At 43.6% G+C, this 71,677-nt stretch overlaps 1 protein-coding gene across 1 annotated transcript; it reads left to right on the top strand.

The window, feature by feature from the left end:
• Positions 1–19,249: 19,249 nt before the first annotated feature.
• GHRHR (growth hormone releasing hormone receptor) lies at positions 19,250–57,166 on the top strand. The gene is made up of 13 exons (XM_087948175.1): positions 19,250–19,309; positions 22,718–22,820; positions 23,419–23,526; positions 27,193–27,290; positions 33,652–33,749; positions 35,874–36,006; positions 39,663–39,816; positions 44,141–44,201; positions 48,951–49,020; positions 51,173–51,264; positions 52,515–52,644; positions 53,850–53,891; positions 55,670–57,166. Exons 1-13 carry the CDS (start codon positions 19,250–19,252, stop codon positions 55,802–55,804), a joined length of 1,284 nt encoding a protein of 427 aa, XP_087804301.1. The 3' UTR covers positions 55,805–57,166.
• Positions 57,167–71,677: the final 14,511 nt, after the last annotated feature.

The following is a 71,677-nucleotide window of genomic DNA, read 5'->3' as shown; positions in this document are numbered from 1 at the left end:
AGGAACTTCACGAAGACAGTAGTGTCACAAAAAAAAAAAAAAACAGGAAAAGCCCAAGGGGAACATCAGGTCAGCCATAAAACAAACTTACATAGGAAAAGGAATCAAATAAAAAAGGTATTAAAGAATCCCTATAGACAAAAGCCTAAGTAATTAAGAAAACTAGACAAATAAGAAAAGGAAACAAAAAGATAATTTAGAAAACCCTTACAAACACAGGACATACCAAATAAGCAAAACAAAGAGACAAAAGACACAAAATACAAATTACAAAAGGGACAGACAGGAGATTGCCACAGAACAAATATGAAAAAGTATCTTAAAGCTAAAAGAGATTAGAGAAAACCTATAATACAATCTGGCCACCCCACGGAGTTTGCCCTCCGGCGGGAATAAAGACAAACTCAAACAGGATTTGAAACATTAAGCACAAATACAAACATTCACACAAAATCAACTTACAAAGGGAGAAAAGCGTATAAAAAACCAGGGACTTACCATAAGAAGCTAGCTAGCCCAGGAATGCAGACTTCTCGCTGTCCCCCGCCTTCCTGAAAAATAAAAAGATCCAGCTTTCAAGCAGTTGTCCGTATCCTTGCGCCGGAGCTCTCCCAGTGGGAAAATCGAATCCTCGAAAGAAAGGCATTTTGACACCTTTCAACAGCCTCTTGAAAAAAGTACTTTAGCACCTTTGGGATTACTTTTTAAAGCTTTACATTTCCCAGGAGCTCCTCAAATAATAAGGGATTTAAAGGCTAAAGATATGTTTGCTCTCTCATAAATCTCTCCTGTTGGCAGAAAATTGTGCATAAATGCCTGCCTTACAGGTAATCCTCGACTTATGACCAGTGGAGGGCTGCAAATATTTTAACAACTGGTTCTCTGGCTGGATAGGCATGTCACTCATCACACTCAGCCCACCTCCTGGCCATCCACCTCAAAGGCAGAGGTAGAATTCAGCCAATTAGGGCTAATCCCACCACTGGCTGGCCCCGCCCTCTGCTATTTTTTGGCCTGTTTTTCAGTTGTTTTCAAGCTGTTTTGGGGGCCATTTTCAGGCCATTTTTGGCCCCAAAATGGCCTGAAAATGGCCCCAAAATAGTCTGAAAACAGGCTGAAAATCAGGCTGAAAAACAAGTGGGGTCAGGGTCAACCAGTGGTGGGATTTGCCGATTCACTGAATTGCACAGAATTGTAATTACCGGATCTCCCAAACCGGTGCAAATCACCAGCAGCCCACCTCTGCTTACAATCACAATTGAGCCCAACACTTCTGTTGCTAAGCGAGACAGTGAGTTTTGCACCATTTTATGCCCTTACTTGCCACAGTCATTAAGCAAATTCTTGCAGTTAACTAGTGCAATTCTAACTTAACTAGTGACACTGTTAATCCGGTTTCCTCCAGTGACTTGCTTGTCAAAGGGTCACAAAAGGGGATCACTCGATCCCGGGACACCGCAATCGTCATAAATATGAACCAGTTGTCCAGCATCCGAATTTTGACCACATGACCATGGGGATGTTGCAATCATTGTAAGTGTGAAAAACAGTCCTAAGTCACTTTTTTCAATGACGTCGTTACTTTGAACGGTCACTAATGAATGGTTGCAAGTTGAGAACTACCGGTATTTTAGCTCTCCTACCAGAAATTGTTTATCGACCATTAAAATCAGGATAAAATGTTAATCCTTCAATTCACTTTTTGCTAATTGATTTGCAAAAACAGTAGTGAGGTGGGTATTTTTTTAAAAAAAGAACAGGACTTTGATTGTGGGTGCCATCTTGACTTTTTTGCCCACCCTGGAAACCTCCTGGTGGCCATGTTGAATGAAACTGATCTCTCCTTTATAACCAAGTGTTCATTTGCTTTCTGGGCACAAATTTTATATTGAAAATCAAAGTCAGTTTTAATTCATCCATGCTGATTTTTGGATCTAAAGATAGCTGATGCAAATTGGGATGTCTTTCCCCCCTGATAATTCCACACGAACAGCATGAATGAAATTTCATTATTATTGCTTGAACATATTTGAAATAGGGACTCATGCCACATTCAAGGCATGAGAGAACTTGCAAATGATATAAGAATTTTTAGGGGGAAAAATTGATTTACAGATTGGTGAGTTTTCAAATTATCTTACCTTCCTAGTTGGACTCAATTACTCACTTAGTAACTCACCATTTGCTGGTTTCTATTGCCAATAAAATGTTAACATCCTAACAGCTAGAATGCCCCAATGTCTTCCCTAACCATGGAGATTTTAGGGTGAGGAGGATTTGAACCCCAATCTGGAGGAATAAACGAATAAACGAAGAGGGTGGGAAATGATCCTAAATATATTTAGCAGACAGCGTTGAATCACAATGGGAACTTTTGTAAAATACTCAATGCTTCCCAACTCCCCGAAGATTCTCTTGTTGGTATAAACTGCCTATCAATGTTTTAAGAAGGCAAATGTTCCTTTCATGGTGGATTTCACAAAACATTCTCTAATTGAGGTTGTTCTTCAAAATATTAACGATTACTTCTTCTGCCATCTTTTTGGACTGGAGTGAAATTTGTCCAAAGGTATAAGGGGAGAGGGGGGAGGAAGAGAGGGAGAAAGCAGTGAGGAAGGAAGGAAGGAAGGAGGGAGGGAGGGAGGGAGGAAGGAAGGAAGAAGGATAGAGAAGGGATGGGCAAATGGAAGGAAGGAAAGAAAGAAAAAGGAGAGAGGGGAGGGAGGGAGGGAGGAAGGAAGAGAGAAGGACAATGAAGAGGTGGTGGGAAATGGAAGGAAAGAAGGAAGGAAAGGAGAAGGATAGTGAAGAGATGGTGGGAGATGGAAGGAAGGAGGGGGGAGGGAGGAAGGAAAGAAGGAGGGAAGGAAAGAAAGAAAGAAAAAGGAGGAGGGAAGGAGATGGAAGGGAAGGAACAAAGGAAGGGAGGGAGAAGGATAGGAAAGGGATGGGGGAAGTTGAAGGAAGGAAAGAAAGAAAAAGGAGGGAGGAGGGAAGGAGGGAGAGAGGGAGGGACAAAGGAAAGAAGGAAGGAAAAGAAAGTTCTTGATTTGTTCTGAGCTGGGTTCCAATGAAGATCAAGTTGCTTGAAATGGAAGAGGGTTTATTGGACAATGTTACAGGCAGTACAGCTATACATACATACATATACACATACACACACACATACACACACACATACACACACACACACACACACACATATATATATGGATCTTTGGTTATTCGGGTTTTCTCCCACGTAAAAAAATATTTGGGTTTTCTCCCACATCCAATTTTACGTGGGAGAAAACCCGAATAACCAAAGATCCACATACAAATACCCATATAACATATATATAGGGGGCGTGCATAAGTGCACCAACGTGCCTACCGTCCCTGTCCTATTGTTTCTCTTATTCTTCTTTTATTTTTCTTATATATACCCATTTCATGTATTCACAACTATGTATACACTTATACTTATTATCTTGTAAACAATTGGCAAATCAAATATATATATATATATATATATATATATATATATATATATATATATATATATATATATATATATATATATAACACACACACACACACACACGTATATATAGTTTGTTGTTTGTTTCTGAGGTGTGTGGACGTGTCTGCTGGTGTGTCTGCCTCAGGAAATGTACAGGTTCCAGTGTCTGTATGTATGTGTGAAATGCAGTTTTCTCACCCTGCAGGTTATGGAATCTCATATGTCCAGGTGTTGAATTTTGGGTGTTGAGAGCTTCCCTTGGTGAGTAAAGGATTTTCATATTTTGAGCAGATTTTCTCTAGGTAGGATTAAATTTCCAGGCTTTGTCAACTGCCTAAAGGAAGACGTGCTTACGTGGTTTCAGCCCAGGTGTCAATATAGGTATAAAGACTTAGTGTATCTTGGGTTATTGGTTGTGGATTCAGTGACACTCAAGAGGGAGTCCATATTTGTGAATGGAGTAGACAGCACGGGTGGGCATTTTCATCAACGAAGGGAGGGAGGGAGGGAGGTGAGACAAGGTAAAAGAAGGAAAGAAGGAAAGAAAGAAGAAAAAAAGGAGGAAATATGTAGAAGGGAAGTAGAGAGAGAAGGAAGAGAGGGAGGCAGGGAGGGAGGAAAGACAAGGGGAAGAAAAAGAGAGATGGTAGAAGAGAATGATGGGACGGTGATAAAAGAGAAGGCAAGAGAGAGGAGGGAAAGAGAGAAGGAAGGAAGAAGGGGAAAGAGAAAGAAAAAAGGAGAGAGAAGGAGGAAGGAGGAAGAAGAAAAATGAGAGAGAGTGAAGAAAGGGAAGACTGAAGAAACAAAAAGATGGAAGAGAAGAAGAGTGGGAGAGAGGGAGAGAAGAAAAAGGAAAGAGAGGGAGGAAAGATGGAAGGAAGGAAAGAAGGGGAGGAAAAGTGGGAGGAAAATGAAGGGAGGGACAATTTAGTCTATTCTTCCTTGGGTATAAACTGAAATTCAGAAATCTGCTCCAATTCTAGAAATCATCCATATCTATTTCCACAAAAGAGATACACCTTAATTGATCCTTCAGAATTACCATTTGTTCGTTACCTGGAGGAAAAATATTTTTCCTCCTGGTAATGAACAAGTGGCAATTGATAATCCTGCCTTTAAGCAGCCCACTAAAGCATTGCCTTATACAGGTAGTCCTTGATTTATGACCACACTTGAGCCCAAAATTTATGTTGTTAAGCAAGGCATTTGTTAAGCGTGCTTTGCCCCATTTTACAACCACAGTTGTTAAGTGAATCACTGCAGCTGTTGAGTAACAGTTGCTAAGTGAATCTGTCTTCCCCATTGACTTTGCTTGTCAGAAGGTCACAAAAGGGGATCACGTGACCCCAGGAACACTGCGACCGTTGTAAATATGAATCAAAACATGAATTGTGATCATGTGACCATGGGAATGCTGCAACGGTCATAAATCTGAAAACTGGTCGTGTCCCTTTTTTTTCAGTGATGTAATTTTGAACGGTCACTAAATGAATTGTCGAGGACTACCTGTACTTAAATGTGAAACCTGTTGGGCATTTTTGGGGATCCCATGCCTATTTTCTTCTGCCCATCAGAGTCTGTCAACCTTTCCTCTATCCGTGGCTTCCCTCCTGTGACAAGGCCACTCTCCGTGACTCTCTCAGAAGCTAGCACTTCTCTCACACAAAAAAAAAGGAAATCAAAGCCACTAAATATTGGCTTTTTCTTCCTGAATCTCAGGGAAAATAGTGAGTCATGCCAAGCCATCGGTAGCTTCCCATTTTTAGTTTAATTTCAAGGTCATCTCATTGAGTCAATGTGGTTACTTGGAAGAGGATAAAATCTCTGTAGAGAGGCTGAAAACAAAACGTCCGTGGAAACAGATAAGCAAAATAAGACCTTGAGTAAGAGTAGAGTAATAGAGGAATAACTTTTACTGTTGCTTTTCTGGTTATACAATGACACACGTTAAAATGAAAATCAGATGCCTGAAGTGATAATAAATGCTTGAGGAACTGAGGTTCTTTGTCTCCTTTGGAGGCAAAAGTGCTCAAGATTTCCTAGGGAAGTAAAGGATTCCTTTGGATCACTCAGAAAAGTATTGTTGCCTCCAGTTTTGGTCACCACAATATAAAAAAGATATTGAGACTCTGGAAAGAGTGCAGAGAAGAGCAAAAAATAGGTTTATTTGGAGGCTAAAATATATGAAGAACGGTTGCAGGAATTGGGTATGTCTAGTCTAGTAAAAAGAAGGTGACATGATAACAGTATTTGAGGGGCTGCCACAGAGAGCAGGCGGTCAAGTTATTTTCCAAAGCACCTGAAGGCAGGACAAGAAGCAATGGATGGAAACTAATCACAGAGAGATCCAAGCTGGAACTAAGGAGAAACTTCCTGACAGTGAGAAGAATTAATCAGTGGAACAGCTTCCTTCCAGAAGTTTATTTATTTTAATTTATTTTGATTTGTCAAGCGATTATAAAATAACAGGTATAAGTATATACATAGTTATGAATACATGAAATGAATACATATAAGAAAAATAAAAGAAACAATAGTACAGGGTAGGCACGTTGGTGCTCTTATGCACACCCCCTACAGACCTCTTAGAAAAGGGTTCAGGTCAATAGTAGACAGTCTAAGGTTAAAGTTTTTGGGGTTTGGGGAAGAAACCACAGAGTCAGGTAGAGTATTCCAGACATTGACCACTCTGTTGCTGAAGTCATATTTCCTGCAATCAAGTTTGGTGCGGTTAACCTTGAGTTTGTATCTATTGTTTGCTCTTGTATTGTTATGGTTGAAGCTGAAGTATTCATTGACAGGTAAGTCATTGCAATGTATGATTTTATATACCATACTTAGATCAGATCAAAGATGGCGTAATTCAAAGTTTTCTAGGTCTAGAATTTCAAGTCTGGTGGCATAAGGTATTCTGCAACGAGTAGAGGAGTGGAGAACTCTTCTTGTGAAATATTTCTGGACTTTCTCAACTGTGCTAATATCAGATACGTAATGTGGGTTCCAGACTGATGAGCTACATTCAAGTATTGGTTGAGCAAAAGTTTTGTATGCTCTAGTTAGTAGTGTGATATTACCAGAGAAAAAGCTACGTAGGATTAGGTTAACAACTCTTAACGCCTTTTTGGCTATGTGGGCTCTAGCACTTAGATCATTAGAGATGAGTCCTTTACAGAGCTTGGATCATCAACAAGGTCTTGACTATTCAGCTTGCATTTTATTTTCGGATTTTTTTGCCAATATGTAAGACATAGCATTTATTTGTTGAGATTTGAAGTTGCCATTTGTTTGACCATTCTGATACATAGTCAAGGTCTTTTTGAAGGGTAGCAGTATTGTCTGTGGTGTTGAATAGCTTTACATCATCAACGAAGAGAACGCAGTTGCTCTTGATATGATCACAGAGGTCATTTATGTACAGTATGAAAAGAGTTGGTCCTAGAACACTGCCTTGGGGGACACCACTATTGACAGGTACAGAATTTGATAGGACGCTCCCAATTTTGACCATTTGTTGTCTGTTTGCCAGGAATGCTTCTATCCGGTTATGCAGTTGTCCAGAGATACCATAAGATTTTAGTTTTAGGAGTAGTTTGTCGTGTACCACTGAATCAAAGGCTTTACAGAAGTCTATGTAGATTGCGTCTATTGCTTTGCCCTGCTTAAGTTGTGTAGTCCATATGTTTTTGCAGTGTAAGAGTTGCAGATTACAGGATAGTTTTTTCCTGAAACCAAATTGTTTATTAGAGAATAGGTTGTTTGTCTCTAAGTGGAGGATGATGGATTGGTTAATAATTGATTCCATGACTTTACAGGTGACGCAGCATAAAGAGATTGGTCTGTAATTTTCAACTAGGCTGGGGTCTCCCTTTTTGAAGATGGGGATAACTGTGGCTTGTGACCATAGGTTAGGCAAGGAGCTGGTCCTGAAAGATTTTTCAAAGATTATGCTTAGAGGTTCGGCTATGGCAATGGATAGCTTTTTAAAGAAGTAGGCTCAAACTCCATCCGGTCCAATAGATAGAGATGGTTTTAGATTGCGTAGTGCTTTCTCAACGTTGTCTTCTGTAAAATCGGTATGTATTAGATCATTGTAGTTGTCTGTGGTTCAGCTAGGAAATACTGGACATGATCCATTGCTGTTTACAAATACTGAGCCAAAGAATGTGTTAAAGAGGTTGGCTTTAATGGTGTCATCGTTGCAGTCTTTACCATTAGGTCCTTTCAGGGGTGAGAAGTGAGCTTGGGTGGGTGGGAATGGGTAGGATGTTGTATCTTTTTTTATTGTTGGTCTAATGTTAATCTTACTATTAATCTCTGTTTATATGCAAATGATACCCCATTCAAGGAAATGACAAACAAGCTAACAGTAAACAGCAGCCTAACTATCAAGGACACTGTCACCAAGACTGATAGGGCAAGCCACTTGTATATAAATAAAGAGCGAACCCCATTCACTTCTGGCACTGATGTTGTTACCTAATTGGGTCATGAAATGTCTGCAACCAATCTCAATGAGCATCGAGGATTGCACAATTCCCCTCCTCTCCCTCCTCCTCCTCCTCCTCCTCTGTTCTCTAAACCCCACTCCTCCTGGCACTAATTATGTTACCTAGCTGGGTCATGAAATGTCTTCAAGAAAACAACCGAGCTGAGGGAGCAACAAGGACACCCAAAAAGGAAAAACCAAACTATATGAGCCAGCTCCAAAACAGTTACTGTGAGAGGGACCTTGGAGTCCCAGTGAACGATCCCTTAAACATGAGCCAGCAGTGTGCAGCGGCAGCCAAAAAAGCTAATACAGTCCTGGATTGTATAAACAGAGGCAGAGAAGCAAAATTACGTTAAGTATTACTGCCACTTTACAAAACCCTAGTAAAACCAGGGGTGGGATTCTACCGGTTCAGACTGGTTCGGACTGGTTGCAGATGTTATGTTTTCATTCTGTTTTGCCAAATTGGTGTTTCAATCAACAGGCTGGCCCCTCCCACCCCTCCCAGGAGTCTCCAGGTGGCCCATTCTTGATACAGGTAAGTGAAGGGTCTGTGCGGAGGCTCTGGGAGGGGGAAAAACGGACCTTCCGGAAGTCTGGAAACCGGCCTGTTTCCAGCTTCCGGTGGGCCTCCAGAGCCCGGAGGAGGCCATATTCTCCCTCCCAGAGGCCCGGGAAGCCTCCGGACCCTTGGGAAGGTGAAAACGGCTCTCTGGAACGGCTCTCCAGTAGGCCACGCCCACCCACGCCCACCGGGTAGAGAACCGATTGCTGGGATTTTTGAATCCCACCCTGAGTAAAACCACCCCTGGAATACTGCAATCAATTTTGGTCACCATACTACAAAAGAGACGCTGAGACTTTGGAATAAGGGTCAACTTATTCTCCAAAGCCCCTGAAGGCAGGACAAGAAGCAACAGATGGAAACTAATCAAGGAGAAAAAGCAACCTGGAATTTAAGGAGAAACTTCCTAACAGTGAAGACAATTAACCAGCTTGCCTTCAGACATTGTGAGTGATTCATTACTGGAGGTTTTTAAGAAGAGACTGGACAGCCACCACTTGAGCAGGGGTTCGACTAGATGACCTCCAAGGTTCCTTCCAGATTCTACTCTATTCTATTGACTAAAAAACTGGGCAAACATATCCTCAAATCCACCTTGACTTGAAGACTTTATTCATTCAAGCCCCAAGCCCCACATCTTGCTTTAAAATGAAATACATTAACAGTTATCTTCCCATAAATAGCAATTAGCCTCAGAAATATTTTGGATCAGTTAATAGAAATAAAGATGTAGGAAAATCAAGATGCACCTCTCAACAGCTCAAGAGTAGTCCATCTATTCTGTGTCCGGCAACATTTAATTTGTAAGTGGCTTTTTCCTGCAAAAACTAAAAAGGCAGCTGATGGAGATTGTTAAAAAACTCTTAATCCTCTTATGCGTTTTGCCTTTCAAAATGCAGTGAGATCATTTCATCTCTCTTTTTCTTTATATAATATTTAGATAAGATAAATTTATTGTCATTGTACTCAGAACCTGAGAACAACGAAATAAGGTGCTCTTTCACAACATTCAACTGAACAACACCAAAAGACATATACAAATAACAATGTAAAACAAATTAAAACAATTAACAGTTAAAAACTATACAACCAGGATATATATATATGTTAAGACCACCAGATTCATAACTCTGCATTTAACCTGATCACAGCACTTGGGTAAAAGCTATGTTTAAATCTACTTGTCCTGGCTTTCAGCACTCTATATCGTCTTCCTGATGGTAGGATCTCAAACAGCGAGTGGCCTGGATGCGAAGGGTCTCTCAAGATCTTTTGTATCTTCCTTCTACATCCCATGTTATACAAATCCTCCAATGAGGGAAGAGAACATCCGCTGATCTTTTGTGTCCTTTTTATCACTCTTTGGAGTGCCCTTTTCTCCGCCTCTGTACAACTCCTGAACCACACACAGAGGCAATAGGATAAAATGCTCTCTATAGAGCTTCGATAAAAGGCAACCAACAGACTCTCTGGCAGTTGTTGTGATCTTAAAAGTCTTAAAAAATACAGTCGTTGATGAGCCTTTTTTTCTAGGGCTAAAGTATTTGCCCCCCATGTTAGATCCTGTTTCAGGGTGATACCTAAAAACTTACATTCTGCCACCTGTTCTACCAAAACACCATCGATGTACAACAGCTGGATATCCGAACTGCTCTTCCTGTAATCCACTATGAATTCCATTATTTCCATTAACTGTGAAGAGGCATTAATAAAAGAAAGAAAGAAGGCTGATTTTTGTGTGTGTAAATTTTATTTGAGTTTTCACATAAAGAAAAGAAATACAAATAAAACATCTTTTTTGAAAGCAGCATAATCCCAGGTTACATTTCTTCGTACAGACACAAATTCAGGTTCATGCTCATTTTTATATTCTATTCCATATCTTATTACAATTTTACATTTTCTACATGGCTTCTCCCCTCTTTTAATTTCCTCAATTTTATTGTATTTATTTCATCTCAATTCAAATCATTATATTTACATTTTTTGTCTGTCCTATTTCAATTGTCTATTATCTTTTCTCATTAAACAAAATTTCTCCTGTAGTTACTGATTGGAGTATGACGCCTTTATATATTTCCCCTAAAGTTATAACACTCAATATAATACATAACTTCCATTCGGATTCTGCTTGGTACATTCTTAAACTACACACAGTATTCTTAAAAAAAAAAAAGAAGAAGAGAAAAAGTTATAAATGTATATAATTAAAACAACATTCCATTCCAATTCAATTCTATCATTGATATTAATATTCATTACAGTCTTAACATTTTTCACTTTACTTTTCAATTAAATATCATACTTCTATGGGAACAATTATAAACTTTCCATAATCAATTCCCCCCCCTCTTCACTTATATTTTATAAAACATTGACTAAATTTAAAGTGTTCCCATTCCTAAGAAAGAAGGCTGCATTGTGCCTTCATCGAAAATCTGTTTAACCTCTGATGGCCCACGGATTCCAAAATCTACATCTTTGATCACCGGCCTTGGCCATCATCTTCTCTATGTTGATGTTCAAATAACCAGTCTGACAGCAGAGAATTTGTTCTTCACCCGCAATTGACTATAGACAGACTTGAACACAGGGCCCTATCTAACAAAATGAAATTCAGTGGTGAGAAAAGTGGCCAGCCATGTGTTGCAGCGGCCAAAAAAAAAAAAAAAAGCCAATGCAATCCTAGGTGCATGAACAGAGGAATAGAATCCAGATCACATGAAGTGTTAATGCCACTTTAAAAAGTCTTGGTAAAACCATACTTGGAATACCGCATCCAGTTTTGGTGATCACGATATAAAAAAGACTCTGGAAAGAGTGCAGAGAGGAGCAGCAAAGATGTTGAGGCATAAAATTTAATAGCTGCCAGCCGCTGTAAGTCTGGTGCAATGTTAGGCTGATGCAATTGAGGGTGAATCAGCATAGCATGGGTATTGCTCTTTTAAGACAAAGAATGACAATCAGTACCATAAGAGCACAGATTAATACTACGCTGATGATCAAAAAAATAAACAATACCCCAATCAAGTAACTACCAACTCAGACAAAAAAAGCTAACAGTGAACAATAGCATGGTCCTTGTGGCCCTATGAAGTTGGTTGTTTCCTTGCAAACATTTCATGACCCAACTTGGTAACATCATCAGGGCTAGAAGGGAATGGGGTTTGTGGAGAGGGGGAGAGGGACAACTGTGAGGTCTTTGATGCTCTCTCAGCTTGGTTGTTTTCTTATAGACATTTCATGCCAAAACTAGGTAATATCATCAATGCTGGAAGGGACTGGGATTTGGGAGGAGGAGGAGGAGGAGGAGGAGGAGGAGGAGGAGGAGGAGGAGGAGGAGGAGGAGGAGGAGGAGGAGGAGGAGGAGGAGGAGGAGGAGGAGGAAGAGATGATGAGGAAGAGGAATAATGACACAAAACAGCCCTGAAATGCCAGTTTCTAGTAGAATATCCGAGAATTATAACTCGTCATCTTGCTTTTAGCAAATCGGTAAAAAAAAAAAAAAAGTTACATTTGATCATTTGTCATTCCACGTTCACCTGAATAAAACATGTAATTTGAGCAATGATTGTAAAGTGCACAATTAAAGACTGGGGGCGGTAGGCAGTCAGGAAGAATCAGTGATGATTTGGGTGTGGGTGGCCCAGTGAGAGGATGCTGAGAAAACTGGGTACAGGAGAGCTACCACCTATATCAGCAGCTACAGGTAGAGAAACGCTGAGGAATACTGTGTGTAGCTACATGCAACTATCAATAAAGGAGAATATTTGTAGCTCTAGGTTGAACTCTGGAGTCCTTGATACACTGTGATCTTGGCTGTTTTCTTGCAGACATTTCATGACCCAATTAGATAACATAATCAAGGTGAGGGAGTGTGGGATTTGCTCTCTTTTTATATACAGTTGCATGTCCAAGCAGTGTTGGTGTAAGTGCGGCTTTTTCATTGGTGGTTCCTTGATTAGAATACTTATACTAAGTTTAGTTTTTTTGTCTGGTGTTCATCACTGCTTATCTGGGCTTCTTTTTCTGTGAGGTCCATGGAGCTCTCTGAGCTTCATTGCCTCCTTGCAGACCATTTATGACCCAAACTAGGCCACTATTCTGCAGGCTACACATGGTACAGCAGTCATGAAGGCCTAGGTGAAGATCTTCAGATGTTGTCATAGGTCCTGCAAAGATCAGAACAAGATAAGCCAGGGTGACCCCATGACATTCAACTGAAGTGAAAGTCAAACTTTGAAGAAGCAGAAAAGCATTAATGCCTCTGAACTATGGGGGAAAACCCTTGGGAAGACAACAGATAGATAATTGATGAGTCATTGAACAAATCAACGGAGAGTTGTCACTCCAGGCACAAACGAGTAGACTCAAATTATCCTAGTTTAGTCCTCACTGAACTCTCTGGAGAAGGTTTTAATGCTGGGAACGGTGGAAGAAAAGAAGATGACAACCTGCAGAAGATGGATGGATTCCATTACCATGGTGATGGATGCACTATTGGTAGATAGGAAAGACCAGGTTGGAAGCAGGTCAACCTGGAGAAACTCTATTTGGACTATCCAAGACTTGACATTAGTCTGATGGCCAATAATCAAATCAACTGATCGATCGATCAATCAACCAATCACATAGCTCTCTTAAGAAGTCCATATTACTCCTCCTCTTCTTCTTCTTCTTCCTCCTCCTCCTCCTTCTCCTCTTCCTCCTCTTCCTCCCCCTTCTAACATTGATGATGCTACACAGTTGGACCATGAAACATCTGTAACAAAACCCAGAGAGTCTCTTCTATCGATTCCAGGTGATTTTATATTCTTCCCCAAAAGACCCACCTGGCACCCCTATTGCTCTCTCTCTCTCTCTCTCTCTCTCTCTCTCTCTCTCTCTCTCTCTCTCTCTCTCTCTAAGCAAAGTGTTGTGATTGTTGTCTAAATCCAAGAATCATTTTAAAAACTTTGTTCCCCATTGACACAATTTTTCATCAGATCTTCCCTTATCGCCAGTTTTTCATGGACAACCATTTTCAATGGCCGAGGAATGAGAGACTGGCCAACTGACACCATTTGTGGCTACCACAAGAGTGTTCTGACCCACGTCCTTTCCCGACAAATCAAACACAATCCAAAAGGGACAAAAACCTTGTAATGCTTTTACAAAATAATTAGCTGTGATAAGCACAAGCCTTGCCAAACTGTGTGAGGCTTGCCAAAAGATAACAGACAAGAAATAATTTGCAAGACAAAAATATTCAAATACAAACTCAGGATACTGGAATGTCCATGAGGCTAGAGTTTCAAAACGTCTTTGCCTTCTGCAAAGTACGTTCGTTCACAGCTGGCTTTTATCCATGCTGTTGTAGCTGCTCTTTCCTGCAAACAATCCTTCGTGCACGTGCACTTGGCACAGGCTCCTCGGGAACCTCCTCATCACTGCTGCCAGTCCCCACAATCTCTGAAGGCAGCAATCCACCTGAGTCCTCGCTCTCCTCAGCCATCTGCACCTGCTGCCGGCTAACCACAACAAAGACGGGGCCAAAATTGCAACATCTCCACATCTCCCTTGCCACATAGCAGGGGAGAAGTGGCCGACATACGCAACAGGAGGTATCCTTTGTCTGTGAGTTTGCCATCATCATCATCATCATCATTGCAATCACAACCACAGCTTATAAACTAAGGTGGCTTGTTTGAATTCAGAGAATTTTGTCGCCCAGATCTCGTCTTGCGTATCATCTGCATCGCACATTAATTTATGCGTACGGTAAGTAGGTAGGTCTTCAACCCATCCATATGGAGCTGAGGAGCATGAATACTAAAGTGGCTTATTTATACATCTGGAGGGACATTTCTGCATAAAAGCCAGGCCTCGGTGGGAACAGCTTGGCTCCTGGCCTCCACTTCGCTTGAAAACAAATGTGGAACAAATGTTGCTATTGGCAAAACACAGAGAGACCCGGGCGTGATTTTCACAGTGGAGAAATTTGGAAGCAGGCCTACAACCGCTAAACAGGTCATTTGAATCACGCTCATGTTTGGCAGTGAGATACCTGCCCAGGTTTCAGCCACTGCATGCAAAACAGCTCCTTAATGGAATAAAAGAGAACAACAGCGTTAGAAGGGACCTTGGAGGTCTTCTAGTCTTCTAGTCCAACCCGTTCAAGCAGAGGGCGACCCTGTACCATTTCATAAAAATGGCTGTCCAGTCTCTTTTTAAAAACCTCCAGTGTTTATAATTTCTGGAAGCAAGTCGTTCCACTGGTTAATTGCTTTCACTTTCAGGAAATTTCTCCTTAGTTCCAAGTTTTCTCCTTGATCCGTTTTATCCATCGTTTATCTTGCCTTCTGGGGCTTTTGGGGAATAGCTTGACTCCCTCTTGTTTGGGGGCAGCCCCTCAACTATTGGAAGACTGCTATCGTGTCTCCCCTGGTCCTTCTCTTCACTAAGCTAGGCATACTCAATTCCTGCAAAATTCCTTAAAGTTTTTTTTTTTTTGCAGATCAGGCGTTTGGATGCGTTTCCAAAAATGTTAGGCTGTCATTTCTCATCAGATTTGACCAAAAATCTTACATTTAGGAAAATGTCAACATCTGTTTGTTCATAATATTCTGATAATATTTGGGGGATAACATTAACACACACGCCCTCCGATATCAAACCCAGTTACAGGCCAGCTTCGACTTGCATTCTTTTAGTGACTGCTCAAAGTTACAACAGCACTGAAAAAAGGGACTTAAAAGCAATCCTCGCACTTACAACCGTCACGTACCCAAAGTCATGTGATCAAAATTTGGGCTGTTGGCAAAAGGTGTTTATAACAGGTGCAGCAACCCAGGTGGCATGATCTCCATTTGAGGCCTTCCTTCTGACAAGCAAAGCCAAAGGGGCAAGCTGGATTCACTTAATGACCACGTGATTTGCTTAACAACTGCATTGGTTCACCTCTATAAACGTAGTCAAATAAGATCAAAAATTAAATCAGAATGAGACACACCTATCCTATTGCAAACAGAATGAGATGTTTTTTTTGTTTGCCTTTACGATGCAGGTAGTCCTCGACTTACAACCATAATTGAGCCCATCATCTCTGTTACTAAGCAAGACATTTGCCCCATTTTATGACCTTTCTTGCCACAGCTGTTACGTGAATCCCCACAGTTGGTAAGTTAGTAAATGTGGCTTCAGAAGATCGCTAAAGAGGATCACGTAACCCTGGGACACTGCGACCGTCATAAATATGAGACAGTTGTGAAGCAACTGACTTTTGATCACGTGACTGCTGGGATGCTGCAATGGTCACAAGGAAACAATAGCCCTAAGTCCCCTTTTCCAGTACCGTCGTAACTTTGAACGGTCACTAAATGAATGGTTGTATGTTGAGGACTCCCTGTAATTAAATGGAGCAAATTGAGCCAAGAAGAAGAAGTGGAGGAGGAGAGGAGGAGGAGAAAAGAGGAGGAGGAGGAGAAGAAGAAGAGGAGAAGGAGGAGGAGGAGGAGAAAAGAGGAGGAGGAGGAGAAGAAGAGGAGGAGAGGAGAAGAAGAGGAGGAGACGAAGAGGAGGAGACGAAGAGGAGGAGGAGAAGGAGAAGAGAGGATTAAATAAATTACACGTTCATGAATCTCATAAATATTCCCTCACCTGCTATCTGTTTTTTTTTTTGGGGGGGTTAGTGCTTGCCAAACCCAGTTAAGTAATCTGTGGTTGGATTGCTGCCTGTTCTCCCAACTCCGCAGGCGCAAACATCAAAGGGAAAGCAATAATTTTATTTTTAATTATGTATCAAGCCGGCAGATGGGTCTTGATGAGATGAGGAACAAGTAACTGGTTACTATCGATTCGAGGAAACGCTGAATAGGAAGCTTCAAGTCACACTCAGCTGAAAATAGCTGCTCTACGCAAAAAATAAATATGTATATGCTTGGGTTAGGAAAAACAGAAAGAGAGAGACAGAGAGAGAGAGAGAGTTTGTCTGTGCGTATTCAGGCTGGCAGCTTGTTTTCATTCTCTCCAGCCAAATCAACTCTTTGCCTTTAGGCTCCCTGGTTGTAAAGATGGAAAATGGGACACTTTGCTTTGCATATTTGCCAAGTGGGGCTTCTCTGTCTGTCTGTTTGTCTATCTCTATTTTTCTATCTGTTTGCCTCTCTCTCTCTCTCTCTCTCTCTCTCTCTCTCTCTCTCTCTCTCTCATCTATATATTTTTATCTATCTCTATTTCTCTCTCTCTCTCTCATCTATCTATATACCTTTGTCTATCTCTATTTTTCTATCTGTCTGTCTCTCTCTCTCTCTCATCTATATATCTTTATCTATCTCTATTTTTCTGTCTGTCTCTCTCTGTTTGTCTCTGCCTCTCTCTGTCTCTCTCTCATCTATCTATATACCTTTGTCTATCTCTATTTTTCTATCTGTTTGTTTGTCTGTCTGTCTCTCTGTGTCTCTGTCTCTCTCTCTCATCTATGTCTTTATCTATCTCTATTTTTCTATCTGTCTGTCTGTCTGTCTGTCTTTCTCTCTCTCTCTCTATCATCTATATAACTTTATCTCTATTTTTCTATCTGTTTGTCTCTGTCTGTCTGTCTGTCTCTCTGTGTTTGTCTCGGTCTCTGTCTCTCTCTTATCTATATCTTTATCTATCTCTATTTTTCTATCTGTCTGTCTGTTTCTCTCTGTTTGTCTTTGTCTCTCTCTCTCTCTATCATCTATATATCTTTGTCTATCTCTATTTTTCTGTCTGTGTGTCTGTCTGTTTATCTATTACGATCTTTCTATCTGTCTCTATCTCTGACTGTCTCTCTCTGTGTGTCTCTGATTAACTCTCTCTTGGTGTGTCTTTCTGTCTGTCTCTGTTTCTATCTGTTTGTCTTTCTGTCTGTCCAACTGTCTCTATCTCTCTGTCTGTCACTGCCTGCCTGTCTGTCTATCTCTGTCTGTCTGTCTGTCTTTGTCTCACTCTGTCTGTCTCTTTTCACAATCCACACACCTGAATTTGGGTAAAGAGTAAAACCCATGGGGACGGCAACAAATGAGTGCTGAATTCAAAACCTTTCCAGAAAATTTTCTTAGCAACTTTGTGGATTTCAACTCCCAGAATTCCTCAGCCAGCTTTGCTGGATGAGGAACTCTGGGAGTTGAAGTCCACAAATCTTAAAGTTGCCAAGGTTGGAGACCCCTGGATGAGAAGACCTCTAAAATTCCTTCCAGTTTGGTCTGTTCTGTTACCTGTTTATAGGTAGTGCTTGACAATAAACCATTTAGTGACTGTTCAAAGTTTACAATGGCATTGAAAAAAAAAGTGACTTAGGTCCGTTTTTCACACTTACGACCATTACAGCATCTCCACAGTCATGTGATCAAAATTCAGGTGCTTGGCAACCGACTCATATTTATGACGGTTGCAGTGTTCCAAGGTCACGTGATCCCTTTTTACGACTTTCTGACAAGCAAAGTCAATGGGGAAGCCAGATTCGCTTAACAAGCATGTTACTAACTTAACAAGTGCAGTGATTCGCTTAACAATGGTGGCAAGAAAGGTCATAAAATGGGGCAAAACTTGTTTAACAATTGTCTCTCTTAGCAGCTAAAATTTCAGACTCCGTTGTGGTCATAAGTTGAGGACTACCAGTTTCGCTGTTTCAGCCAGTTGAGCTACCAGGGTTTGACTGCTCCACTAACCACGGTGGCACAGTGGTTAGAGTGCAGTACTGCAGGCTACTTCTGCTGTCTGCCGGCTGCCTGCAATTTGGCAGTTCGAATCTCACCATTCAGCCTTCCCTCCTTCCGAGGTGGGTAAAATGAGGACCCAGATTGTTGGGGGCAAGAGGCTGACTCTGTAAAACTGCTTAGAGAGGGCTGTAAAGCACTATGAAGAAGTATATAAGTTTAAGTGGTATTGCTATTTTCCTTCCTTCTTTCCTTCTCTCCTTCCTCTCTCCCTGTCTCTTTCTTTTCCTTCCTTCCCTCCCTTCTTCCTACCTTCCTTCCCCCTCCCTTCCTCCCTCCCTCCTTCCCTGTCTCTTCCTTTTCCTTCCTTCCTTCCCTCCTCCCTCCCTTAAATATTACTTTCTGTTGCTTTTGATCTTCTTTCTTTAAAAGTCTAATAACATTATTAGCAGGTAAAAAAAGAGGAAGAAAAAGTTAGGTTGAAAGTATAAGTTCCTCTGCCTTGGGGTCAGACTAGAAGACCTCTAAGGACCCTTCCAGCCCCATGATTCTAAATGTAATTATAAAAAAGTAAAACCCCACTGAAGTTTCATCAGGAAAGTAATGTTTGCTTACAAAACCATAGCTCAGCTTGTCCCCAGCTCAGCTCAGCTTGCTGTGTTGTTGTTGGGTGTTGTTTTTTTTTTAGATCCCTCGACCAAGCACTCTCTAATACGTTTTGTGTGTGCTTGGGAAAAGTTGCCTAACTTCAGATGACACCTGTTAACTCAACCCAGTTTGTTTGTCATCCCCTGATGGTTATTCATGTGGATTGAGAGGAACCCACCCACTCTCTTTGCAAGTAACCAGCAGAGCTTTTAATTCAACTGCTGGTGGACAGCCAGCCAGCTGCAGATTGGGGAGTTGTGAGTAAGACCTCACACCTTGCTTATCCTTCACATTACTTGTGTACCAAACAACCCCACCATCCAGTTCCTCATATTAGCAAGGGACCAAGTGACAACAGAGCAAAATTCCTTCGTGTTGACATGAAGTCTCCAAAGCAAGGATGGTTCTGTGTATTATCTCTACTGATTCTGCCACCCCTGGTAAGTAAGAGGTTTTAAATTGCTTATTTCTTTCCCCTTACTTTTTCCCTCGTGGGTCTGTTTGCAAATATGTACAAGAGCATAATATTTCAGTGGGCAGAATTATTGGGGGGGGGGAACGACTCAGAGAGGCACTTTCGAGGAAGAAAAAAGATGGATCTGGATGATCTCTGCATATTGAGAAATATTTTGAGCAATACCAACACCACAACAGAAAACCCTACAGTTATTTTTTTTGCAGAGGTTGCAAATAATTGAGAAGATTTATGAGGTTATGGGGAATCAGAGATTAAGCCAGGATGGGTTGGCATGGACTGAGAATTTGGTAATTGAGATGGTTGGATGCCTAGAATTTTATTGCTTAATGTAGTACCTAAAAGAGAAAGTTTCTGCCTTGCTGGTCAATTTAAAGTAGGAGAAGCAGGAGGAAGAGGATATTATAGGAGGTATAAACTTTCTACCATACCAGAGACATAGAACACGTGCCCTGTCCCCTGAGTGCCACCACAAAACAGTTTCTGATTTGTCTAAAAATAGGCTGTATATTTGAAATTTAAACGAAACAGAATCTCAGTTTGAAGGAGAAGGGCAGTTCTGAGATGTGAAGGATAAATAAATGAATAAAAACCATGCACCAGGGAAAACACATACTTGGGAATACTGCATCCGGTTCCGGTTGCCACAATGTAAAAATGATGTTGAGATCCTAGGGAAAAAGTGCAGAGAAGAGCAACAAAGATGATTAGGGGACTAAAAACATATGAAGAAACAGTTGCAGGAATTGGGTAATATTTAGTTTAATGAAAAGAAGGATTAGAGATAGCATGATAGCAGTCTTCCAATATTTGAGGGGCTGCCACAAAGAAGAGAGAGTCAGTCTATTCTCCAAAGAACCTGAATTCAGCACAAGAATTAATGGATGGAAACTAATCCAGGAGAGAAGCAACCTAGAACTAAGGAAGAATTTCTAGACAGTGAGAACAATTAATCAGTGGGACAAGTTCTCCAAACACTGGAGGTTTTTTGGTTTTTTTAAAAGACACTGGATAACCATTTGTCTGAAATGGTTATAGGGTTTCCTGCCTGAGCAGGGGTTGGACTAGAAGACCTTCAAGGTACCTTCTCACTCTGTGATGCTGCTGATAATATTATAAGATTCCTTTCTGACAACAAAAAAAAATCACAGATGTAGTTGAACAGCCCCCAAATCCTCTCTCGAGTGCTTCCCTGACAGCTTCTTACTTGTCTAAAAATAGACTGTATGTTTGAAATAAATCAATGAAAACCTCCTCCAGGGAGATTTGGGCGGTTGAGAGGTGGAAAAGATAACAGACAAACTCCATGAACAAGGAAAAAACATGGAGCAACTACTTTTGACAAACTGTACCTTCCTGGCTGCTTCGATTGAATGAAAAACTGGAAGGGAAGAACAGTTTGGTGGGTTTTTTGTTTTTTTAGAGCAACCAGACATAAAATCTGCTTCAAAATTCAGCTTTGTTCCCCACTCCCTATGGGGTTAAAGTTAAGGGTCGAAAGGATGGGGGGATTGTTGAAAATCATCATTCAGTTAATTTCTTTGACAGGGGTAAATTGAGGCTGGAAGGGTGAAAAAGTTATTAAAAATAAAAATTCAGGGTCCCCCCCCCATTTCTCTCTCTTTCTCTCTCTTTTTCTCTCTCATCTCTCTCTCTCTCATCTATCTATCATCTCTTTCTCTCAACTATCATCTCTCTCTCTCTTATTCTATATTATTAGATTGCTTTATAATTCTTGTTGCTGGCTTGAAGTTTGATTTGTTAACCGGGCACATCTCAAAGAGTGAGTCAAAAGTAACAGGAAAAACTTCTGACAAGCTCAAATTGTCATTAACATTTTTTTTAAAAAAAAAAAAAACCCCAACTTTGCAGTGATATGGTTTCGATTTTAGCTCTTTTTTTTGAGAGGGGGCTATCTGTCCAGATGATAAGGGTTAAAAAAAATCAGAACTGCAATATTTTTTCCTTATTTTAGTTCATGTTTACAAGTTTTGCTAGATTGTACATTAGTCTGTCTTGAAATGTCAGGGAAAAAGAAGGAAGCCACTGTCATCTTGCGCATTTGTGATATAATTGTGTGCAAAAGATGCAAATGTTGTCATTTATATGAATTGTGACATCTTCTACCAGATGTCTATGTTGGGGAACTGGCTTTCTTCACTAATGTCATCTAAACATTGGACAACTGACCAAGAAAGATCTGATGGAATCTCATCATGATCTTTATAAGATGTGTCCTCCAGACAAGGGACAATTGACCAAGAAAGATCTGATGGATATCAACATGATGTTCATAAAATGACATTAACAAAATGGCAAAACAAGCTTGGTATAAAAGTTCGTAACATTGGTATGACTCTCTTAACAACTGCCTTGCTTACCAATGGAAATTCCTGTCTCCATTATAATCGTAAGTTGAGGACTATCTGTAACTGCATTTTGGGTTTGTTTTTTTTTGCCAGTACTGAAGTCTATAGATTATGTGTATAAATAGCATTGCAGAATGATTTTTTTTTTTTCCTTTAGGAGAAACCTACAGAGATTTTGCCATCTGTCTCCTTATACCGATTTTCCAAATCACCTTTTTTTCTCTTCTCTGAATTTGGGGAATTTCAAAAACACGCCAGTTCTTGATAACTTGTATTCCAGCAGAAAGGAAATATCCTCGGATCAGGGTCTCAGGGGTAAAATGTGTACAGGCAGTCCTCAAGTTACGACAGTTCCTTTAGTTCAAAGTTACAACGGCACTGAAAAAAGTAACTTATTATCATTTTTCACACTTATGTGACACCCCCGTGGTCACGTGATCAAAATTCACTTCGCAACGGACTCATATTTATGACGGTTGCAGTGTCCTGAGGTTACGTGATCCCCTTTTGTGACCTTTTGGCAAGCAAAGTCAATGGGGAAGCCAGATTCACTTTACAACCATGTGACTAACTTAACCTGCAGTGACTCACTTAACAACTGTGGCAACAAAAGGTCGTAAAACTGGGTGAAATTCAGTTAACAAATGTCTTGCTTAGGAACAAAAATTTGGACTGAACTGTGGTCGTAATTCAAGGACGAACTGTAAGGGTTTTAAATGGCTTTTGTTCTTTCGTGTACCTGTGCTGTATTATTAATAGGAATAGAGTTGGAAGGGACCTTGGAGGTCATCTAGTAGAGCCCCCTGCTTGCTCACACTATACTATTTTTGACAAATGGCTGTCCAGCCTCTTCTTAAAAGCCTCCATTGATGGGGCAACCCACAACTTCCGAAGTTAATTTGTTCCACTGATTAATTGTTCTGACGATTACGGGTTTTCTACTTAGTTTTAGGTTTCCGTTTTAGGGTGAGGATGGGATGTCACTTTCCATTTATTATTTCTAGTCCCTGGGGACCCTTGAACCAGACTGTGTCGCCATCACAGAGTGGAAACAGAATGAAACTGACTGCTTAGAAGAGATCCAGCTGCACATGAACGAAACCGCAGGTATATACGCAGGGAATTGGGAGGGTTGCGGTTTCTGTGCCACTTCATGTCGCGATTTGAACATGTTTGGAATCTCTCTTGAGTGTCTATAACCTTGAGCGTCACTGCTGTGTTGACAGGAGAGAATATACGAGACTCCACAAGTATGCCTGGTGGTCTCTGAGCTTGGTTCTTTGCTTGAAGGTGTTGCATGACCTGTCTAGGCAACATCATCAGGGATAGAGGAAGAGGGGGAAGGAGGAGGAGGAGGAGGAGGAGGAGGAGGAGGAGGAGGAGGAGGAGGAGGAGGAGGAGGAGGAGGAGGAGGAGGAGGAGGAGGAGGAGGACTGTAGGGTCTTTGGTGCTCTCTGAGCTTGGTGGTTTTCTGGCAGACGTTTCAGGACCCAGCTAGAGAACTTCATCAGGACTGGAAGGGTGGGGGTTTGCAGAAAGGAAGAGGACTTTGGAGTCCAACCCTAAAGGGTACTTACTGCTTTCCACTCATTATTTGGGGCAATTTTAAAGTTCATTCAATGGGTTGGTGAATTCGGGGTCTTCTATTCTCTTTTCAAGGATAGTGGAGATCTTTTTTTTAAATGATTTTTCTTCCATTTGCAAGGTTGCAAAAGACTATGGGACCGGCTTCTGTGTTGGCCTGATGCAAATCTTGGAGAGTCGTTTTCCTTCAACTGTCCAGGCATCATTTTCCACTTCACAAAGGAATCAGGTGAGAAACACCTTCTTTCTTTCCATCTTCCGTCTTCTTTCCTCTTCCTTCCTTCCTTCCTTCCTTCCTTCCTTCCTTCCTTCCTTCCTTCCTTCCTTCCTTCCTTCCTTCCTTCCTTCCTTCCTTCCTTCCTTCCTTCATTCTTGCCTCCCTTCATTCATTCATTCATTCATTCATTCATTCATTCATTCATTCATTCATTCTTGCCTCCCTTCATTCATCCATTAATTCATCCATCCATTCATTCATTCATTCTTGCCTCCCTTCATTCATCCATTCATTCCAGTGGTGGGATTTAAAATTTTTTACTACGGGTTCTGTGGGCATGGCTTGGTGGGTGTTGCCGAGGAAGGATACTGTAAAATCTCCAGTCAGAGGTGGCATTTGCCAGTTCTCCAAACTACTCAAAATCTCCGCTACCGGTTCTCCAGAACAGGTCAGATCTGCTGAATACCACCTCTGATTCATTCATTCATTCATTCATTCATTCATTCATTCATTCATTCATTCATTCATTCATTCATTCATTCTTGCCTCTCTTCATTCATTCATTCATTCATTCATTCATTCATTCATTCATTCTTGCGTCCCTCTCTCCCTCCCTCCCTTCATTCATTCATTTATTCTTGCCTTCATTCATTCATTGCCTCCCTCCTTTCATTAATTAATTAATTCTTGCCTCCCTTCATTCATTCATTCATTCATTCTTGCCTCCCTCCTTCTCTCCCTCCCTCCCTTCTGGGTTTTGGTTCATTTTAGCTTTGATCCAAACCCATGTAATTATTTTCTAGTCTTTGACATTTGTTTCCTTAGTCCTCAACTTACAACTACAACTGAGCCCAACATTTCTGTTGCTAATCAAGACACTTGTTAAGTAAATTTTGTCCCATTTAACTACCTTGTTAAGTGACTCACTGCAGTTGTTAAGTTAGTAACTCAGTTGTAAAGTGGATCTAGCTTCCCCCATCGACTCTGCTTGTTGGAAAGTCGCAAAAGGGGATCACATGACCCTGGGACACTGCAACCGTCATAACTATGAGTCAGTTGCCAAGCATCTGAATTTTGATCAGGTGACCATGGAGATGCTGCAATGGTCATAAGTGTGAAAAATGGTCATAAGTCACTTTTTAAAAATAAATTGAAGCAGTCACTAAATGAATGGTTGTAAGTCAAGAACTAAGTGTATATGTTCCATGGAAAAGCATGCCTCAGTTTTCACACTTTTTGTCAGAATTAATTGTGCTTACAGGTACTCCCACAACTTATAACCTCAACCCATCATAATTTCCTATGCATTATTATTAAGTGAACTCTGGCTGATTTCTTTTTGCCACTGTTGTTAAGCGAACTGCAATTCTTAATTAAATGGTCATTAAGCGAATCCTGCCTCCCACACTTTGCTTGTGGGAAGATTGCAAGTGGTTATCATGTGTGACCCCTGGGGCACTGCAACCATCATATAAGCACCCGAATTTTCAACACATGACCGTGGAGATGTTGGGAAAGTTGTAATTATGAGGACTTTTTTCAGTGCTGTTGTAACTTCGAATGATCCTTAAATGAATGGTTGTAAATTGAGGTTAGTTCAATTTGGTTAGTTTTCACACCTCACAACAAGCCACAATAAATCACAATGGGTGTATGTGTGTGTTTCACACTCCAAAAAGATCAGGCAAGGATAAAAAATTGAATGTTGTTCTTTACACACATTTAAACTCAATACGGTTAGACTAAACCTTGATTTTTACCTCAGTTGAACAGGATTTTTGGTTCCAACAGATAAATCTTCATTCCCCCTTAATAGACACCATGCCTTCTTTCTAAAGTGGCCCAATTAACATAATCTCTGCCATTTGATGAAATTGATGGATGTAATTGACATAATTAGGTGGGTTCAGGTAAATTTATGTCATCGATGTCGTTCGCACTCGGCAAGTGATGTGAATTTCGGCATATGACATCAATTATTCAGATAAACAGGCCCCAATGGAAGAGTTTTACACAAATGGTATAATTCTGGCAATTATTCACATTTGGATTTAATGAACATACCTTTAGTTATTGATTTATTAGACTGGTTTGCCAGCCCTCTGACCAAGAGCTGATGCTGGGCAGCTTAAGAACGAGACTAAAAAATAAATTTCCTGGCCTTGGGCTGTCAAATCAAGAACAAAAAAACAACAGAAGCATTCCCAGGTATCAAGCAGAGGTGGGTATTCAGCAGGTTCTGACCAGTTCTGGAGAACCAGGAGCGGAAAGTTTGAGTAGTTCGGAGAACCGGCCAATCCCACCTCTGACTGCCTCCACCCCCATCTATTCTCCGCCTCCCATTGAGTCCCAGGTGATTGGCTGGGTCTCCTTTGGTTGCCCTGCACAGGAGAACAGAGCTGGAAAGCAGGTGAGTGGGGTGGGGAGGGAATGAGGATTTTGCAGTATCCTTCCCCCTGCCATGCCCAGCAAGTCATGCTTAGCAAGCCACACCCAGCAAGCCACACCCAGCAAGCCACACCCAGCAAGCCATGCCCACCAAGCCACACCACGCCCACCAAGTCACACCCACAGAACCAGTAGGAAAAAAAAATTTGAATCCCACCACTGGTATCAAATATCCCTTGGATTACACAAGTATCTCTTCGATTATTTTAAAATAATAATATGGCTCTAGGACACCGCGGTCAAAATTTGATGGGGTGTGGCGGCGTCTGATATTTAAATCACACTTAAGGTGTGGTCTTTAATGGAGTTGCATCTATATGGAGGGAAGTATGCAGTGTGGGGTACCCCAAGGTTCTCTCTGTCTTACGCCCAGGACTCTTCAACATCTTCATCAAGGTAATTAGTACAGCAGGGCAGGAGCAGGAATTCCAGGACTTGAAGATAACTCAACATGGTTGGGAAGACGCCAGGAACACAGACAATCAAAGTCAATAGAAGACAAAGTCAATAGAAACTCATGTTTGCTCCCATCAGCGGCTGCACTCAGCATGCATTTCTTTTAAACCCTCTTCCCAGCTGTGGTTAATGAAGGGAATCAGGGCCCTTTCTTCCCCCGTAAGCCACACAACCTATGTTGCTCTCTTCTCCATTTCTCCCTGCGTGCCCTAGGATGAAGAAGGGGTGGGCCTGGGTCGTCCTCTGAACTCCCTCTCCCTTGTTCTACCTCTTCCCTGCTCTGCCCAGCTGGACTTTGCCCTTTTCCAGACTTCTCCACAGCCAATGGAGCCACACTCCCACTCCCTGTCAGCTGTCCGGTTTCCTCCTCGGATTCAGACACACGGTTCTTAAGTGAATTTGGCTTCCCCCGTTGACTTTGATTGTCAGAAGGTCATAAAAGAGGAATCACATGACCCCAGGACTCTGTAACCGTCATAAATGTGAGTCAGTTGCCAAGCATCTGAATTTTGATCATGTGACTGTGAGGTTGCTACAACAGTGGTAGGTGTGAAAAACGGCCCTAAGTCACTTTTTTCGGTGCCATTGTAAATCCAAATAGTCACTAAATGAATTCTTTGTAAACCCAGGACTACCTGTATAGCTTACAGTTAAGACACACCTTTTTTTTGCTCCTTGTTTGGACTACATCAAAGGGCTAATACCCTGAGTCACTGGCCCCGGGGCCCCCGTCACTTGGATCAATCTAATATTGCTGATTTTAATTTTTCATAGGTAAAGTGAAGCGAAGTTGCACCGACCAAGGCTGGTCTGACCCATCTCCGCCGTATTCGGAAGCTTGTTCGATAGAAGATGACATCTCTCTGGATGAAGTGAGTGTGGGGGAATGGGAGATGAAGACCGAAACCCCACAGGTGTAGGGGAAACGTTTGATGCCTCTTAGGCTAAATTACGAGAGGAATTCTATCTCTGCCTTTCTATCATCCATCTAATCCTCTCTCTCCCTCTCTTTCATCTCTCTCTATCTACCTAGTTGTCTGTTTGTCTATCATTTCTCTGTTATTTACATCTATTTTTGATCTCCTCCCCTCCTCTGTGTGTGTGTGTGTGTGTGCGTGTGTGGGTGTGTATAGCATGTGTGTGTGTGTATATATCTGTGTGGGTGGGTGGTTGTATACAGTATATATATGTATATGTTTTCTTAAGTTTTCGCGGGTACTTCCATGTATGGTATTCAGCTTTGTTCAGGTATTTTCCCAGGTCATTATAGTTGTGCTTTTAAAGTTGTAGCAATGTTTTGGCAGAATCTCATCGTCTATGTTCGTCTGTGATATATATATATATATATCCTCAGGCTGGTGCTTTTGGCTTCATGCCAGTGAAAGCAGTATGTGATCGGAGCTGCCGTCTCTCTATAAATACTGGTGGTGGGGGCTGGTGTGCTGGGCTGGTTGGCTGCACTGCTGCCTCTTGATTGGTTGATGGAGCTGATGTTGGTATAATGGGCTGTGTGATGGCCTTGTGAGTTTTGTTGTGGAGATATCCTGGCTCTTGTGCTGTAATCTCCTGGGTTGTTTGTTTTGTAGTGATCTTTTTTCCATTAGCTTGCACTGGCACGAAGCCGAAAGCACCAGCCTGAGGATGGCAAGTGGGACCTCGCTGAAATGTCGCCAAGATACTCTTAATCTTACATGGGAAAAGACCGAACACACCTAAACCTACATACCTGTACCCGTGAAAATCTACATACATACATACATACATACATACATATATTCCTTCTACCTATCTATCCATCCATCAATCCTCTCTACCATCAATGTATCCATCTATCTATATATATCTATCTCTCCATTCATCCATCCATCCATCCATCTATCCATTATCTATCTACCTATCTACCTATCCATCCATCCATCCATCCATCCATCCATCAATCTATCCATCTATCTATCTATCTATCTATCTATCTATCTATCTATCTATCTATCTATCTATCTATCTATCTATCTATCTATCTATCTATCTATCATCTATCTATAGTCTATCAACCATCTGTCCATCCATTCATCTGTCCATCCATCTGCTGGTTCTGTGGGCGTGGCTTGGTGGGTGTGGTTTGGCTAGGTGGACGTGGCTTGGTGGGCATGGCAGGGGAAGGTTACTACAAAATCCCCCTTCCCTCCCCATCCCATTAACCTGCTTTCCAGCTCTGTTCTCCTGTGCAGGGCAATCAAAGAAGACCCAGCCAATCAGCTGGGAGTCAATGGGAGGCAGAGAAGAGATGGGGTTGGCGGGACCAATCCGAGGTGGGGTTGGCTGGTTCTCTGAACTACTCAAAATTTCCACTCCCAGAACTACTTAAAATTTTCCATTCTCCAGAACTGGTCAGGACCTGCTGAAGACCACCTCTGGTCCATGGGTCATGAAGATTAGATTAGATTAACAGAATTGGAAAGGACCTTGTAGATCATCTAGTCCAACCCCCTGCCCAAGCAGGAGACCCTGCACCATTTCTGACAGAGGGCAGTCCAGCCTCTTCTTGAAAGCCTCCAGTGATGAAGCTCCCACAACTTCTGAAGGCAACTTCTGTTCCATGGGTTGTTTGTTCTAATTGTCAGAAAATTCCTCCTTATTTCTAGGTTGAATCTCTCCTTGTTCAGTTTCCATCCATTATTCCTTCTCTGGCCTTCAGGTGCCTTGGGGAATAGCTTGATCCCCTCATCCTCTCTATGGCAGCTCCTCAAATATTGGAAGACTGCTGTCATGTCTCCCCTGGTCCTTCTCTTCACTAGACCAGCCAGGCCCAGTTCCTGTAACTGTTCTTCATATGCCTTAGTCTCAGTCCGCTCATCATCCTTGTTGCTCTTCTCTGCACTCTTTCTTGATTCTCAACATCTTTTTTATAGTGTGGTGACCAAAACTGGATGCAGGACTCTAGGTGTGGCCTTACTAAGGCTTTATAGAGTGCAGTGGTGGGATTCTACCAGTTTGGACCTATTCTCTAGAACTGGTTGTTAACATTCTAAGCAGTTCGGAGAACCGGTTGTTCGAAGAAATTACTGGCCTAATCCTGTAAGGAAGGCAGGAAGGAAACATTCTGGTGTTGCTTACAGAAACTGCCTCTCCATTAACCCTTATTACATTCTTGGCAGGACTAGACTTCCTGTCTCAGGAATGTCTCTGGAGTTTCTTTTCCCCTCCTTTGCTGGTACTTTGCTTGTGTGGAGTGACCATTCAAAGTTACAATGGCGCTAAAAAAAGTGACTTATGACCATTTTTCACACTTACGACTGTTGCAGCATCCCCACAGTCATGAGAGGCCAGGCAAGGAGATGCGTGCCTCGATGTGCGTGATATTGAGTTGGCCATGCCCAGCCAATAACATGACCACCAAGTCACGTCCACCAGTCTCATGACCACCAAGCCATGCCCACCACCTAAGCCACGTCCACAGAACTGGTTGTTAAACAATTTGAATCCCACCCCTGATAGAGTGGTATTAGTACTTCCCTTGATCTCAATTGTATCCCTCTGTTAATACAATTTAGGATTGCATTGGCCTTTTTGGCTGCTGCTGCACACGGCTGGCTCCTATTTAGCTGGTTGTCCACAAAGACTCCAAGATCCCTCACACAGTTCCTGCTATTGAGCCTGGTTTCACCCAGTCTATATGTGTATTTTCGGTTTTTCTTGCCTAAGTGTAGGACTTTACTTTTCTCTACATTGAATTTAATTTTGTTAGATAGAGTCAAACAAAACTTCAGTGACTGAGCAACAAATTAAAATTCCTATGAACTCTGGGCATATTCCTGCGTATATGAGCTGCTACCCACAGCTTCATTTGCTGTTTCCCTAATCCTAAACAATTAAAGCAGAAATCTGAATCAAGATGGAGAAATCCACTCGGTTATTCTCATCTGCAATTTACAGGTAGTCCTCGACTTACAAACATTTGTTTAGTGACTATTCAGAGTTACAACAGCAGTGAAAAAAGTGACATGACTATTTTTCACACTTACGACCATTGTAACATCTCCATGGTCACATGATCAAAATTCAGAGGGTTGGAAACTGACCTGTACTTATGACGGTTGCAGTGTCCTGGGGTCACGTGGTCCCCTTTTATGATCTTCTGACAAGTAAAGCCAGATTCACTTAACAACCATCTTACTATATTAACAAATGCAGTGATTCACTTAACAACTGTGGCAAGACAGGTCGTAAATTGGGGCAAAACTCACTTAACAACTGTCTCGCTTAGCAACAGAAACTTTGGGCTCAATTTGTGGTTGTGAGTTGAGGGTCATGTGCTCACCTTTCGTCACCTTCCTACCCCACAAGCAAAATCAATGAGGGAAGCCACAGATTCATTTAACGACCGCATGATTTGTCCAGTAACAGTGTAAAATGGAATAGACTCTCCTGCCTAAGCGGGGGGTTGGACTAGATGACTTCCAAGGTCCCTTTCAACTCTGTTATTCTATGTCCCCCCCCAAAAAAACCCCAGGGCCACAGCTCACTTAAGAACTGCCTCACTTAGCAGCAGAAATTTGGGACTCCTTTGTGGCCATCTGTATTTTAGGATGATCTGTATTTTACCGTAGAGCGGAGAAATTCTGCTGCCTGGGTTTGGGTTTTTTTTTTTGTTTTGTTGTTGTTGTTAATTTTTCCTTTCCAAAGCGGGTTAAAATAATTGGCATCAGTCTTTTTTTTCAGAGGACTCAGGATGCCGGTGAAGTTCTCTTGAAGTGAGGATTTCAATTCACAGCTGCGAAATAGAATTTCAAAGTCGAGCAGAACATCACCTCATATTTATTTCATGACAAACGGCGGAGAGAGAGGCGGCGGTAACCGCTCCCCCCTCCGCTCCTCCTCGCTTTTCAACGGGGAACAGCGGGCCTCCGCAAATCTTCTGAGTGGTGCTTGACCTCGATGGGGGTTTGAATGAAGAGTCTCTTTCGATGCCTCCATGAACCGCAGATGGGCCCGGCCCTCCTTTAATCATTGGACACAGCCAGGCAATCTTCCGAGTGCTCATTATCTTCCATGTCCTTAACTCGCTGGCATAAATTGTAGGGCATCCGCCATCAAGCTGTCAACAGCCTGAAGAGGGAGATGGGGGAGGGGGGAGGAAGAAGGCTTACCAGGACAGTGGTGGGATTCAAATAATTTAACAAGCGGTTCTCTGCCCTGATGATTTCTTCCAACAAGCAGTTCACCAAACGGTTCAGGAAGGTAACAACCGGTTCTCCCAAACCGGTGCGAACCGGATGAATCCCACCCCTGAATAAGGATGAACTGAGATAAATGCCTGCGTTTTTATCACTGACAGAAGGGGGTATTTGTAGCTCAGGGCCAGGGAGGGGATTCCATTTTTTTTAACAACCGGTTCTGTGGGCGTGGCTTAGTTGGTGGGCATGGCTTGGTGGTCATGTGACTGGCTTGGTGTGACCCACTCAATATCACTCACATTGAGGCACGCATCTCCTCGCCTCGAAAGTGTGAAAAACGGCCATAAGTCACTTTTTTCAGTGCCATTGTAACTTTGAATGGTCACTCCACACAAGCAAAGGAGGGGAAAGTAACTCCAGAGACGTTCCTGAGACAGGAAGTCCAGTCCTGCCATGAATGTAATAAGGGTTAACGGAGAGGCAGTTTCTGTAAGCAACACCAGAATGTTTCCTTCCTGCCTTCCTTACAGGATTAGCCCAGTAATTGCTTCTAACAACCGGTTCTCTGAACTGCTTAGAATGTTAACAACCGGTTCTAGCGAAGAGGTGCGAACTGGTAGAATCCCACCCCTGCTCAGGGCTGAACAGTGGGGTCCTTGGGGCTCTCTGAGCTTGGTTGTTTGCTTGCAGATGTTTCATGACCCAGTTAGGTAACGTCATCAATAGAAGAAGGCAGGGTGGGTTGCAGAGAGGAGGAGGAGGAGGAGAAAGAGAGGGAGGGGGAAGGGGGAAGAGGAGGAGGAGGGGGAGGAGGAAGAGGAGGAGGAAGAGGAGGAAGAGGAGGAAGAGGAGGAGGAGGAGGAGGAGAGGACTATGGGGTCCTTGGTGCCCTCTGAGCTTCTTTGCTGTTTTGCAGGCGTTTCATCACCCAGCTAGCTAACATCAGTTCTAGAAGGGAGTGAGGTTTGTGGAGAGGAGGAGGAGGAGGAGGAGGAGGAGAGGTAAGAGGACTATGGAATGCTGGGTGCCCTCTGAGCTTGGTTGTTTTCTTGCAGGCATTTCATGATCCAGCTAGGGAACATCTTCCTCCTTGCAAACTCCATTCCCTTGAACTGATAAAGTTCCCGAGATGGGTCATGAAACGCCTGCAAGAAAACTACCAAGCTCAGAGGCCACAAAAGGACTCCACACAAAAACAAGGTTGGCTTGGTATCTCTGAGGGTAGTAGGGCCGATTTCTTCCTGCAGCAGGGAACAATCCATCTTGATTTCTTTCCGTGGCCATTTCGTGACCTTATGGACTAGCAACACTTGGTCGCAAACTTGTCATGGTGACTCCAGCTTCAGATATATCCCAAGGCGGTGATAGTGCTGCAGTTGTGGGTTTAACACTCATGCTGTGTGTAACCTCGAAGGGGGAGTCCCATCCTTGGGGGAGGGGGTCATGGGAGTTATAGATGGGAAAAGTACGGGATTATCCCAGGGGTCTCCAACCTTTCCAGCTTTGAGGACTGACGGGGGTGTGGGGAGAGGAGGGGTGGCTGTGTACAAGCAACAGGGGCATGCGTTCACACAAGCAGCTCCATTTATGTAAGAGACAGGTGTGCACATCCATTGCACTGCAAACACGCACCCACAACTTGCAAGACCTGATAGCGGACTATACCACTTGGGGACGGCTAGATTTTCCTCTCCTTTATGATGGCGCCTTCTGGATTTCTCTGTGGCTCTCATTCCACCCGGTTAAAGAAAACAGAGCTAACCTCGAGCAGTTAGAAAGGCCTGGATGAGACGTTAAGAAGGGATTCGGAGGACACACAATTTGGATTTGGAGAAAGAGAGACGCGTGAGAAGGGAACTCAAGAGTCAACCTCTGTCTTGATTTCATTCAGCCTAGGGGGGACAGGGAACATTTGGATAGGCTTTCAGGATTGAGGCCAGCCCTTTGAGGTAGGCCAGGGAGGGAAGGATTTCAAGCAATATTCTCGATCGTTATAGGATAGAATCCGGGAATCTGTTTCAAAAGTGCAGATGGATATTTGGTTTGCTCTTCATTCCAGGTTTCTTTCTTTTCGACGATCCAAACCATCTATACGGTGGGTTACAGCATTTCAGCTACCACTCTGGCCGTGGCAATCTTTATCCTCTTGGCCTTCAGGTAGGTATCCGTGGTGGGATTCAATTTTTTTTTTTTACTACTGGTTCTGTGGCTTGGTGGGTGTGGCAGGGGAAGGGTACTGCAAAATCTTCAGTCAGAGGTGGTGTTTGCCAGTTCTCCGAACTACTCAAAACCTCCTCTGCAGAACTGGTCAGAACTTGTTGAAGACCACCTCTGGTAGGCACGTTTGCAGGATCCTGGAAGTAGAACGCAGGACAATATTTTCATCCCCCCCCCCCACTATTGTTGTTGTGGTTATCTCTTTTATTCATTAAACATGAAACTTGGTCAATTGAACATTCAAAAAGGTATCACAAATACCAGTGACTGGTGCTAATGGTTGATACAGGTGGCTGCCAGCGTCCAAGTTGTCAATCAAGTATTTTCTTAAAATATACGATGTTCCGAGTAGCGCAGTCTTTTGCAGTTCCGCTGGTGTTATTGCAGGAAGGTGCAATTTCTGTGTTTTGTAAAATTCTTGGACATGGTATCAAGTGCCCTGATGACAATGGGTATCACTGTTACATGTTTCATCCATAACCGGGTAGTTTCGATGGTCAGGTTGCAAGATTTCCTGATTTTTCCTGATGTTCTTTTGCTTCGACTCTGGCGTCTCCTGGTACAGCGATATGAACAAATGATACGTTTCGACAACCGTCATATCTGGCATGTTGTGTTCCAAATAGCGATCCGTTTGTATTTGAAAGTCTCATAAGATCTTCACCGTTGTTGTTGTTGTTTTTATATTTTTTCAACCCTTCACTGTTTTTACAAATAAAGCAGTGAACATATTTATACACTTTCCCCCTCCTATTTTCCCAACAACAACCCTGTGACATGGCCTGATTGAGAGATCAGCTCAAAGTCACCCAGCTAGTTTTCATGCTTAAAGCAGGGACTAGAACTCACTGTCTCCTAGTGATTGGCCCAAAGTCACCCAGCTGGCTTTTATGCCTAAAGTGGGACTAGAACTCACCACCTCCTAGTGATTGGCCCAAAATTATTCAGCTGGCTTTTATGCCTAAAGCATAAACTAGAATTTACTGCCTCTTGGTGATTGACCCAAAGTCATCCAGCTGGCTTTTATACCTAAGGTGGGACTAGAATTCACCGTCTCCTGGTGATTGACCCAAAGTCATCCAGCTGGCTTTTAGGCCTAAAGTGGGACTAGAACTCACCACCTCCTGGTGATTGGCTCAAAGTTACCCAAGCTGGCTTTAAAGCCTAAGGTGGGACTAGAACTCACCGTTACCTGGTGATTTGGCCCAAAGTCATCCAGCCAGCTTTTGTGCTTAAGGCAGGACTAGAAGTCACAATCTCCTAATTTCTATCCTGGGGCTTTAACCACGAGACCAAACTGGCTCTCATGAGTTGCATATGTATCACCCGAGGAAATAGATCTCCTCTCAACCCATTTCAGTTGTGCGTTGTACATGCATTGCACAGGTGTGTTCAAAATGTGTGTTGTGCTTACTGCAACAAATCTGTGGAGCTGAGCAATGCACTTATTATTTCCATGGTGCAGGTGAATACAGGTATTCCTTCACTTATGGTCAAGTTCGACTCCCTCAGATGCTCAGGGTGTAACTACCCACAATTCCAGCTTTCTCCACAGCCATCATTATTTCTTGACAAACATACTTATTGCATGAAAGTTCTACCTTTAAAACTTTAGTGCAATAAATGTACTTCTTTGCTTCTTCCAAGGAGCTAATACAGGTAGTCCTCAACTTACAGCCATTTCATTTAGCGACCATTCAAACTTACAACGGCACTGAAAAAAAGGGGCTTACGGCCGTTTTCCACACTTACGACCATTGTAGCTTTCCCCACGGTCACGTGAGCAAAATTTGGTGGCTTGGCCACTGGTTCATATTTAAGAAGACCACAGACCCCCTTTTGCAACTTTTTGACAGGCAAAATGAAGCCAGCTTCCCTTAACAACCACATGACTCACTTAACAACTTCATCGATTCACTTAACAACCGGAGCAAGAAAGCTTTGCTGGCTGGGGGAATTCTGGGAGTTGAAGTCCGCCAGGCTTAAACTTCTCATGGTTGGAGACTCCTGTCATTGATCCTTATGGGTTCCCTTCAGCCTACCATATCGTCTCTCTTCTTGCAGGCGACTCCGCTGCTCAAGGAACTACATCCATGTCCACCTTTTCGTGACTTTCATCTTGAAGGCCATGGCCATCTTCATCAAGGACTCCGTTCTCCTGGACAGCAAAGGGAGTGATTACTGCACCTATTCCACGGTATGGGATGAAAAGAGCAGGGAACGTAGCGACCTAGGGCTGGAAGGGGCTTTGGAGGTCTTCTAGTCCAACCCCCATGCTCATCTTGGTCAAATGGTTCTCTTTTTGAAGACCTCCATTGATGGAACACCCAGAACTTCTGGAGACAAGCTGTCCCGGTGGTTATTTGCTCTTACCATTAGGAAATTTCTCCTTACTTCTAGCAATAGCGCTTAGACTTATATACTGCTTTATAGTGTTTTACAGCCCTTTCTAAGCAGTTGATAGGGTCAGCCTCTTGCCCCCAACAATCTGGGTCCTCATTTCATCCACCTCGGAAGGAGAGAAAGCTGAGTCAACCTGGAGCCTGGTGAGATTCGATCTGCCAAATTGCAGTCAGCCGGCAGTCAGCAGAAGTAGCCTGCAGTACTGCATTCTGACCACTGAGAAGGAAGGGAGAGAGGGAGGGAGGGCAATAGCACTTAGACTTATATACCACTTCACAATCTTTTCAAGATTGGGAATCATTGGTTAAAGGGCTTCTCATAATTTAAGGCTGCATATAGCAATACCACTTAAACTTATATATCGCTTTATAGCGCTTTACAGCCCTCTCTAAGTGGTTTACAGAATCAGCCTCTTGGCCCCAACAATCTGGGTCCTCATTTCACCCACCTCGGAAGGATGGAAGGCTGAGTCCACCTTGAGGTGGGATGGATGGATGGGAGGGAGGGAAGGAAGTAGGGAAGGAAGGAAGGAAGGAAGGAAGGAAGGAAGGAAGGAAGGAAGGAAGGAAGGAAGGAAGGAAGGAAGGAAGGAAGGAAGGAAGAGCAATAGACTTATATACCACTTTAACAGTGCTTTACATCCCTCTCTAAGCCAGAGTCAGCCTCTTGCTCCCAATAATATGGGTCCTCCTTTTACCCACCTTGGAAGGATGGAAGGCTGAGTCAACCTTGAGCCTGGTGAGACTCAAATTGCCAAATTGCAGGCAACCAGCAGTCAGTAGAAGTAGCCTGCAGTATTGCACTCTAACCACTGCGCCACTGTGGCTTCTAAGTTGCTCCCCTCCTTGACTGGTTTCCGTCTGTTGCTTCTTGTCCTGCCTGGTGCTTTGGAGAATAGAGGGACCCCCTCTCCTTCTTCGGGCAGCCCCTCAAATATTGGAAGGCTGCTATCATATCCTCTCTAATCCTTCTCTCCAAAAGTCTAGATATACCTGGGTTCCCTCAACCATTTAGCCTCCAGCAACAAGGAGAGAAGCAACCTAGAACTAAGGAGAAATTTCCGAAAGGTGAGAGCAAATAAACTTATGGAAGGACTTGCCTTCAGAAGTGGTGGGTGGCTCCATCCCTGAAGGCTTTCCGAAAAGAGGCTGGACAACCCTTGATCTTGAAATCGTCTAGGGTGTCCTCCCTAAGCAGGGGGTTGGACTAGAAGACCTCCAAGGTCCCTTCCAACTCTGTTGTTCTATGTTCTGTGTCCTATCTTTGTTGCTCTGCACATTTTCTGGGATTTCATGCCTTGTCTTACTGAGTTGCAAAGAATCACAATAGCCCTCGACTTATAACCGTTCATTTAGTGACCGTTCGAAGTGACCAAAAGCACTGAAAAAAGTGGCTTATGACCGTTTTTCACACTTACAACCATTCCAGCATCTCCACGGCCACGTGATCCATATTCAGACTCTCGGCAACTGGCTTGTACTTATGACGGTTGCAGGGCCATGTGATCTGCTTTTGCAACCTTCGGACAAGCAAAGCCGACGCGAAAGCCCGATTCACGCCACAACTGTGTGACCAGCTTAACAATGGCAGGGATTCACTTAACAACAGTGGCAAGGAAGGTCGTAAAATGGGGCAAACCTCACTCAACCGCTGTCTCACTTAGCAATGGAAATTTTGGGCTCAGTTGCGGCCACAAGTCGAAGACTATTTATTATTACGACTAAATAATTATTTATGGGCAGTTGGAATACAAGGTACATCTTTCCCAGTTATTTAGGCCATCCTGCAACGGTGGGATTCAAATTTGTTTACTATCAGTTCTGTGGGCATGGCTTGTTGAGCATGGCATGGCTTGGTGGGTGTGGCTTGTTGAGCATGGCATGGCTTGGTGGGTGTGGCTTGGTGGGCATGGCAGGGGAAGGATACTGCAAAATCCACATTTCCAACCCACTCCAGGGAAAAAGATATACTGCAAAATCCCCCTTCTCTTCCCACCCCACTAACCTGCTTTCCAGCTCCATTCTCCTGTGCAGGGCAACTAAAGAAAACCCAGCCGATCAGCTGGGACTCAATGGGAGGCAGAGAATAGATGGGGGAGGGGTCAGTCAGAGATGGGATTTTGCCAGTTCTCCGAACTACTCAAAATTTCCGCTACCGGTTCTCCAGAACTGGTCAGAACCTGCTGAATACCCACCTCCGTTCCTACCACTTAATTACAATGCTTTTGAAGTAAGTAGCAGAAGGATAACCCAGTTGTGGTTGATGTCCAGCCCACCCAGAATTAGAAACATGGTCTCTTGTCCATTAGCGCAGGCCACGTGTGGTCCTCAGCTGGGGGAGCAAGATTGATCTCCACTTTCAGAAAACTCTAAAAGCTCTTGAAGAACCCTCAAAGGCAATATAGAGTTATTGGTGCAATTTCTGACACAAAACCCATCTCTAGTGTTTGTGTGTCCTGACCAAACAAAGCTCTCCACTAAATGTCAGGAGAATCCATTTTGACGACATTGATTGAATACACCAAGGATGGACATGTTTGAGCGAGTACAGTTACAAGCAATCCACACGTATTTCTCTACTCATACTTCTCTGCCTACTTTGCAATCTTCTCTTGTCTTTGGCAAACTTTCAATTTCCACAAGATGAAAATAATTCTCTGGAGTTATTTTCATCTTGTGGAAATTAAAAGTTTGCCAAAGTTGCCCCGAATCTGTTGGGAAAATTCCTGCAATTCCTAATTCCTTCATAGGTTTTAGCCTCCAACCCCTTAATCATCTCTGTTGCTCTTCTCTGCTCTCTTTCCAGAGTCCCAACATCCTTTTTACGTCGTGGTGACCAAAACAGGATGCAGAATTCCAAGGGTGGCCTTACTAAGGCCTTATAAAGTGGTATTAACACTTCACGGGATCTTGATTCTATCCCTCTGTTTATGCAGCCTAGGACTGTGTTGGCTTTTTTGGCAGCTTCTGGCTCCTATTTAAATGGTTGTCCACTAGGAGTCCGAGATCCCTCTCACAGTTACTACTGTTGAGCAAAGTTTCACCTAATCTGCACCTGTGCATTTGGTTTTCCTTGCCTAAATATAGAACGTTGCTTTTCTCACCACTAAATTTTATTTTGCTAGGTAGGGCCCAATGCAGTGGTGGGATTCAAATACTGTAATTTAACAACCGGTTCTCTGCCCTGATGATTTCTTCCAACAACCAGTTCACCAAACTGCTCAGGAAGTTAACAACCAGTTCTCCCGAACTGGTGCAAACTGGCTGAATCCCACCACTGGCCCAGTGTCCGACTGAGATTCATCTGGATCTTGAGTCTATCTTCTGGGGGGTGTTGGCTATTCTTTCCAGGGTTCCTTTGCCAAGATGTTATTTGTCCTTTGGAGATAGTATTTGACTGAACCAGGCCAATGAGAAGGTTCCTTGAGATGCCTCCTTGCTTCTTCCACAGCCCGAATGTAAGATCTCGATGGTGTTCCTTAACTTTTCCACCATGGCCAACTTCATGTGGCTCTTAGTAGAAGCTATCTACCTCAACTGCCTGCTCCTTTCTTCCTTTTCCCACGGAAGCAAATACTACTGGTGGCTTGTCCTCTTTGGATGGGGTAAGTCCAGCTGACTTCTTGACCCACCTTCTCCCCCCGCCCCCCCTTTTTTTAAATGATGGGGTTAAACTACCAACACTCAAGTGACACCATGGGTATGATGCGGGGAGCCAGTAAGGAACCAGACTAGAAAGCAGGAGAGTGTGAGTTCTAGTCCCGCCTTAGGCATGAAAGACGGCTGGGTGACTTTGGGCCAATCACCAGGAGACTGTGAGTTCTAGTCCTGCCTTGGGCATGAAAGCCGGCTGGGTGACTTTGGGCCAATCACCAGGCGACGGTGAATTCTAGTCCTGCCTTGGGCATGAAAGCCGGCTGGGTGACTTTGGGCCAATCACCAGGAGACTGTGAGTTCTAGTCCTGCCTTGGGCATGAAAGCCGGCTGGGTGACTTTGGACCAATCACCAGGCGACGGTGAATTCTAGTCCTGCCTTAGGCATGAAAGCCGGCTGGGTGACTTTGGACCAATCACCAGGCGACGGTGAATTCTAGTCCTGCCTTAGGCATGAAAGCCGGCTGGGTGACTTTGGGCCAATCACCAGGAGGCGGTGAGTTCTAGTCCCGCCTCAGGCATGAAAGCCAGCTGGGTGACTTTGGGCCAATCCTCAGGAGGCGGTGAGTTCTAGTCCCGCCTTAGGCATGAAAGTCGGCTGGGTGACTTTGGGCCAATCACCAGGAGGCAGTGAGTTCTAGTCCCGCCTTAGGGATGAAAGCCAGCTGGGTGACTTTGGGCCAATCAACAGGAGGCGGTGAGTTCTAGTCCCGCCTTAGGCAAGAAAGCCGGCTGGGTGACTTTGGGCCAATCACCAGGAGGCGGTGAGTTCTAGTCCCGCCTTAGGCATGAAAGCCGGCTGGGTGACTTTGGGCCAATCATCAGGAAATAGGAGTTTTAGTTGCACTTAGAAAAAAGCCAACTGAGCAACTTTGGGTCATTTCCTTTCTCTCAACCCAAGGCACCACACAGGGTTATTGTTGAGGGGAAAATGGAGGGAGGTGTGTTGGATAAATTTGCCACAATGAGTTGTTTGTAAAAATAATAAAGGCAGGATACACACAAACAAACTCAATGTGATTCCTATAGAATTATCTCTCTCTTTTCCCCAAACCCTTCAGCCATTCAACCAAGGGAGACAGAAAGGAGCTCTTCTAGCCATTTTCACTCATGGATAAAAATAGCCTTCTCTAGTTGAGCTTCAGCATAGAAAATCCATAGTTTTGCATCACTCTGTCCAGTCACAGGAACAGAGAGATCTGCCTTTAAAATGTTCATACTTCCCCCCCAAGCACAAGGTCATTTTATTTTGCTTCTGCTTAGCTCAAACTATTATTTTCATTTTAAAAAAACCTGAAGAAAATGCATGCAGATTCTCACACACGCTTGCCTATACTGGTGAACAATACTTCAATCAAGGAATTATCAACACAGAGAAATAAGCAACTGTGTATGGTGGAGATGGGCAGTTAAGATGTTTGAGAAAGAAAGAAAGAAAGAAAGAAAGAAAGAAAGAAAGAAAGAAAGAAAGAAAGAAAGAAAGAAAGAAAGAAAGAAAAAAAGAAAAAAAGAAAGAAAGATACACAGAGAGACACAGAGAGACACACAGAGAGAGAGAGAGAGAGAGAAAGAGAGAAAGAAAGAAAGAGAGAGAGAAAGAAAGAGAGAAAAAAAGGAAGATAGAGAGAGAAAATAGAAACAGAGAGAGAGAAAGAGAAAGTGAGAGAAAAAATAAAGAAAGAGAAGAAAAGCGTGAAAGAAAGAAAGAGGAAGAAAACAGAAAGAGAGAAAGAGAGAGAGAGAGAGAAAGAAAGAGAGAGAGAGAGAGAGAGATACACAGAGAGACATAGAGAGAGAGGTAGAGAGAGAGAAGAAAGAGAGAAAGAAAGAGAAAGAGAGGGAAAGAAAGAGAAAGAAAAAAAGGAAGAGAGAGAGAAAATAGAGAGAGAGAGAGAGAGAAAGAGAAAGAGAGAGAAAGAAAACAGAACGAGAGAAAGAGAGAGAGAGAGAGAGAGAGAGAGAGAAAGAAAGAAAGAAAGAAAGAAAGAAAGAAAGAAAGAAAGAAAGAAAGAAAGAAAGAAAGAAAGAAAGAAAGAAAGAAAGAAAGAAAGAAAGAAAGACCTAATCTAGGAAGCCCAAGACCATCCCCAACTATACTGTTAAGTCACTAGTTTATTAAAAAAAAAAAGGTGCAAATCCTCTTCCCTTCTGCTACTGATAGCATTCCCTAGTAAAGCCATGAAACGTCTGGAAGAAAAAACCCCAAGCTACGAGAGCAGCAGCAAGCAAGGACTCCACATTTAGAGGAAACCTCAGTGAGAATTATGATGCATGTAGTCCTCAAGACCACAAATGAGCCCAAAATTTATGCTGCTAAACGAGACAGTTGTTAAGTGAGTCTTTTACAACTTTTCTCACCCCAATTGTTGAGTGAATCTGGCTTCCCGTTGACTTTGCAAAAGGGGACTGACCTGACCCCAGGACTCTGCAACCGTCGTAAATACGAGTCAGTTGCCAAGCGTCTGGATTTTAATCAAAGGACTATGAGGATGCTGCAACAGTCGTAAGCCTGAGAAATGGTCCTAAGTCCCTTTTTCCAGCGCTGTTGTAACTTAGAACAGTCACTAAATGAACAATTGTAAGTGCAGCTCTACCAATGCTTTTGTACAAAGCCCCTCTCTGTTTGATGAGCTAACTGAATTTTGGGCTCTAGCTAGTTTTGGGGCGTTGTATCCAGCAAAAGCAAAATGTAGGATATAGATTATAGATTAACAGAGTTGGAAGGGACCTTGTAGGTCATCTAGTCCAACCCCCAAGCCCAAGCAGGAGACCCTACACCATTTCTGACAGAGGGCAGCCCAGTCTCTTCTTGAAAGTCTCCAGTGATGAAGCTCCCACAACTTCCGAGGGCAACTTCTGTTCCCTGGGTTGATTGTTCTCACTGTCAGAAAATTCCTCCTTATTTCCAGGTTGAATCTCTCCTTGTTCAGTTTCCATCCATTATTCCTTGTCTGGCCTACGCGTGCTTTGGAAAATAGTTTGACCCCCTCCTCTCTGTGGCAGCCCCTCAAATATTGGAAGGCTGCTGTCATGCCTCCCCTGGTCCTTCTCTTCACTAGACCAGCCAGGCCCAGTTCCTGCAACTGTTCTTCATATGTTTTAGCCTCCAGTCCCCTAAATCATCCTGGTTGCTCTTCTCTGCACTCTTTCTAGAGTCTCAACATCTTTTTTTATAGTGTAGTGACCAAAACTGGATGCAGTATTCTGGGTGTGGTCTTACTAAGGCTTTATAGAGTGGTATTAGTACTTCCCTTGATCTTGACTGTATCCCTCTGTTAATACAATTTAGGATTGCATTAGCTTTTTTGGCTGCTGCTGGCTCCTATTTAGCTGGTTGTCCACTAAGACAGGGGTCCCCAACCACCGGGCCGCGGACCGGTACCGGGCCATGGAGCACTCTCTACCGGGCCGCAAAGAATTTTTTTTTTAAAAAAAATGGCGGCTTTCTTCACCTTCGGTGAATGCTGCTGGGATCAGGGATCAAGGACACAAATGAAAGAAGGGGAGGAGGAAGCAACCGAAGCCTGTCCTTCTCTCTGGGTCAGCCTCTCAGTCTCTCTCTCGCTCCTCCACCAGCACAGGAAGAAACTGCTTCAAAGAAGCAGGGGGCTTTTCCTGTCGCCGAAGCGCCCGTTTCTCCCCCACCCCCACCCCGTCCGCCCGCCCGCCCGCGCGCGGGGGATTCAACCCAGTGCTCCGTTCTGCCTGCCTGCCTGCCTTCGTTAATGGTTGAATCGGAACAGCTTCGGCTGAGTAAAAGAGCGAATAGTTATTATTCTCAGCCGAAGCTGCTCCCAAACAACCAGAAACTAAGGCAGGCAGGCAGGCAGGCAGAACGGGACACTGTGGATTGAAGCGGGCGGGCGGGGTGGGGGTGGGGGTGAAACGGGCGTTTCGGAATAGCTGCGGCGACAGGAAAAGCCCCCCCCTCCTTCTCTCTCCCCCCCCCCGGTCCTTGCAAAAATTTTCTGCTTGAAACCGGTCCCTGGTACAAAAAAGGTTGGGGACCACTGCACTAAGACTCCAAGATCCCTCTCACAGTTCCTGCTATTGAGCCTGGTTTCACCCAGTCTATATGTGTACTTTCGGTTTTTCTTGCCTAAGTGTAGGACTTTACTCTTCTCTATATTCAATTTCATTTTCATTTTCTCTCTCCCCATTTTCCCCCTCCCACTGCAAATTATTCAGGCTGGTTTTGTTAATCCCTGTGAGGGCAGCCAATCCTGGGCAGAAGCTGGATGCATTCACAAATTCCCTTTTCTCTTTTCTTTTAAGGTGTCCCAACGTTCTTCACCACGCTGTGGATAATACTGAAAGTGTATTTTGAAAATGTTTTGTAAGCCAGAGTTTTTTTCTCACATTGTTGCAATGTTTGTGTGTTTTGTGTGGGGTGTGTGTGTGTGTGGAGGGTAGTGGGGTGTGGATTTGGGTGTCTAAGTTAAGGGTGGCTTTAAGGTAAGGCTGCCAGGATACGGGTCAAAATCGAAGGGGTGTCCAGCCACCTCACTACAGGTAGTCCTCGACTTACAAACAGTGACTTTTCAAATTTACAACTAGGGGGTGGGATTCAAACTTTTTTTAACAACCGGTTCTGTGGGCGTGGCTAGGTGGGTGTGGCCATGTGACTGGGTGGGCATGACTTTTTTTGCAGCCCCCCACCCCATTTTGAGGCCTTCTGGGCCTCAGGGAAAAAGGAGGGGGAAAAATAAGAAATACCTTAAGGAGTGAATGGGCAGAAAAGAATGCAGTTAATGATGTCGGGCATGCGTGCGATGTTGCACATGCACGATAAGGACTGACTGGGCGGGGAGGGGGAGGGAGGGCGGAGAGGGGCGGGGCCAGCCAGGGACATGATTGGCCACTTCTCCGAACTGCGCAGATCCATAACAACCAGTTCTATAGAACCGGTCCGAACCAGTAGAATACCACCCCTGGTTACAACAGCACTGGAAAAAAGTGACTTACGACTGTTTTTGCGACCACTGCGACGCCTCCATGGTTAGTCACACGATCAAAATGCGGGTGCTTGGCCACTGACTCATCTTTATGACGGTGGCAGTGTCCCAGCAGTCATGTGACCCCCCCTTTTGCGACCACCCGATAAGCAGAGCCAATGGGGAAGCCAGATTCACTTAACGACCATGTGACTAACTTAACAACCGCAGGGATTCACTTAACGGCTGTGGCAAGACGGGTCGTCAATGGAGGCAAACCCCATTGAACGGACGTCTTAGCCACAGAAATTTTGGGCAGAATTGCAGTTGTAAGTCGAGGACTGTATCTGTGTCCCAAAATCAAGGCCATGAGAAAAGGATGTTTATGTCACCTGTAGAGCCTTTAAAAAAAAAAAAGCAACCTTTTCTTAATTATTAACAGTGGGTTTAACATGGTTTTGAATGGAAGGCATTTTCCATTGACTGCAGTTGGCAACTCTGCTCGAGAAAGGGGAGGAGGGAAGGAAGCCAAGGGGGCCAAGAGGGAGGGGAGAAGGAGGGGAGAAGGAGAAAGAAAGAAAGAAAGAAAGAAAGAAAGAAAGAAAGAAAGAAAGAAAGAAAGAAAGAAAGAAAGAAAGAAAGAAAGAAAGAAAGAAAGAAAGAAAGAAAGGGAGAGAGGGAGTGAGGAAGGGACAGAGGTAGGAAAAAAGGAGGGAGGGAAAGAAGGAAGGGTGGAATGAAGAGAGGAAGGAATGAGGAAGGAAGGAAGAAAAGACAAAGGAAAGAGAAAGGAATGGCAAAGAGGAAAGAAGAATGAAAGAAAAGGAGGAAGAAAGGAAGAGGAAAGAGGGGGAAAGGATGGAGGGAGAGAAGAAAAGAAGGGGGAAAAAGAAAGAAGGAAGGGAAAATGAGGGAATAAGAGGAAAGAAGGGAAAGGTGAAGGTGAAGGTGAAGGGAGGAAAGGGAAAAAGAGGGCAAGGGAAGGAGGAAGAAAGAGAAACCAAGAGAGAGAGAGGAGGGGAAAGCAAGGAAGGCCTATTAGATTTGTCAGATTTGACTCAGGAGGATCTCAAATTGTCAATGCTGGGAATTAAGACAATTCTTCCAGAATCAAACTGGCCAGGAAATTCATGGTGTAAATTAATTTTTCACCCCCACAGAATGAAGGTCTACATTCAAAACCCAGGCAGTTCCAATTTAACACAACTCACATATATTTTCCATGTTCTTAACTGTTATCCAATAAAAACATATATGGGATAAAATAACAAGAGTTGGAAGGGATCCTGGAGGTCTTCTAGTCCAACCCCCCTGCCCCCCTGTAGCATCCCAGATAAATGGCTGTCCAATCTCTTCTTTAAAAGCCTCCAATGTTGGAGCACCTCCAACTTCCAGAGGGAAGCTGTTCCACGGATTAATTGCTCTCACTATCAGGAAATCTTCTAATTAATCACCTCAGAGGTAATAGTCACAATAATCAGATTGCAATGATGCTCTGCTTGTTACAATGATACTCTACAAAATGCCCTCAGACTGGTGTGAACAAGAACAGCAATTCCTCTCTCCGGTATGATGTGCTCAGGAAAACTGCAGTCCAAAAAACAAACCCAAGAGAAAGAGAGGAAAATCTAATATAAAAATATATGTTTATAAGCATTAACTATCATGAGTCTCTCTCTCTCTGCGTGTGTGTCTCTTTCTCTGTCTCTCTCTGTGTCTTTCTCTGACTCACTGTGTTTTTGTCTCTCTGTGTCTCTATTTCTCTCTCTATATTTCTCTGTCTCTCTCTCTTTCTGTCTTTCTCTGATTCTCTCTGTGTGTTTCTGTCTCTCTGTCTTTCTCTGTTTCTATCTCTCTCTGACTTTCTCTCTGTCTCTCTCTCTCTCTGTGTGTGTGTCTCTTTCTCTGTCTGTCTGTCTTTCTCTGTTTCTATCTCTCTCTGACTTTCTCTCTCTCTTTCTCTTTCTCTGTATCTCTCTTTCTCTGTCTGTCTCTCTTTCTCTGTTTCTATCTCTCTCTGACTTTCTCTCTGTCTCTGTCTCTCTCTGTGTGTGTCTCTCTCTTTCTCTGTCTCTCTGTCTTTCTCTGTTTCTATCTCTCTCTGACTTTCTCTCTGTCTCTGTCTCTCTCTGTGTGTGTCTCTCTCTTTCTCTGTCTCTCTGTCTTTCTCTGTTTCTATCTCTCTCTGACTTTCTCTCTGTCTCTGTCTCTCTCTGTGTGTGTCTCTCTCTTTCTCTGTCTCTCTGTCTTTCTCTGTTTCTATCTCTCTCTGACTTTCTCTCTGTCTCTGTCTCTCTCTGTGTGTGTCTCTCTCTTTCTCTGTCTGTCTGTCTTTCTCTGTTTCTATCTCTCTCTGACTTTCTCTCTGTCTCTCTGTCTCTCTCTCTGTGTGTGTCTCTTTCTCTGTCTCTCTGTCTTTCTCTGTTTCTATCTCTCTCTGACTTTCTCTCTGTCTCTGTCTCTCTCTGTGTGTGTCTCTCTCTTTCTCTGTCTCTCTGTCTTTCTCTGTTTCTATCTCTCTCTGACTTTCTCTCTATCTCTCTCTCTCTCTGTGTGTGTGTCTCTTTCTCTGTCTGTCTGTCTTTCTCTATCTCTCTGACTTTCTCTCTCTCTTTCTCTTTCTCTGTGTCTCTCTTTCTCTGTCTGTCTCTCTTTCTCTGTTTCTATCTCTCTGACTTTCTCTCTGTCTCTCTGTCTCTCTCTCTGTGTGTGTCTCTTTCTCTGTCTCTCTGTCTTTCTCTGTCTCTGTCTCTCTCTCTGTGTGTCTCTCTTTCTCTGTCTGTCTTTCTCTGTTTCTATCTCTCTCTGACTTTCTCTCTGTCTCTCTCTCTGTGTGTGTGTGTCTCTTTCTCTGTCTGTCTGTCTTTCTCTGTTTCTATCTCTCTCTGACTTTCTCTCTGTCTCTCTGTCTGTCTTTCTCTGTTTCTATCTCTCTCTGACTTTCTCTCTGTCTCTCTGTCTGTCTTTCTCTGATTCTCTCTGTGTGTTTCTGTCTCTGTCTTTCTCTGTTTCTCTCTCTCTCTCTGACTTTCTCTCTCTCTGTGTGTGTGTGTTTGTGTGTGTGTGTCTTTCTCTGTCTGTCTGTCTTTCTCTGTTTCTATCTCTCTCTGACTTTCTCTCTCTCTTTCTCTTTCTCTGTGTCTCTCTTTCTCTGTCTGTCTCTCTTTCTCTGTTTCTATCTCTCTGACTTTCTCTCTGTCTCTCTCTCTGTGTCTCTCTTTCTCGGTCTGTCTGTCTTTCTCTGTTTCTATCTCTCTCTGACTTTCTCTCTGTCTCTCTGTCTCTCTGTCTCTCTTTCTCTGATTCTCTCTGTGTGTTTCTGTCTCTCTGTCTCTGTCTGTCTCTCTGTCTTTCTCTGTTTCTATCTCTCTCTGACTTTCTCTCTGTCTCTCTCTCTGTGTGTGTGTCTCTTTCTCTGTCTGTCTGTCTTTCTCTGTTTCTGTCTCTCTCTGACTTTCTCTCTCTCTTTCTCTTTCTCTGTGTCTCTCTTTGTCTGTCTCTCTTTCTCTGTTTCTATCTCTCTCTGACTTTCTCTCTGTCTCTGTCTCTCTCTCTGTGTGTCTCTCTCTTTCTCTGTCTGTCTGTCTTTCTCTGTTTCTCTCTCTCTCTGACTTTCTCTCTGTCTCTCTCTCTGTGTGTGTGTGTCTCTCTTTCTCTGTCTGTCTCTCTTTCTCTGTTTCTATCTCTCTCTGACTTTGTCTCTGTCTCTGTCTCTCTCTCTCTATGTCTCTCTTTCTCTGTCTGTCTGTCTGTCTCTGTCTTTCTCTGTCTGTCTCTGTGTCTCTCTCTGTGTGTGTCTCTCTCTCTCTGACTTTCTCTGATTCTCTCTCTGTGTTTCTGTCTCTCTGTCTCTGTCTGTCTCTCTGTCTTTCTCTGTTTCTATCTCTCTCTGACTTTCTCTCTGTCTCTCTCTCTCTCTCTGTCTCTCTTTTTCTGTCTGTCTGTCTGTCTGTCTGTCTGTCTGTCTGTCTCTGTCTTTCTCTGTCTTTCTCTCTCTGTCTCTGTCTCTCTGTCTCTGTCTCTGTCTCTGTCTCTCTCTTTCTTTCTCTGTCTTTCTCTGTCTGTCTCTGTCTCTCTGTGTCTTTCTCTGTCTGTCTCTCTCTCTCTGTGTGTCTCTCTGTCTTTGTCTCTGTCTCTATCTCTGTCTCCAGGTGCTGGGACGCGAACCAAGGCTCCCCTTACTGGTGGGTCATCCAAGGCCCCATCATGGTCTCTGTTGCGGTCTGTATCTGGTTTCCAGTCTATCTTATGTCAGAGATGGGAACGGCAACTGGCATTGCTGCCAATATATAGGAGCAAAGGACATGTGGGGGGGGGGGTGTGATGGCCCAGCATTCTCTAAAGTCAAGTTGGCGGCCACAACCTTGTCATCAGAGCCCCCTCCTTTTTGACAGGTGTAAAAATGATAAATAAGTCATTCTTAATTTTAAAATACAGGTAACCCTCCTCTGGCAATAGTTCATTTAGTGACCGTTTGAAGTTACAACGGCACTGAAAAAAGTGACTTAGGACCACTTTTCACACTTATGACCATTGCAACAACTCTGTGGTCACGTGACTTACATTCGGATGCTTGACAACTGATCCACATTTGTGATGGTCGCAGTGTCTTGGGGTCACGTGATCCCCTTTTGCGACCTTCTAACGAGCAAAGTCAATGGGGAAGCCAGATTCACTTAATGACCGTGTTACTCATTTAACAATTGCAGTGATTCACTCAACAAATGTGGCAAGAAAAGTCATAAAATAGGATAGAATTCAGTTAACCAATTTCTCACTTAGCAACATCATCATTATTATTATTATTATTATTATTATTATTATTATTATTATTATTATTATTATTATTATTATTATTATTTGTGTTTTAATGACCCCATAATCCCTTACATCAGGGTGGAGTCAGGGCAACTGAATGGAGCTGGGTGTTTACTGGCCGGATGCCCTTCCTGTCACCAATGCAGAGTTCTCAGCAAATAATTACTCGTTATGCCCAAAGAGAGAAATATCTGCCGTTACCTAGGATTGAACTCACAGCCTCTTGATAGTGAGATGAGAACTACACCTCCACACCACTTACTTAGCAACATAAATGTTGGACTCAATTTTGGCCGTACTTTGAGCACTACTTGCATGTTTTATAATATTAAAAAAAGAATAACGGTTATTTTTTATATTATGATTATCATAACTTGGAGTATATACTTGTAACCCTGAAAACAGTGTTTTGGCCGCCATCTTGACTTTTCTGACCCACTTGGACTTTCCTGATTTGAGCAAGGGTTGGGTTCAGTCCAAGACAACATTTCCAGTTGCTTTGTTATTCTGGGTCCTAAACGGGAAGGGAGAAAGAAAAGATGTAGAAGGATTATCTGAGGGAAAAGAGAGATGGGTGAAATAGTCAAAATGGCAGCCATAACCATAGAGTTGAAGTTCTCTGCCTGAAAGAATATAGAACGAAGCAACTTAATTTGTAAGTTATTCAGAATTGTGGCAGATTGCGGGAAGCCTATACATTCAGTACAGGTGGTCCTTGAGTTACAACCTTTCATTTAGTGACTGATCACACTGGCACGGAACAAAGTGACTTATGACCAGTCGTCACACTTACAAACCATTGCAGCATCTCCATGGTAAAGGGATCAAAATTTGGATGTTTGGAATTTGGCCTGTGTTTATGACTTAACCACTGCAGCAATTGGCTTATCCACCATGGCAAAAAAAAAAAAGGTCATAAAATTGGATTTGAGTCCCTTTACAACTCTCTTGCTTTACCAATCGGAAATTTGGGTCCCAATTTTGGGCGTAAGTCGAGGACTAATTGTAAAGAAATACACATACAGGAGAGAAAAAGCTCATTTGAGCTGAGCAGATATTGAGAAATATCTGCTTGGTCTATTGACAAATATCCAGCAACAAATAGTTCAAGGAATGGAATAACCACAATAAAGAGAAAATGGGAAAGAAAATTCAGACCCAGAGTTTTTCAGTCTTAGTCACTTTGAGATGTGTGGACTTCAACATCCAGAATTCCATGGTTAAGATAAGTGGACTTCAACTCCCATAATTCTGTAATGTAGACTTCAATAAGAATTCCATGTTTATGTGGATTTCAACTCCCAGGATTCCATCCTTAAGAGAGGCAGACTTGGTGTTCTCTGAACTTGGCTGTTATCTTGCAGATATTTCCTTACCCAAACTACGTAACATTATTAGTTCTAGACTTCAATTCCCACAATTCCAAGCTAGCTGGGGAATTCTGGGAGTTGAAGTCCACATGTCTTAAACTTGCCAAATTTGAGAAGCAAAGTTTCATCTCTTATTTCTGCAAACAGCACATTCTCTTTTTCTCTGTTTCTTCCATTATCAACAGGTCAATTTCATTCTTTTCATCAATATTGTCCAAATCCTGATGAAAAAACTGAATCCCAGACACGTCCATTTGAACAACTCGTTTCAATACAGGTAAGACAGTGGAGGAAGAGCAGCTATAAAGCAGGTTGGAAAATCCCCTCCCCCCCTCCCCCAAATTCTATTTGTTGAACAAGAAAATTAGGAACAAAAAAGGAGACCAACAAAAGTGTTTATATTTTCAATTTCAATTTCATTTGATGTTACTGTGCATGTTTTTTTCCAATTGTATTTGGAGCATGCTGCATGCAATCGGAAATTTTCAATGCATAATATGAATAAATAAATAAACAAACAAACAAAAACAAACAAATAATGATGAACAAAAGGTGACAAAGAAATTTTGGCATTACCATCTAAACATTGATTGGAGGTGAAGGGAGAGAGGGAGGGAGGGAAGGAAGGAAGGAAGGAAGGAAGGAAGGAAGGAAGGAAGGAAGGAAGGAAGGAAGGAAGGAAGGAAGGAAGGAATAGCAATAGCACTTACATTTATATACCACTTCACAGTGCTTTTACAGCCCTCTCTAAGCGGTTTACAGAGTCAGCCTCTTGCCCCCAACAATCTGGGTCCTCATTTTACCCACCTCAGAAGGATGGTTGGCTGCGTCAACCTTGAGCCAGTGCAGTGAGCAGTGTTAGCCTGCAAGTACTGTGACACAACGGAAGGAAGGAAGGAAGGAAGGAAGGAAGGAAGGAAGGAAGGAAGGAAGGAAGGAAGGACTTAGAGCTTAGAATAACTTTATTGTCCTTTTAAAATTTAAATGTACACTAATTGACATACATTAAAATGAAATTTTGTTACATACAGCTCTCAAAGAAAGCTGGAAAGAAAAAAAAGAAGGGAGGGAGGGAGGGAGGGAGAAAGAAAGAGGGAGGGAGGGAGGGAGGGAGAAAGGGAGAAAGGAAGGAAGGAAGGAAGGAAGGAAGGAAGGAAGGAAGGAAGGAAGGAAGGAAGGAAGGAAGGAAGGAAGGAAGGAAGGAAGGAAAATTAAGCCTTTCCAGTGTGAAATTGTCAGGAGACTCTTGATCAATAATAAAGAGCAATAAACAAACAGAAAGAAAGAAAGAAAGAAAGAAAGAAAGAAAGAAAGAAAGAAAGAAAGAAAGAAAGAAAGAAAGAAAGAAAGAAAGAAAGAAAGAAAGGCATTGCTTTCCCCCCCGCAAAGACAAATACTGCAGGCGGGATGGTCCCATAGAGAAGACGATGCTCACTCCCATCAGAGTACATGAGTGCCCTCTAATGGCCATTGTTACTTATAGTTCCTTCCCTTTTGTAAACTTTGCTTTTTAACTCCCTTCCCCAGACGCTTCTCTAAGTCGACTCTGCTTCTCATCCCCTTGTTTGGGACTCATTACATCATCTTCAACTTCCTGCCCGAATACAGCCACGTGGGAGCCCGTCTCTACTTGGAGCTGTGCATTGGATCGTTTCAGGTGAAATAGGGCACCAAGGTGTGCTGTGCAGGATAACTAAGGATGCCACTTGCAATATTATTATTATTATTATTATTATTATTATTATTATTATTATTATTATTATTATTATTATTATTATTATTATTGTTTTGTTGTTGTTATTTAAAAAAAGAAAAGAGAGGGTGAGCTTTGTCAGCCCTGCAAGGCATAAGTTGTCCTCGATGTACGGCCACAATTAAACCAAAACCTCCATTGCCAAGCAAGACAGTTGCTAAGTGAGTTTTACCCCAGTTTACAACCTTTCTTGCCACCGTTGTAAAGTGAATCGCGGCAGGGATAGAGTTAGCAACCCAGTTGTTAACCAAAATTTTCTGTTGTTAAGCAAGGCAGTTTTCTTAAGTGAGCTTGGCTCCAATTTTACAGCCTTCTTTGCCATAGTTGAAAGTGAATCACTGAATCGTCAGGTCACTAAGTGAATCATGTGGTCTCTAAGCAACTCTGGGCTCCCCAGTTAAATTTGCTTCACAGATGCTGGCTGCTGGGATGGTTACAAGCGGAGATTGCATGACAGAGCAAATTTAATAAACACGGGCCAGGTGCTAATCATAAATCACTTATTTCACAGCCGTCATAACTCTGAACCATTGTTAAACCAAGGGTCATAAGTCAAGGACTACCAGTAACTTCCTGACTCATCTGTATGATTCTATACTATATGGATAAATATCATTGCTGAAAAGAAGGACCAGAAATATTCACTTGTGTTGCGTTATAGATAGTCCTTGACTTACAACCATTTATTTAGTGAGCGCTTGAAGTTACAAATGGCCCTGAAAAAAAAAGTGACTTAGCACTGTTTATCACACTTACTACCGCTTATGCAGCATCCCCATGGTCCCATGATCAAAACTTAGGCGCATGGCAATTGATTCATATTTATGACGGTTTGCAGCATCCCAGAGTCACATGATCCCCTTTTGCGACCTACTGACAAGCAAAGTCAAGCCCAGATTTGCTTAACAACTGTGTAATGAACTGAACAACTGCAGTGACCCACTTAACAACTGTGGCAAGAAAGGTCGTAAAATGGGGCGAAATTCACTTTCTGTCTCGCTTAGTGATGGAAATGTGGGGCTCCATTGTGGTCATAAGTCAAGGAACACCTGTATGTCCATACACATGGAGAGCGAGAGCGACTTAACCTCTGTGTTTTTCCTCTTTAGGGCTTTGCCGTTGCCTTTTTGTACTGTTTTCTGAATCAAGAGGTAAGGAGCTTAATCCAGATCTCTGTTGGTTGCAAAGGAGGCGGCCATTATTTCTTTCTCCCTCAGGTCAACACAGGCCTTAGTGAATCTGTCACTCTCTGGAGAGGTCAAGGCCTGGAGGAACGTGGAGAGTTCAGGGTGAATTAAATTGCCTTTAATGGTTTTTAAATGGTCTTTATTCAAAACAGAATTAAAAAAAGAAGTGTTTCTCAGTCACAACTTTAAGATGTGTGGACTTCAGTTCCCAGAATCCCTCAGCCAGCCATGCTGTGAGTTGAAATCCAGGCATCTGTGTGGGGAATTCTGGGAGTTGAAGTCCACATGTGTTGAAGATGTGTGGACTTCAGTTCCCAGAATCCCTCAGCCAGCCATGCTGTGAGTTGAAGTCCAGGCATCTGCCTGGGGAATTCTGGGAATTGAAGTCCACATATGTTGACTGGAGAATTCTGGGAGTTGAAGACTAATACGCTGGCTGGGGAATTCTGGGGAGTCAAAGTCCAGATACGCTGATTGGGGAATTCTGGGAGTTGGTCCACATACTGGGGGATTCTGGGAGTTGAAGTCCACATATTGGGGAATTCTGGGAGTTGAAGTCCAGTATGCTGGCTAGGGAATTCTGGGAGTTGAAGTCCACACATCTTAAACTTGCCAAGGCTGAGAAATATTCTCCCACTGTTTTGAGTGCCTCTGTCCTGAACTTGAGATGGATGAGGCAAATTTTGGTAGCTCTCAAACGGATGTCGTCATGCAGAAAATCTATTTATGTGGTTGCTAGGAGTCGAAAATGACTTCTCAACCTATAATGAATCAATCAATCAATCTCAGGAAGACCAAAAACACAGTGGGAGAGGTTTAAGGAAACACAGATCCATGGGGGGCTGGAGGGGGGGGAATATATATTATAAAGTCCTCCGTTAGACTAGGCTGGAGTGAATTGGGTGGCATATAAATAATACAGGAGGCCCTCAAATTATGCCCACAACTCACCCCAAAATTTATGATGTTTATTGAGTTTTGCCCCATTTTACGACCATTCTTGCCACAGTTATTAAGTAAATCACTGCAGTTTTTAAATTAGTAACTCGGTCATTAAGTGAATCTGGCTCCCCCATTGCTGGGATACCTGAGATACTGCAACCGTCATAAATATGAGTCAGTTGCCAAGTGTCCAAATTCTGATCAGGTGACAATGGGGATGCTGCAACGGTCGTAAGTGTGAAAAATGGTCTTAAGTCGCTTTTTTCAGTACTGGTCACTAAACGAACTGTTGTAAGTCGAGGACTACCTGTATTTCATTATTAACTTTGGTACCTATTTCTAGTTATAGGTAGTCCTCGACTTACAACCATTCTTTTAGTGACCAGCACTGGAAAAAAAAGATAGCTATGAGTGGTCCTCACACTTATGACCAATCCTCACACTTGTGATCACCACACCATTCTCCACATACATGATCAAAATTCAGTTGCTTGACAACTTGTATGTTTTTATATCAATTTCAGTGTCCCGGGGTCGTGTGATCCCCTTTTGCGACCTGACAAAAAGAGCCAATAGGGAAGCCAGATTCACTTAACAACCGTGTGACTAACGTAACAACTGCGATGTCTCACTTAACAATTCTGGCCAGAAAGGCCGTAAAATGGGGCAAAACACACTTAACAACGGTCTCGCTTAACAATAGAAATTTTGGGCTCAGTGGTGGTCATAAGTCAAGGACTACCTTATAAAGCTAATCAATAATGATTTTTCCAGTAATGGCGCCTACTATTGTTTTCAAGGTACAAGCAGAAGTATGCCGGAAATGGCGAGGCAACAATTATGAATTTATGATGCCTATTAGGAGGAGGAAGACCAAATGGACGATGCCCTCCGCTTCCGGAATCAAAGTGACAAACCTGATGTTTAAGAATTAATTGAAATCAGCGTTTTTCAACCTTGACCGCTTGAAGATAGGTGGACTTCAATTCCCAGAATTCCTCAGCCAGCAAGACTGGCTGAGGAATTCTGGGAGTTGAAGTCCACAGATGGTGGCAGGGGAATTCTGGGAGTTGAAGTCCATGCATGCCAGAAGGGAAATTCTGGGAGTTGAAGTCTATGCATGCCAGTTGAGGAATTCTGGGAATTGAAGTCCACAGATGATAGCTGAGGAATTCTGGGAGTTGAAGTCCATGCATTCCAGAAAGGGAATTCTGGGATCTGAAGTGCACAGATGGTGGCAGGGGGATTCTGGGAGCTGAACTCCATGCATCTTCAAGCGGCTAACGTTGATCAACACCGAACATGTGAATAGCGAAAGTACAAATCTCCACCCAGGTTCAACTCCGAGCTTGGAGATCCATCACCATTTCTTCAACCTTTCATCCACAACAGAATCACCTCATCCCATTTTTTGATGTTAAGCGATATGTTAAATATTGTGTAAGGGATATATTGTATAAGTGACTTATAATTGGTCCTCGCACTTAAGACCGTCGCAACATTCCCAACGGTCACGTGATTAAAGTTCGGGCACTGGACAACCAGGCGATTGATGGCGGACGCAGGGTGCCTGGGGATGATGGGATGAAAAGCCCTTTGCAATTTTTCCAGCCAAGTCTATGCGGGAAGCCAGATTCATTTAATGACCGTGTGACTCACTTAACAGCTAGAATGATTCGGGTAACATCTGTGGTGAAAAAAAAGATCGTTTAAAAAAAAGGGTATGGCTCACTTAACAACCTCCTTGCTCAGTCATGGAGATTCTGGTGCTAATTGTGTTCATAATTAGAGAACTATCTGTAATGAAAAGCTCGGCATTCAGCGTTAAAAGTTTGAAATGTTCTCTGCCTTACTGTAGCTGCCAGGAGGCAGGTTCTCCTTGACTTATGACCACAACTGCGCCCTAAATTTCTGCTGCTAAGCAAGCCAATGGCTAAGTGAGTTTTGCCCTGTTTTAAAACCTTCCTTTCCTCAGCTGTTAAGTGAATTGCTGCAATCAAGATAGTAACACGGCGTCAAGGCTTGAATCTCTAGCCACATCTTTCAGAGTAAAAGAAATTGATTTATTAGGAGTGACCATGTCGGCGTTAGCTGGGTGCAGCCGACACTAAAATACATCATTCATTTCCCCCTTGACCCTGGTTCATTTTCCCCTTACCCCCTGGATGTATATTCTCTAATGGGACACATCCATAGCCAAGAGTCATCAGTCATGCTCTCCAGTAATAATCTTGAGCGCCAACAGCTTCAGCTGCCTAGCAATTATCTAAAGCATTTAAGGAATGTACTTCTTTCCCCCACTCCCTTTTTGCTGGCAACTAAAAAGACCAAAGAAGTACTGTATTTTTTAGTTGACACATGGTTGTTGAGTGAATCTGGCTTGAAGGAAGGTCACAAAAGAGGATCAAGTGACACACACACACACACATACACCGGGATACCAGCGCCCCCATTTTGACTGCGGGGATGCCGCAACATTGTGAAAAACGAACTTTTTAAAGTGCCGTTGTAACTTCGAACGGTCACTAAACAAACGGTTGTAAGTCGAGGGTTATCGATACGCTTTGCTCAACCCTCTAAAAAAATTGTAGCCTTGGTGATATGCGTAGTGGACAATCTGGTTGTGTTCGGACTGTTTTGGCGTTGTGTTTTAACCGCGTGGAGACGCTCACCGCTGCCTTGTTAAATATTTCTTACCTGTCCGCACCCAAACAATCCTTAGTGAACTCAGTGGTTGCGTAATTGCTTTCCATGGGTCCCAGCTGTCTACTGTTGCTCTCTACAGGTACTTTGGTAAAACATCGTCGCCTTGACGCATCTCGCAAACCGCCATTGCATTAAGAATTGCTTCTGTGTACTCGTGTTTCAACCATTGAAGACTGTGTTACTTTTGGGATTGCTAAATGCTACAAAATGCACAAAAACCTGTGGCATCAAAAATAGTTCTACATGCCAGCTTAGGAGCATGTAAATCCCTGGTTGGGGATTTCTGGGAGTCCACAAATCTTAAGAAGTTACCAAGTTTGGAGACCTTTGGTTTTAATGGAAATGATCAAATATAAGGACACCATTTCAGGCACAAGCAGGTTATAAAAAAAAAGTATGAAATGGCTGACTATTACCTTTCTCTATAGGTAGTCCTCAACTTACGATCGTCATTGACAATCTCGGTCGTAAATCGTGAAAGTCGTAAAGCAAATCATCAGGCAATCGACCCATCTTTTTTTGCGGTGGTTGTTCAATGATTGCAGCGATGATAAGGCAAGCATCATGATTGTTCAGTAAACGGCAAGGTCGTTGAGCGAACCGATCGTTTGCTATGGGCAGTTTCGCTGGAATCCAGAAGTACGCATCTCTTTTGGGCCAAACTGTCATAAATTGTGGTCATGTGACTGCAGGACGTAAATGTAGGCCAGTTGCAAGGGCCATATGACCGGTCAGGGAGGTGGATATTGGAAATTTGTAACCGGGTCATAAGTACCTTTCCGTCATAACTTTGAAGGTTCACTAAGTGACAGATCGTAAGTCAAGGACAATCTGTTTTTCATTAGGATGGACCCTAGGGGGCCATTTAATGTGAAACAAGGTGAACAAAAGATGGTCAACTTAGATGGTCTCCTTTGTAGCTTAGATATTGTCAATCCTGGCTGCCCCGGAGACAGATGGTGTAACAATCTGAAATCATGGGTCCCATAAATATATATTTCAGGACAAAAAGAGGTCATACACACCATAACATGACTTCCATTCTTCTTGTCTCCTGCCTTCTGCAAAGCTTTCCTGGAAGGTTACTGGGACCTGGATGCCAGGTGTAGGTTGAGAATCGGCATGGACAAGATTTGGGGCAACACGAGACATGGATGGAAAAGAATATTTGTAGCTCAGGGTTGAATTGTGGAGTCCCTGGTGTTCTCCAAGGTTGTTGGTTGTTTTCATGCAGATGTTTCATGACCCCACTAGGGCACATTGTCAGTGCTACAAGAGAGTGGGTTGTGCAGAGGGGAGGAGGAGGAGGAAAGCAGGAAGAAGGCAATGACTGTGGGTCCTTGGTGCTATTTGAGCTTGGTGGTTATATTGTGGATGTTTTATCACCCAACTAGGTAATATGATCAATAGGAGGAGGAGGAGTGGGAGGGAGACAACTGTAAGGTCCTTGGTGCTCTTTGAATTTGGTTGTTTTCTTGGTAGTGGAGGAGGAGGAGGAGGAGGAGGAGGAGGAGGAGGAGGAGGAGGAGGAGGAGGAGGAGGAGGAGGAGGAGGAGGAAGAAGAAGAAGAAGAAGAAGAAGAAGAAGAAGAAGAAGAAGAAGAAGAAGAAGAAGAAGAAGAAGAAGAAGAAGAAGAAGAAGAAGAAGAAGAAAGAAGAAGAAGAAGAAGAAGAAGAAGAAGAAGAAGAAGAAGAAGAAGAAGAAGAAGAAGAATTGTGGTGTCCTCAGTGTTGTCTGAGCTTGGTTGTTTACTTATAGAGATTTCGTGACCCAACTAGGTAACATCATCAGTGCTAGGAGCTACAAAACCCCTTCCTTCTTATAACTGATGATATTACCTAGCTGGGTCATGAAATGTCTGCAAAAAACCAACCAAGCTCAGGCAGCACCAAGGACCTTACAATTAGAGCTATGGTCTATTTAAATTCTGCTTCATTGTGATGAATTTGGGGGCTTAGGATGGGCCAAAAAACATATGTAGAAATGAATGAAGTCAAGAAGCTCTCATTGTTTGTGAGCATATTGCTTTGAAATGAATAAATTTCCCCCAATTACGATCACCCTGTGTGGTTTCTCACTTATTAAAAGCGGAATAACCAACTCTTAGTGTGAAGAAGCAAGTGGTGTATCTTCTTAACGTCTGGTCTGATGGGTTGCAATCTCAAAGTTGTTATGGAAACTTCATCCTGTAATGTCCTCTGGAGAATTCCTGTTTGTTTACAGAGATGATGTGGTCACTAATCACAACTCAAAAGGTGGAAAATTGGCGTTTATGGATGCCTGGAAGACCACAGTGTAAATTGGGCTGGCAGAAAATGTTAGATTGATCATATCTTGAAGGAAAAAAATAATGGAAGTTTTTCTGGCTCTTGTTTAATGCAGCTTTGAAGTAGAAGAAACAAGAATTAATTCAGGGAACTTGTCAGGTTAAATCTATGCCCTCCAGCAATTAATTGAGTTTTCAGTCCTGCAAAGAAATTACCCAACTTTAATATGATTATTTTTTCCATGCTGTTGTGTTAGAACTAACAGCTTGACAAGGTCCAAATTGTTATAAACCCATCTGAACGTAGAGAAATGCCCAGCACAGCTGGGTACCAGTTTGCCTGTAAAATGAGACACAATTTAACTTGTGTGTTTCAAGTAGCATAGCATTGTATTCTGGGCAATCACGTGAAGTATTAGTACCACTTTATAAAACCTGAGTAAGGCCACACCTCGAATACTGTATCCAGTTTTGGTCACTGCAAAGTTGAGAATTTGGAAAAAGTGTAGAGAATAGCAATTAAGATGATTAAGGGCCTGGAGACAAAAAAAGTGTATGAGGAATGGTTGCAGGATTTGGGTTATGCCTAGTTTAATGAAGAGAAGGACTAGGGGTGACATGATAGCAGTCTTCCAATATCTCAGGGGCTGCCCCAAAGAAGAGGGAGTCAAGCTATTTTCCAAAGCACCTGAGGACAGGACAAGCAACAACAGGTGGAAACTAATCAAGGAGAGAAGCAACTTAGAACTAAGGAGAAAATTCCTGACAGTTAGAACAATTAATCCGTGGAACAATTTGCCTCCAGAAGTTGTGGAAGCTCCAACACCAGAGGTCTTCAAGAAGAAGTTGGACAGCCATTTGTCTGGAATGATATAGGGTTTCCCGCTTGAGCAAGGGGTTGGACTAGAAGACCTCCAAGGTCCCTTCCATTATTCTACAAACTCTGATCTAATTATGCACACGTGCACACATTTTTTCCTCTCTTAAATGAGAATTTCTTCTGCCTTTAATGGAGTTCAGAATCGAATTCGGCCAGCTTCAAACTGGATTGTAATGGAGAGTGAAACAGCAGACTACACAGCTGACTTTGGGGTGTGTTGTCTTGCATATATCGGTCTTGTGAGCTGTTAACAACAAGGTTTCTCAAACTTCACAACATTAAGACATCAAATCCCAGAATTCCCCAGCCAATTTGTTTTCGTTTGAAGTTATAACATTGAAAAAAGTTACTTATGACACTTATAGTAGTTGCAACATCTCCATGGTCACGTGATCAAAATCCAAGCACTTGGCAACTGTCTCGTATTTATGACAGTTGCAGTGTCGTGGGGGTCACGTTGATCCCCTTTGGCGATCTGACAAGGAAGGTCAAAGGAAAAACCAGATTCACAACAACCGTGTTACTAACTTAAGAAGTGCAGTGGTTCTTCACAACTATTGCAAAAAAGGTTGTAAAACGGGGCAAAACTCACTTAGCAACTATACCACTTAGCAACAGAAATTACGGGCTCTACTCTGGTTGTAAGTCAAGGGCTACCTGCAATCATGATGGTTGTGGCATCCCAGTGTCATTTGTGTGATTTTCCCAGCTGGCTAATGAGAAGCAAAATGTTTCGGGAAGGCCAGACTGGCTGAACGACCATTTGATTCACTTAACAACTGCAGGGATTCACTTTACAACCGGGGCCCAAAAGGTCACAAAAACCAGGCATGGCTCACTCCAGCAGGCCTGATCTTCTAGGGCTGTGATGGCAAACCTACAGCACGTGAGCCACAGCCAAACGCATCTGCACTGTCCATGCGCGTGTCTCCCAGTTGATTTTCGGCCTGTTTGAGGCCTTTTTCAGCCTCCCAGAGGCTCAAGGGAAGCCTTTGCAGCCACAGGAGGCTGAAAAACGGGCCTTCCAGAAATACCAGAAGTGCCGAAACGAGCCCGTTTTTTGGCCTCCAAAGGCTGCAGAGGATTCCCTTGAGCCTCCTGGAGAGCGAAAAAGGCCTCAAACAGGCCGAAAATCAGATGGGAGGTTCACACATACACAGTGCAGGTAAAGGGGTGGGACGGGGATGTCGGCATTACAGCAACCCTCCATTCCAATCAATAACTCCAAGACAGACATCTTCCCAAAAGTTCCTTTTATTTGGATAGTAACTGACACAACTGTGGAATCCCAAAAACTACAAATCCACCCCCTGCACCCATCAATCACATCCCATGGCCCAATCACCATCCGTCCCAAGTTAAGACTTCCTCCCACTTGTGCGCAAAACAACCCGACCTTGAATCAGAAAAAGGATTTTATTACGTCTAACTAGATATACTCCAATGAATCCCCCCCTCCCACTTTCCCAGGCTCAATTGTGGCAGCGTGGGAGCATCGAATCTCAATATGGCTTCTGAATATGGCTGACGATGGGGAGGAGGTGGTGGACTTCCGGTCAAATCACTTTTTTTTTTAAAATTGAGGCGAACTTAAGCTCAAATCCAACAAAGAATTAGAATCAGAAAGAGGGGCCTGTCTCTAGTTTACATATTTACCATTGAAAGAGAGTAAAGAATATATTATTTTATTGTTTGTTGTGCTGCCCTACTTCCCACATACACACACACACACGCATGTATGGCAAAAGATTTATAGGTGTTTATTCACACACACCCCAAACAAGACCTCGGAAAGCATCCCCTGTTGCATAGGTCCAGATTCCGAACTCAGCACGGCAAGAGACAGAGAGTAAACGAGTCCGATGGGCACACCCCAAGTCCAGGAAAGCCGTCTGCTGGATCAGGATATCATGGCACAAGCACATAGAACTGGGCACAGCAACACTCAAGTATTCTGACCCAGCTTCCCAAACATGACAAACCCTCTGAAGTTAACTCGAAAATTCCTTTACTTTATTGTCATTGCACCTCGTACAATGAAATCAAACACCATCTTCAGTGCATATCATGACCATGAAAATAAACACAAACACACACCCTTGACCCTTCACACATTGAACCGGAAACCCCCGGCACCGCACCAACAGTGCACTATACAGCAGAATTCAAAAGAGCTCCTGCCCTGGGATAGAAGCTGTTTTTCAGCCTATTTGTCCTTGTTTTTATTGTTCTGTACTGTCTGCCAGATGGTAATAGTTCCCTAAAAAAGGATGCCCAGGATGAGATGGATCTTTGATAATGTTTTGAACTTTCTTAAGGCAGTGGGAGCTATAAAGCTCTTCCAAAGAGGGGAGAGGGCAACCAATGATCCTCTGGGCAATGACGTTCACCCTCTGGAGTGCTTTCCTATCTGCCTCTGTGCAATTGGCAAACCATGCAGAGGTGCAGTAAGTTAAAATACTCTCTATGGTGCAGCGGTAGAAGGTCACCAGCAGTTTCTCATTCAGTTGTTGTTTTCTGAGAAGTTTTATTAGGGGTACCAGCAGCCCCGGGCAAAAAGTTTGTCTCTCAACGCAAGCTAACAAGTCTGTCTGGCAGGGAGATGAATAGTTGTCTGTCACATCTATTCATCTCCGCCCCCTTCCTTTTATCCCCAGAGCTAGGGTGGGGCTTCGCTAGCACTGGTGGCTCTCCCATCCCAAGGACTGGCCCATAGAATTCCACTGCTCTCCTCTCCTCTGCCTTCTGACTATCCATGCATCCTGCACGGGATCCAGCTGTTCCTCCTCTTCCTCATCGGCCACCTCCAGACCTGGGGGGTTGTTGACTCTCCATGTGAGGGCTGATGGACAGCTCAGGTTCCGCCTCTCTCTCTCTCTCTCTGCCAGCTCCATTCCCTCTTCCCCCTCGGAGGTCCCAGGTTGCCCTGATGCTGATCCAGACTCCCACACCTCCTCCTCCTCCTCCTCCTCCTCCTCCTCCTCCTCCTCCTCCTCCTCCTCCTCCTCCTCCTCCTCCTCCTCCTCTGATTCGGCTTCTGGAGGGGCTGGCAGCTGACAGGCTACAGCACCGAGTTTCTCCCCAAGCAAGCAGATGCAACACCTGGAAACAATCAACCAGGATCAGGAACGCAGCCAGGTGTGTGGAAAGTGCCGTGCAGCTGGTTCCGTGGATGTGGAGTTGACTTCTCCCAGCTCCTGTGGCACCTCAACTTTGCCTAGCTGGCCCCTTCCAGCCCAGCAATGAGTCTAAGCGCTGCTTCAGGCCCTCCGCCCGGCTCTCCTTCCAGCCAGGTAAGATGAACCGCAGCGAAGGGCTTTTGATGATGTTTGCTGAACAAACTGAGTTCCGCCTGCTCCCCCAACTCCACTCTTCTGTCAGTTCCAGAGGTGGGTATTCAGCAGGTTATGTCCAGTTGTGGAGAACCGGTAGCAGAAATTTAGAGTAGTTTTGGAGAACCGGCCAATACTGCCTCTGACTGGCCCCGCCCCCATCTATTCTCCGCCTCCCAAGTCCCAGCTGATTGGCTGGGTCTTCTTCGGTTGTCCTGCACAGGAGAACAGAGCTGGAAAGCAGGTTAGTGGGGTGGGGAGGGAAGGGGGATTGCGGATTAATCTTCCCCTGCCATGCCCACCAAGCCACACCCACCAAGTCACACCCACAGAACTGGTAGTAAATTTTTTTGAATCCCACCACTGGACAATTCCCAAGGTCATTGGGTCTCCAGAAAAAAACAACAGTGCACAATCTATGACAGGGATCTCCACAGGCCACGGCCAATTCAGAACCGGATCATGCAAGAGCTACGTTCATGTGAACGGTGCCCCAAAGGCTTCTCCGTGCAAAAAAAACCTTCTGCTTATAAGCGTTATGTGCTTGATGCTCGAAGCATTGTTAGAGACCCCACACACCCACTTCACGGTCTGTTTCCATTGCTCCCCTCTGGGAGGAGGTTCCAAACTATGTCAGAAATGGTGTAGGGTCTCCTGCTTGGGTAGGGGGTTGGACTAGATGACCTACAAGGTCCCTTTCAGCTCTGATTATCTGTTACCTGTTATATAAGGACTGCCAGATTCTGTAACAGCTTATATCTGTCTTGTAAACTCACAGGATTCTTTTTCAGGCATATGTATACATTTGAACTTTGATGTTTCTGTGTGTGTGTGTGTGTGTGTGTGTGTGTGTGTGTGTGTGTGTGAAGGAGGAGTGGTGCGGTGGCCTAGAGGCAAGCTCTCATCTCACGATCGGGAAACTGTGAGTTCAATCCTAGGTAGAGGCAGATATGTCTCTTTCTGGGCACACGGAGAATATATCTGCTGAGCAAAACTCCACACTAGCAACAGGAAGGGCATCCAGCCATTAAAACTCTGCTAGCTCCATTCAGTTGCCCAGACTCCACCCTGCGAGGGATTACGGGGTCATTAAAAGGTGATGATACATGTGTGTGTGTATATGAGTATATGCATAATAGTTATTTATTGACAGCTGAATGCAATAAATTTCATTTTAATGCATGCTGATTAGTGTACATTTAAAGTGACAATAAATGTATTGTATTGAATTATATTGTATTGAGGGGTGGGCTGCTGGGGGCTTGGGAGAGCCCCTAGCTAAGACTCTGAATGGCTCGGGAGAGCCCCCACTAACTTCAAAAAGACAAGCAGCAAGGGAAAGCTCTTAATAGGCTTAATTAAACTTCTGGGCATTCAGCCAAGAGCATTTCACACCTTGTAAAAGTGTTGCAAGCTAGATAAACAATCTACTCGGCGCTTGCCAAGGGACAGCCATGGGGAAAATCAGATGACATAGCCACCAGCCTCCGAGGGGGATTAATTCCCAAATAATAACAATCACATCACTCGCCAAAAACTCCACTAAAGACTCCAAGATCCCTCTCACAGTCGCTGCTAGTAAGCCTGGTTCCACCCAGTCTTTTATTTAAGTATTAAATGCAGGAAATAATAAACAACTTTTTGGTATATTATCTTTTTTTTAGGTGACAATCACACGACCACCCAACCGCGCCCGCCCAGCCAGTCATTAGGGCAGAGAGCCCCTTGCTAAAAAACGTGAAGACCACTCCTGATTGCATTGCATTGCGTTACATTGCATTGCATTGCATTGCATTGCATTCCATTCCATTCCATTCCATTCCATTCTAAACAGTCGAAAGTCTTTGGAGAAGTAATTTAGCATTGCATCAGACCTTCTGTCCCTTTGCAAAAGCTTTTGGCACAGAGACGCCTGGCGGACTGCAAAACTGTCACCCCAAACTGTGCTTCTCTTGTCTCGTGCATTGAGTGGAACTGTGCGTGCGCGCACATGCATGCCCCAACCCATCACTCACACAATCAGGGTCCCTTCTCCTCCCCCCACACAGCTGGGCCGCCAAGCCGCAAAGGTTGGGACCACTGATGTATATGTGTGTCCTTCCAGGAGAATCCTTGAACTGGTGAGATTTTGGGAAAGATAGAGCAGAGAGACACTAGATGGCGACTTGTCCTTTAGAGATGGCTCTGGGAAGGTAGGTTAACAGCTTCGCCTCTTTCAGCGGCTCTTGCAAAATAATTTGGAGGTGAGGGAAATGCCTCCGTTGGTTGAAAGATGGATTGAAGAGGACTCTAGAGCTCCATAACTGGGAGCAACCCATAATGTCTTTTCTCCTTTTTTTTTCTTCCTGTTGGCATTTTTGTTTTTGTTTTTTGCGAAAGACAATAACCACAAAATTGTGCCTTCCCTGGGAGCTGGGAAGATGGATTCAAGCAGAATGTGACTTGTTAGAAAGATGAAAGGAAGAAACAGAGATTGAATAAGCCAGTCTGTTCAGCGCAGTGCTTCTTAACCTTGGCCATTTTAAGACGTGTGGACTTTAATTCCTTAGCAGCTGGCTAAGGAACGTTGGGAGTTGAACTACACACGTCTTAAAATGTTTCCAAGATCAGGAGACATTGATTAAAGGGCTTCTCATAATTTAAGGCTGCATATAGCAATACCACTTAGACTTATGTACCACTTTAACAATGCTTTCCAGCCCTCTCTAAGCGGTTTACAGAGTCAGCCTCTTGCCCCCAACAATCTGGGTCCTCATTTCACCGACCTCGGAAGGAGGGAAGGCTGAGTCAACCTGGAGCCTGATGGGATCCGAACTGCCAAATTGCAGGCATCTGGCAGTAGAAGAAGCCTGCAGTACTGGTCTCTAACCACTGTGCACCATGGATGGATGGATGGATGGATGGATGGATGGAAGGAAGGAAGGAAGGAAGGAAGGAAGGAAGGATAATAGTGATAGTAGTTAGACTTATATACTGCTTTATAGTGCTTTCCAGCCCTCTCTAAGCGGTTTACAGAGTCAGCCTCTTGACCCCAACAATCTGGGTCCTCATTTTACCCACCTCAGAATGATGGAAGGCTGAGTCAACCTTGAGCCTGGTAGGATTTGAACTGCCGAATTGCAGGCAGATGGCCGTCAGCAGAAGTGGCCTGCAGTACTGCACTCTGACCACTGCGCCACCACAGCTCATATAGGTAATCCCCATCTTAGAACCATTGATTTAGTGACTATTTGAAGTTATAATAGTGCTGGGAAAAGTGACTGATGATTGTGTTTCACATCTATGACTGTTGTACCACCCCTCTGGTCACGTGATCAAAATTCAAACACTTGGCAACCGGCATGGACTTATGATAGTGTCCTGCAGACATGTGGTCCCCTTTTGTGACCTTCTGACAAGCAGTCACTGAGGAAGCCAGATTTGCTTTACAATGGTGTGTTAAGAGAAAAATCCGGTCCAGTTCCAAGCCAGGAGAAAGATGCAGGAGGCAATGAGTTTGGATGAAGAGCTGCAGGAAAGGAGGTCTGCATTTATTTGGTAGCCAGAAACTTGTGACAGCAACATGTTTCTGGGGTGGCTGACAAAATAGGGTTGAGAGGAGGTTGGCTTTTATACCTTCTTTGGGGCTTTGTGATTGAGATGCCTGTTCCTGGGCAAATATATGTCCTTTAATATTTTAATGGCTGTTGTTAAATTCCTATGGAGTTATGTAGGGGTCACCCGAACCGGTCCAACCCATCTGAATCGCACCCCTGGGTGGTTCCTACACGTGGGACTAACTTAACACCTGCAGTGACTCGCTTGCAAAGGTTGTAAAATGGGGCAAAGCTCACTTAACAACAGTCCTGCTTAGCCAAGGAAATGTTGAGCTCAATTGTGGTCGCAAGCCGAGGACTCCCTGGGAATGGGATTCAAGGCAGGAAAATTCACAGAGAGGCAGAAAAACACTGCAGCTTTTTTGCTGCTTTAAAGAATTTACTCTAAAGATTTTTTTTTTTTGCTGCTTTAAAGAACCCCCTCCTAGAAAATAAAATTAAATTAAATCGAAGTCTTTATAAAGGAGTAAAAAACATATTGTAGCAATTCACATTATCTCAGTGGGAAGGAGCTTTTTTTCCCAACCTTTCTTTCCATCCTTATTTTTTTTTTTTACAAAAATGATTTGGTGGAAACTGAAAGAAAGCCACTTCTGGGTTCCGTTGCAGTCTTAATCCGAGGACTATTTTGCGGAAGGCAATGCCAAGGTGTGTGTGTGTGTGTGTGTGTGTGTGTGTGTGTGTCATGGTGGTAGTGGGGAAGAAGTGGGTGGGTGAAAGTTTCCCTGGCTGCTCTGAGCTACAGATTAAATAAAATTAAAGCCGAGGCAGACAGGCAGAGGAGAGGAAATGACTCGTTCCAACAGAGTCGCTTTTATTAAAAAAAAAAAAAAAATATCTCTTTCTCTCTCTCTCTTTTTTTTTTTTCATCTGTTTCCCTGCTCATCCAGGCTTTCAGAGGGTGGACAGGTAAATGAAAACCTAGGCAGCCCTTAAAAGCTACTTACAACTTGTCACCTGGGAAATTAGGACCATTAAGGAAGGGGGAGAGCAACAGAGAGAAAGAACACACACACGCACACACACACACACACACACACACAAACACCGCTTCCCGTTAAATCACTATGCGGACTATATAATCAAGAGAAAACCGAGGATTGTAGGTTGTTTGGCACTCAAACAATAATCTACCATCCATCTAATGGAGTGGCTTTTCTTCCTTTCTTAGAAGGGGTTTTTGAAAAAAAAAAAAGGAAGGTATGTTACTTTGTCATCAAGGGTTGGCCCCATCAAGTAGATCAGACCAGGGCATCAATTTCCCAGGAAGGCTCAAGTTATTTTGATGGGTGGGGGGAAGGGGGTCCTTAACTTAGGAACACAACTTGAGCCCAAAATTTCCGTTGCTAAGCGAGACAGTTGTTGATGGATTTTTGCCCTATTTTACAACCTTCCTCGCCACATTTCGTTAAGTGAATCGCCGCCGTTGTGACGTTAGCCACATGGCTGTTCAGCGAATGTGGCTCCCCCCCATCTGGACTTTGCTTTTCAGAAGGTTGCAAAACGTGATTGTGTGACTTTGGGGTGCTGCAACCGTCATAAATACATGCCAAGTGTCGATCATGCGACACCGGGGACACTGCAACTGTCATAAATACTGAGTCAGTTGCCAATCGTCTGAATTTTGATCACGTCACCATGGGGGAATGCTAAAACGGTTGTGTGAAAACTGATCGTAAGTCACTTTTTTTCAGTGCCGTTGTAACGTTGAACGGTCACTAAATGAACTGTTATAAGTGGAGGACTGCATTGAAGTTGGCTAGAAGCACAGAGTCTTGCAAGCTCTGCCTCAACCACAGGAACCGTGAGACGGCCGAGGCGTCCTAATGGATCACTGCTTAAGCATGAGCCAGCCCTGTGCTGCAGCTGCCCCAAAGGCCAATGCAATCCTAGATTGCATCAACGGAGGGATAGAATCGAGATCCCAGGAAGGGACGGTAATAATTTATACGGCTTTGGTACGTCTTCTTAAAGACCTCCAGTGTTGGAGCACCCGTAACATCTGTAGGGAAATCATTCCACTCTTCTTCTTCCTCCTCCTCCTCCTCTTCTTCCTCCCTCCTCCTCCTTTTCCTCCTCTTCTTCCTCTTTTTCTTCCTCCTCCACTTCTTCTTCCTCCTCTTCTTCCTCTTTCTCTTGCTCCTCCCTCCTCCTCCCTCCTCCTCCTTTTCCTCCTCCTCTTCCTCTTTCTCTTCTTCCTCCTTTTCTTCTTCTTCCTCTTCTTCTTCTTTCTCTTGCTCCTCCCTCCTTCTCCTTTTCCTCCTCCTCTTCCTCTTTCTCTTCCTCCTCCTTTTCTTCTTCTTCCTCTTCTTCTTCTTTCTCTTCCTCCTCCTCCTCTTCCTCCTCCTCTTCTTCTTCCTCCTCCTCCTCCTCCTCTTCCTCCTCCTCCTCTTCCTCTCCTTCTTTTCCTCCTTTTCTTCCTCTTTCTCTCCTCCTCCTCTTCTTCCTCCTCCTCCTCCTCCTCTTCTTCCTCTTCCTCCTCTTCCTTTTCCTCCTCCTCCTCTTCCTCCTCTTTCTCTTCCTCCTCCTCCTATTCTTCCTCCTCCTCCTCCCTCCTCTTCCTCTTCCTCCTCCCTCCCTCCTCCTTTTCCTCCTCTTCCTCCTCTTCCTCCTCCTCTTCCTCCTCTTCCTTTTCCTCCCCTCCTCTTCTTCTTCCTCCTCCTCCTCTTCCTCCTCCTCCTTTTCCTCCTCTTCTTCCTCTTCCTCCTCTTCTTCTTCCTCCTCCTCCTCTTCTTCTTCCTCTTCCTCCTCCCTCCTCTTCTTCCTCCTCCTCTTCTTCTTCCTCCTCCTCCTCCTCTTCTTCTCCTCCTCCTCCTCTTCTTCTTCTTCCTCCTCCTCCTCTTCCTCCTCCTCCTTTTCCTCCTCTTCTTCCTCTTCCTCCTCCTCTTCTTCTTCTTCCTCCTCTTCTTCCTCTTTCTTCTTCCTCCTCCTCCTCTTCTTCCTCTTTCTCTTCCTCCTCCTCCTTTTCGTCCTCTTCTTCCTCTTCCTCCTCCTCTTCCTCCTCTTCCTTTTCCTCCCCCCCTCCTCCTCCTCCTCCTCCTCCTCCTCCTCCTCCTCCTCCTCCTCTTCTTCTTCTTCCTCCTCCTCCTCCTTCTTCCTCCTCCTCCTCCTCCTCCTCCTCCTCCTCCTCCTCCTCCTCCTCCTGCTGGATCTTGGATACCCAGAAAAAAACAACCCTGTCAAGATACTGACGTAGGGGAGTATAGTGCTCATCAATGGACACTGCGGGTCAGAATAACAGCCTGTAAGACTTGGAAGGGACCTTCAAGGTCTTCTAGCCCAACCCCTGCTCAAGCGGGAAGCCCTCTATCATTCCAGACAAATGGCTGTCCAACCTCTTCTTGGAGACCTCTAGGAATGGAGCACCCACCACTTCCAGAGGCCAGTTGTTCCACTGGTTAATTGTTCTCCCTGTCAGGAAATTCCTCCTTATTTCTAGGTTGCTTCTCTCGTGGATTAGTTTCCATCCGTTGCTTCGTGTCCTGCGCTCAGGTGCTTTGGAGGATAGCGTGACCCCCTCCTCCTCTCTGTGGCAGCCCCCTGAGATATTCAAAGACTGCAGTTGTGTCAGTCCTAGTCTTTCTTTTCATTAAACCGGACATCTTCAATTCCTGCAAACGTTCCTTGAGTGTTCTATCCTCCAGTCCCCTAATCAACTTTGTTGCTCTTCTTTGCACTTTTTCTAGAGTTTCAACATATTTTTGCATCATGGCAATCAAAATATTGAAATATTCTTATCTTATAAAGTGGTACTAATCACGCAACCTTGATTCTATCCCTCTGTTAATGCAGCCTAGAACTGTGTTGGCTTTTTGGCTGCTGCAGCCACACGGCTGGCTCCTATTTAAGCGATTGTCCACTAGGACTCCAAGGCCCCTCTGATACTACTATTGAACCAGATATCACTATAATATACTATAATATACTGGTGTGTTTGGTTTTTCTTGCCTAAACGTAAAACCTTAGTTTTCTCACCACTGAGTTGCATTTTGTTGGATAGCGCCCAGAGTTCAAATCCATCTGGATCT

The sequence above is a fragment of the Notechis scutatus genome, chromosome Z (assembly GCF_049901735.1).
Source record: "Notechis scutatus isolate UNSWTSFEM ecotype Mainland chromosome Z, rNotScu1.2, whole genome shotgun sequence".
NCBI classification, from domain to species: Eukaryota; Metazoa; Chordata; class Lepidosauria; order Squamata; family Elapidae; genus Notechis; species Notechis scutatus.
This window is presented reverse-complemented; position numbering and strand designations above follow the sequence as displayed.

Bases quoted from the DNA above. Each gene is read 5' to 3' on its own strand.
- GHRHR (XM_087948175.1), top strand. From the start codon at position 19,250: ATGAAGTCTCCAAAGCAAGGATGGTTCTGTGTATTATCTCTACTGATT. The intron at 27,291-33,651 runs GTGAGTGTGGGG...TCTTCATTCCAG, and splicing joins ATGACATCTCTCTGGATGAA to GTTTCTTTCTTTTCGACGAT. The intron at 39,817-44,140 runs GTAAGTCCAGCT...TTTTCTTTTAAG, and splicing joins GCTTGTCCTCTTTGGATGGG to GTGTCCCAACGTTCTTCACC.